This window comes from Salminus brasiliensis, chromosome 10 (assembly GCF_030463535.1).
Source record: "Salminus brasiliensis chromosome 10, fSalBra1.hap2, whole genome shotgun sequence".
Lineage (NCBI taxonomy): Eukaryota > Metazoa > Chordata > Actinopteri > Characiformes > Bryconidae > Salminus > Salminus brasiliensis.
Window position 1 is genome coordinate 39,320,781 of NC_132887.1, and position 68,027 is coordinate 39,388,807.

The following is a 68,027-nucleotide window of genomic DNA, read 5'->3' on the forward strand; positions in this document are numbered from 1 at the left end:
TCCTTCTCTTCTAATTCCACATTTATGTCTCCAGGTTTCTCTTGGTCAGCGTTGGTCAGCATTCCCAGGTGGTCAGGCACTCTGATCAAAGGGTCACTACGAATGTCCATCTGTACTGTGTGAACAAATAAAGAGAGAAAGGGGCTAAACTGCAGACTCACAGTCAGCAGTATAAACACTGAGTCAAGTCTAACCAGGCTAAACCAGCAGGAATTACAGCTGCCTCTGGATTAGACGTGTTCAGGATGTCTGGACATGTGGGGTATATTTGGTCATGGAGATACAGCGTGACTGACTGTAGCTTAAAACTGCTCTCCTAAAACAATTGTCTGAAAGCCTATTTATTGGATTCAGACACAGCCAGGGAGACAGTTGGCCAGTCAGGTTCAGAATTGTGTTGGGCTGCAGTTGTTTTAAGAGTTTAATTGGGCTACAGACAGATTCAGATTTTTGTGAATCTGACGTTGGATTCAGACAGAATGTAGGCTACAGTCATATTCTGATTTTTAATTGGGCTACAGTCAGATTAAGATTATTTGTTGATCTACAGTCAGATTGGGCTGCAGACGGACTCAGACATACGTTTATTGGACTACAGTTGGATTAAGACCAATTCTTTTATTGAATTAAGACATTTGATTCAGATTGTTGTTGAGTCTGACATTGGATTCAGACAGAATGTAGACTACAGTCAGATTTTTTTTTTTTTGGCTACAGTCAGATTAAGATTATTTGTTGAGCTACAGTCAGATATGGATTTTTCTGTTGATCTACAGTCAGAAATGGATTTTTTGTTGGGCTACAGTCAGAATAAGATTGTATGTTTGGCTACAGTTGGATTTACACAGCGTTTTTGTTGATCTACAGTCAGATTTAGATTTGTTGTTAAGATACAGTCGGATTTACACATATTCTTTTATTGGATTAAGACATTTGTTGGTCTACAGTCGGATTTAGATTGTTGTGAGTCTGACGTTGGATTCAGACAGAACGTAGGCTACAGTCAGTTCGAATGTTTTTGGGTTTTTTGGCTACAGTCAGATTAAGATTATTTGTTGAGCTACAGTCAGATTAAGATTGTATGTTTGGCTACAGTTGGATTTACACAGCGTTTTTGTTGAGCTGCAGTCAGATTAACATTTTTTTGTTAAGATACAGTCGGATTTACACAGATTCTTTTATTGGATTAAGACATTTGTTGGTCTACAGTCAGATTCAGATTGTTGTGAGTCGTTGGACGTCAGATTAAGATTATTTGTTGGGCTACAGTTAGTTTTGGGCAGTTAGTGCCCCAAATATTCTAATATCTAGTATAAGATTATAAGAGGGAAGCCCTTTTGGAAGCAGGTGAGTCCAATCGTAGGACTGTAAGTGTAAAAATATTGTCTGAATATTTCTGGCGGAGGTGGACACTGCTATTGAGGATAATTGTCCAGTCAGGAAGGGCGAGTGTAAACGTGTGTTTAGGCTACAAGTGGGTGTCGAAGGCTCCGGCCACATAAACACCAATCAGACGAGATGAAGAGGGGTGTTTTTGTTTGTAGCTCTGAAAGTTTGGGAAGGTTTGCACTTGACCTGATTTCTTTCACACTCACTGAGCTGCGCGGGAGTTTATTCTGTCCACTCCGACCACAGAGCGAAACACAAGGACAGAAGCAGAAACAGAATAAACAGCGGTGGATTCAAGATCTCAGAGGAACTAACCTGTGTTTGTGTCTGAAGGAGGACACCTCTTTGGTGTCCTTTCATAGCTACTGTTGCTATGCTGGACATGCTTTAAGGAGCACTTTGGAAGGCCCAGTATACCAGTATATTGAGACTCCAGCACCTTATTGGGTGTGTATGAGGTTAAGGTTAGAGTTAGGTGGAGCACAGCAGCATTTACACACATCAGAACATGGAAACACCCTATACAGACAGGAAGGGAGGGAGGGTGTGTGTGTGTGTGTGTGTGTGTGTGTGAGAGAGAGAGAGATCTACAGTCAGATTCAGGCAGAATTTTGTTAATCAACTGCCTGAGTTTTGTCAGGATATAGTCGGATGTGGACAGAACTATTTCGGCTAGATCCGGATTCAGACAGAATTCTGTCGCTACAGTCTGATAAAAAAAAATACGTTTGTTAAGAAACAGTCAAAAACAGACAGTGTAAACAACAGTAGCATGCAAATGTCATTCTGTTAGTCCACAGTCAGATTCAGATATCACTTTGTCTGGCTACAATTGGAATCAGACAGAATTTGGTCGACTACAGGCGGATTAAGGAATAATTGTGTAAAGCAACAGTCGGAATCAGATTAAACAACAGTAAACAACAGTAGGATTCAAACATCGCTTTGTTGGGCTAGTCAGATTCAGGCAGAATTTTATTGGCTACAGACGGATATTTTGTCGGGCTACAGTCAGATTCAGATATCTTTTTGTCGGGCTACAATTGGATTCAGACAAAATTGCTAGCCTTCGTTTTCAGACAGAATTCTGTCGCTACAGTCGGATTGAGAATGAATTTGTAAAGCAACAGTCGAAATCAGACAGAGTAAACAACAGTAGGATTCAAAGAGCGGATTCAGGCAAAATTTTATTGGCTACAGTCGGATATTTTGTTGAGCTACAGTCAGATTCAGATATTATTTTTTAGGGCTACAATTGGATTCAGACTAAATTGATAGCCATCGTTACAGTCGGACTGAGAAATTATTTTGTAAAGCAACAGTCGGAATCAGACAGAGTAAACAACAGTAAGATGCAAACTGTCACTTTGTTGGGCTACAATCAGATTCAGGCAGAATTTTGTTGGCTACAGTCGGATGTAGACAGAACATTATTGGCTACAATCGGATACCATTCTGTTAGTCCACAGTCAGATTCAGATATCACTTTGTCTGGCTACAATTGGAATCAGACAGAATTTGGTCGACTACAGTCGGATTAAGAAATAATTCTGCAAAGCAACAGTCGGGGTCAGACAGTGTAAACAACAGTAGGATTCAAACAGCAGATTCAGGCAGAATTTTATTGGCTACAGTCGGATATTTTGCCGGGCTACAATTGGATTCAGACAAAATGAATAGCCTTCGTTTTCAGGCAGAATTCTGTCACTACAGTTGGATTGAGAAGAAGTTTGTAAAGCAACAGTCGGAATCAGACAGCGCAAACAACAGTAGGAGGCAAACGGCTCTTTGTTGGGCTACAATCAGATTCAGGCAGAATTTTATTGGCTACAGTCGGATATTTTGTTGAGCTACAGTCAGATTCAGATATTATTTTTTAGGGCAACAATTGGACTCACTCACAATTGGATTCAGACTAAATTGATAGCCGTCGTTTTCAGACAGAGTTCTGTCACTACAGTCACTTTGTTGGGCTACAGTCGGATTCACACTGTATCATACTTTACTATGTCTGGCTTTAACTTGATCAGCTCCACTACACCATTAGGTGTGTATGAGGTTAGGCCTAGGTGGAGCACAGCAGCAGGATTCACACTCATAAGAACATGGAAACACCCTACAAAGACAGGACTGCACACCAGAGTGTGTGTGTGTGTGTGTGTGTGTGGCCACAACAGCAGCTCCTCTTTAGCTCACTGTCCACCGTTACATCGCTACCACCCGGCCGCCCAAAGTTCACCCCTGCCCACAACTATCCCTGACGACCACCAACTCAACTCAACTCAACGCTAATGAGGCCTGAATAACAGCGACTCTGTGTCCAGTGACCCGGCGGGCCGAGGGAAACTCCCTCCCAAACTCGCACACACACATCCACACAGGCATACACCTGCGGCCCACCCGTGACGCCATGCTAACGCAGGACCCAGGATGTAATTAGCAGAGAATGCGCTCTGTGCGCGGGACAATGGCCGAGGCATGGAGCTCATTGAGGTTTGGCCGGTTTTATCCCCACTGGACAATTGGGTCAGAGCTTTCAGATCGCTTGACAACTGCAGGGTTGAAAAACCAGCGCGGGATCGACAATTTTCTCACTGAATCTGTCGGAAAGGGCCTGTCAGGAGCGATTAGGGCGACCTCCCAGTGCCCCAGCGATCAAAAGGTCCCGGTCCCCACACGCCAAATACACACACACAAACACACACACACACACCCCTGCGCTGAATTGGCACGGCTTTGTCTGAAAGCTTTGCTCGGTTATGATATAATGAGCTCGGTGGGTTCACCCGGCCAGAAACGAGTCGCTTCTCTTCTCTAACTTCGCATGCATCTGAGTGTGTGTGTGTGTGTGAGTGTGTGAGTGTGTGTGTGTGTGTGTTACTGTGAGGGCTCACGCATACAGTAGCCAATGTGAGAGCGATTGTTTTGGCCTCCATAATGTCCAGCGAAGCAAGAGCCGGTCCCCTAATGTGAGAAACGCAGGAGGCTAACAGCTAACACACCATTAGCGTCAGGAATTAGCGAATTAGCATATCTGACTAAATCTCCAGTTTTTATCTCTGTCAGGACCTCTTATCTCCCTGACTCTCTCTTACTGATTACTTATCTCTCCATCACACTATCTCACTCCCTAATTGCGTCCAGCTGCACCACCGTCCATCTGAGGATAGCGATGGGCTTCATGTTGCCATTAGCAACCAAGAGATGTCAGTCAAACCCCAGCAGCACCTTTCATGTGCTTCCACTCACTGGCCACTTTATTGGAAACCCCTACCTTGTGCTTCCACTCACTGGCCACTTTATTGGAAACCCATACCTTGTACTTCCACTCACTGGACACTTTATTAGAAACACCTACCTTGTGCTTCTACTCACTGGCCACTTTATTGGAAACCCATACCTTGTGCTTCCACTCAATGGCCACTTTTTTAGAAACACCTACCTTGTACTTCCACTCAATGGCCATTTTATTAGAAACCCCTACCTTGTACTTTCACTCACTGGCCACTTTATTAGAAACCCCTACCTTGTGCTTTCACTCACTGGCCATTTTATTGGAAACCCCTACCTTGTACTTCCACTCACTGGCCACTTTATTAGAAACCCCTACCTTGTGCTTTCACTCACTGGCCATTTTATTGGAAACCCCTACCTTGTACTTCCACTCACTGGCCACTTCATAAGAAACACCTACCTTGTACCACTCTGAGCACACTCTGGCACTGGACAAACTGTTAAGCATGGTGGTGGAAGCATCATGCTCTGGGCTGTTCTGCTGCCACTTGCAGAAAGTGGGTGAAGGGGGTGAAGGAGGAGGACTGCCTCAGACAGTAGGCGGTTTGTTCAGGAGGTGAAGGTCGCAGTCGGGCCTCAGACCTGCTCAAAACAACACCAGAACTGTTATGCAAAACTCCCGGCGCTGAATCTTCACACGGTTGACGTCAAAGCGCTTAATGGTGGTGAAGCGGAACAATGCGGGGTGATCCTCCAGGTCCTGACGGGTCACGGGGTCGGCCGGGGAAGTGTATGCGTGTGTGTGTGCATGTGTGTGTGAGCGGTACACTGCGATCCCAACCGAACAAGCCCCGCTTGTTCATGGCTGCCTGTGTAATCAGTGGTGCTGGAGCGGAAGGGGGTCACCCTGTCCAACAACAGGTTGGATGACCTTGTGTATGTCCTACACACACACTCATATTCTAATGGAGGCAATTAGAGGTGCCGTGGTACTCGGGCTGTGTGTGTGTGTGTGTGTGTGTGTGTGTATGTACGCTGCAAAGCGCTAATGACTGGGCCTGGTTAGGGGTCTAGGAACGCATGCATGCACAGAGCGAGAGAGAGAGAGAAGAGAGAGAGATGGAGAGATAGAAAGAGAGAGAGAGAGAGAGAGATAGAGAGATGGAGTGATAGAAAGAGAGAGAGAGAGAGAGAGAGAGAGAGAGAGATTAGTGCCTAAACAAACAAACGAGGAGAGATTGTGAAACTGAATACTTCAGTGTGTGAGTGTGTGTGTGTGTGTGTGTGTGTGTGTGTTTAATCTCCTATATGTCAGTCAGCGAATATATTACATTATCTAATGATCAGATCTCATCAGGAATCTTGTTCTGAGAAAATTCCAAAAGTTCTCAACAAGGCCGAAGCCTGCGTTCCAATCCTGGCAGGTTTCGTCATTCGTATGCTGGGAGGATATCCCTGGAGTACAAGCACAGCCCCAAGATACGAGAGCAGCCGCAAGACTACGAACGCATTTAAACTACGAGTACGCCTTTAAACTACGAGTACACCTTTAAACTACGAGTACGCATTTTGATTATGAGAGCAGCTGCAAAACTATGATTACTCAATTTAACTATGAGAGCAGCAGCAAAACTACAATTACACATTTAAACTACAAGAACGCATTTAAACTACAAGCACAGCAGCAAAACTACGAGTACACAATTAAACTATGATTACGCATTTAAACTACGAGAGCAGCATCAAAACTACGAGTACACATTTAAACTATGATTACGCATTTAAACTACGAGAGCAGCATCAAAACTACGAGTACACATTTGAACTACGAGAGCAGCAGCAAAACTATGATTACACATTTAAGCTACGAGAGCAGCATCAAAACTACGAGTACACATTTAAACTACGAGAGCAGCATCAAAACTACGAGTACACATTTGAACTACGAGAGCAGCAGCAAAACTATGATTACGCATTTAAACTACAAGAGCAGCAGCAAAACTGCGACTAGGCAATTTAACTACGGGTGTTGTGGCTAAACTATTTTTGGCTATGCTGATCACAGCTAGCAAGATTAGCCTAGCGAGCACATACACACTTACATACATACATAAATACCAACCACACAGAACCACGACAACTTCAAGAACCTTTGGGATGCTACGTTTCTTTGCCTAAATAATAAAAAAAACAGTTAGTCAAACACACGGAACCCTTCAGTTGTAAAACAGGGTTCCACTGTCAGGAGTCAGAGAACTCGTTTTCAGTATTAGAACCATTTCTGCGTAGCGCGCAGCAGCAAGGCCTCCCTTATCTGTTCATAATTCCTACATCCTGCGTGCACTATGACTCGGTTCTAGACTGTTTCGTGTTCTAGATAGTTCTCTACATGCGCTGTGGCTGAGGTCGGGTGATGGTGGACTGTGTAATCAGCTTAAGTCAGAGGAGTCTGTTAAACCTGCCCTAATCCTGAGGTCGAGAGGGAGAACAAAGGCTCGGAGAGAAGCAGAAGGAGGCAGATCCAGAGGGACGACAGCGCCGAGACACGAGGGCTGATGTTAGGAGTGTCCCGTCCTCCTGCTGTCCCCCTGCTGTCCCCCTGCTGTCCTCCTGGCGTCCTCCTGCTGTCTCCCTGCTGTCCTCCTGGCGTCCTCCTGCTCCGTCTGAACGCTCTCCTCCACACACCCTGCAGGATACACTCCACTCCCTCCACAAGACCCCGCGATGAAGACAGTATCTGTGGTATCTGGCTCCAAGACGCTCCAGCAGATCATTTAGGTCCTGTAGAAGAACCACAGAAATATGGAACTATGGACCCCTTGGAGAACCAGCCACACATGAGCCTGAACAAGGTCACCATGCCCTTTGCCAAGCGTGGCCTAGACAGGTACATTAGCCCTGGGCTGTCTTCTCTGGGACGACGATGATGATGATGATGGAGCTGATCATCCAACATCAGTAGCTGACCCTTACTGATTCTCTCACTCTCTGGGCTGAATGCAATCAAATTCTCCTCACAGCCATGTCCTGACATTTAGTGGAGGCTGTTTCTGCAGTGATCATGGGATATAATGGGGTTTCCCCGAGGCTCCTTCTGATCCAGCTGAATGACTGTGAGATCAAAGATTCGCACCCCAGGTGGCTTTACGAGCCATTTCGGCCAGGGTGGTCCGTAAAGCCAGGAGAAGCTGGAAAAAGGGGGCCGGAGGTACGGGACCCTGAAAAGGAGGCCTCGGGAATCCGATAGTGGCCGGGGCAGAGGGGTCTGCAGCTCTGGGTATTGAAGGAAGGATTACAAAGGCCAGACTGAGGAGAGAGGAGGGCAGAGAGCACGTCCACGCAGCGGGAGAGAGACAGAGACAGACAGAGAGAGACAGACAGAGAGAGAGAGAGAGAGAGAGAGACAGAGAGACAGAGAGAGAAATTCAAAGGCAGGAGGAATGAATGAGGTAGCAGTTAAGGTCAAGTGAAAGAGAGAGAGAGCGAGAGAGTGAACACATTCCTTGACGGGACAAAGAGAGGGAGAACAAGGCCGAGAGGGACAAGGATGATGTGTTCACCAGTTAATATGGAGTGAGTAAGAACACACACACACACTCACACACACACACACACACACGAAACTGCAGGTTGATGCAAAACACTGAGATATGAAGATTAAAATGACTACCCTCAGTGGAGTGGTGGAGCACTCTTCTACTGTGCAGCAGTACCTGCACTGATATGACCTTCATTCACACTCATCACTCAGGTAGAAGTGAGTGGAGATACGAGGGTTTAAAAGACTTCTATAGAAGCTGAAGTATCAACTGAAGCTTTTTACTCCAGTAAAAGTGTAAAAGTACTGGTTTCAGAACCACTTCAAGTAGAAAAGTAAAAGTAATGGAAGGAAAACAAAGGCCGAAAGCTTAGGCCGCGCCACAGGGGTCTATAGTGCACTACCCCTCCCCCTCCCCAAAAACCCATTTCTCTAAAAGCCATAATGAGGAGAATGTTTTATACTGAGAATTTCCCCACTGCGGGACTAATAAAGGATTATCTTATCTTATATTAATATTAATATATGATATTATAATGTTCTATTAAAATGTTGATGTTGAAAATGTTGGGCTGCACTAGGCTCCTGTTTCAGCTGCAGATCTGCCCATTGAAAATGAAGCATTTCAGTAATATCAGCTCTATTAAAGGAGCGTCTCTGTGCTCCACTGAGCATCAACATGAGCTTCATGGAGGAAAATATGAGGAGTCGTTTAGTAAAGCTGCAGAAAGTCAGACTTCAGAGGCGTGTGATCAATAAGCTTTATATTTATATAAGCTTTTCTATATTTATTCTCATCCAACCACAATCATATTCAAATTCATATATATATATATTTATAATGACGAGCCGGAATGAAAACAAAGGGAAATGAAATAGGAGGAACGAGGCTGTTTTTAAAATGTAATTAGTAGAAAGTTCAGATAATTGGGTGAAAATGTAAGAAGTAGAAGCTAAAAGTTGCTGGAAAATAAATAATGACTCCAGTAAAGTTTAGATAAGCAACATTTCTACTGTAGTAAAGTAACAAAGTATTTGTACTTCATTACTTGACACCTCTGGAAACTAAGAAGAAGCTAAATTAGAATTTCTTGGCCAAAAAAAAAAATAATATAAAGGCCGAAGATGAAAAGAGGACTCCACATCTGAAGCAGGACAGTGAGCTTAAACAGGGGGCAAATGTACAGGTGTACGTACCCCACAAAAACAGTGCTGTGCCTCACTAAAATCACGGCGGTAAAAAGTCAAGTTCATCCTGGATCGCTGAGCAGAGCTACACTACACTACATTTCCCATAATGCCTCAGCAGCTTTACAGAAGCTTGAGTATGTTGAGTAAGTTTTATTATATATATGTTTTTTGTTGGGGGGGGGGGGTTGCTGGGCACTGGAAATGAGGGTAAGATTAAAAGAGTGAAAATAAAGGTTGATTAATTATTTAATAACGAATGATTTGATTAATTAGTTGATTGATTGATTGATTGATTGATGTGCTGTAGCATGAATAGCATGAACATATCAGGAGACAGAGTTAAGCACTGCTCGTGCTGTACTTATTTACGGTTACAGGTTCCTCCTCCACCCCCTCCCTCAATCCCTCCCTCCTCCACCCCCTCCACCCTTTGGTTTTACCTGAGCGCCAGCGATGACGTCTCCAGCGCAGAGAGAAGCGCGCGGTCAGAGGTCAGTCGAGTTCATCCGCCTGTGTTTTCAGGCGCTCCGGCGCCCTCTGGCGGCGGGCCGCAGTAACTCCCGGCGATTCCCCTGCCTAAACACACCTGATTCGACTCATCAGTTCATTCGTGGGTTTTATTGGCTGGAAAATGATTCAATGCCTTTCAGCGCGTTTATTTTATTATAAACACTAATATTATAATACATACTGATGACGACTTGTGTTATTTATAATATAATTAATAGCTCTAATACCTAAAGTTCCTCAGTATACAGCAGTGCCATCTAGTGGCGAGCTTACGGCATCACAGTCAGTGTTGGAGGCAGGTTTTTAGCTCTGTCGTTTCTCAACTAATTTTAATGTAATGAATATTTAGTTTAATTAAAACCTTCAGCCGTTACAGATAATTATCCTAAACTCCTAATATATATATAAAGGATTATCTTATCTTATATATTCTGTTAAATATTTATCTTTATTTAGATTGAATTTGCCACTGCAGGCTTGGCACCGCTTCCTTCCCCGCGACCTCACCCCAAACCTCGATGCCCGAGGTGCTACAGAACTTCTACACCGTTACAGAACCTCCACATAAGACGCCTGTCAGCCGTCTCATATACAGGAATTGCTTATGTTTCAAACAGCCTACTTCAAAGCTCCTCCCACCTTCACGTGACATCATCAAAAGGTCTTCAAACCTGAAAACCCCCCTCTGGAGACTTCAGCCGCAGGACTGAAAATGGTGAGCAGACATATTTACAGTGGACGACTCAGTAGCCACAGATTTGATTTGGACCAGAGTACCCCTTTACATGGGCCCACTAATCTAGAACCCGCAGAACCCGAATATCATTCCTTTCATTTTATTCTTTTTATCTGTTCATTTTTTAAAATCATTTTCCCCCAAAAATGAGGAAACATCACAAATATATGCAACAACATACAGAGCTGTACATTTCCATAATTCCATAATTCTACATCCGTCCTGACTGAGCACAGAGCCACTGATTGAATTACAAACACCCTGTTACAGCGTGCGTGCACACACACACACACACACACACACACACACACACACACACACACACACACACACACAGAGAGAGAGAAAGAGAGAGAGAGAGAGAGAGAGAGAGAGAGCTCAGCTTCACAGACACTGAGGTGAAAATTGGCGGCTGCTGACGTCCAGACTACGTAAAGCACGGCTGAAGGTCCCGATCATCCAGCAGAAGATGGGGAGCAGTGGAAAAGCAAGTAGGCTGTGGGTTCAGCAGCACCGGCATCGAGACCCTTCTAATGAGCCAAACACAGTTCGGCCCGTCCTGTAGATCCGTTCGGCTCTGTGTTCACAGAAGGCACTGGTTGAGCTTTCCTTCCATCTCTCTTCCACCTATTCAGAAATCTGGAACCTGTAAACCTGTCAAAGCAGGGAATTCTGGAAATACCAGCCAAGACAGCCATTCTTCATCATTCTGGAGATCTGAGGGGGTTCTGAGGAGAAACAGAGAGGACCGTCCACTTGCTTTAAAAAATGAGAGAGTCAAGACAAAATAAGTGGGAAAACCTGGCGGACCACCAACCCCACCCTCTGAGAGCATCCAGCTGCAAGCTGCTGCTCTCGGAAGCAGGACCAGGAGCGACGAGCCCTCCACATCACTGAATGTGTTGGGGGGTGGGAGGGGGGGGGTCTTCTAAGGCAGAACTTTGGAGGTGTTTAGAGATCCTTGCTGAAAGCGAGTCTCCAGAGAAGAATGGAAGCTGTAACGAAGCTCTGTGATCGTGAGCGTGGATGTGTTCAGTGTTCTGACTGGAAATTAAATTTTAAAAAAAAATGAATGAAAATGATTCTTTGAAGGTCGGCTCTGAGGAAACACTTATGGATTTCCAAAATAACAGAGATGTTAGAGTGTGAAGAACCTTTTTCACCTGATGTAAAGGTTCTTCACCAAGTTAAAGGTTCCATGGTCTAAAGAACCTTTACTTCAAAGTCGCTCAAAGAATCATTTGAAGCATTCGAGTGAAGTATCTGAATCCTCCCTGTAGAAGATCAGGATTCATAAGACGATAAGTGATTCCAAACTTTTGAATCGTTCAGTTTGGCACATCTCCACACACACACACACACACGCTTGCTTGTCTTTTAAGTCTGTGGTTCAGTCCTGCACAGATACACACACACACACACACACACACACACACACACACACACACACACACACTTTCTCTCTGTATGAGAATCTCTACTTGGTCCAGTCTAAGGTCCATCAAGGGGAGCAGGTCAGGAGCTCCGCCCTCATCCATCAGAAGTAAACTGCCCTGCATAGAGCTCTGTATCTGCTTACTCCTCTTGATCACTGTATGTGTGTGTGCGAGTGTGTGTGTGTGTGTGTGTGTGTGTGTGTGTGTGTGTGTGTGTGTGTGTTTGGCCACACAGTTTCGAGGCTCATTCACTTTCAGATCCTTTGCGCTTCGACAGGTGATCGTCCTCCAGCAGGTGAACCTGTAAAGCACAACGACCCTCGTTAAAGCCTTCCCCACAGGGCTGACTACAGCCTGTACCGGCCAGTCATCTACTCAGTGGTGTCAAACATCTCGCAAATTTGCCAAAAATGACACGTTTATGTGTGGAACTCATTCTGCCTTATTAACAAGCTGGCTTTGCAAGGGCAATCCTCTCAAACGTACAAATCTGAATATCCAATATTTCTCATTCTGAGATTTTCTGTAGTAATATTGTGATATAAGTGACTTTATCTGCCTTAATAGCGTCTTCATAAATCATTTTACCTCATTTTAGAAATAACAGATCATTTATTTACTGGCAAAATTATCTGCCAGTGTATTCAAACACTTCTATTAGATAAAATTACTTAAAATGAGTAAAAAAGTAATAAATTTTATGATATTCCTTCAATGTAAAATTATATCAGATATTTACTTTGTTTTCTATACATATTTACATAGTTAACATTTTTGCATTTTTACATTGTAAGAATATCATAAAATTATAATCAACATATTACTATTTTTTTCTATTTTCTTTACTAATATATCTATATATATATAATATTTAGATTTTGATTTTCACTCAAAAAAAATAAAGGTGCTACAAAAGGTTCTTTGATTGATACCATAGAAGAACCATTTTTTGTTCCATAAACCAGCATTTTTTGTTAAGATTTGTGACCATTAAACTGATAAAGGACCTTTAGATCAAGAGAAAGTTTTCCAGGCCTTTTAAAGGTTCTTCACACTCACATATCTCTGTGACAAACCGGGTTCTTTACAGAACCAAAAGTGGTTCTTCTAGGGCATCGCTCAAACAGCCATTTGTAGCACCTTTATTTTTAAGAGTTAGGACGATTTCACATGCCAAAATTACAGAGCTCCACCTCCCTGTGTACAACTCATACCGTCCGGATCGAGCTCAACAGGGGTTGTGGGTTGGTTTTTACCAGCAGTTCTCTCTGAAGGTTTTCTAGGTCTTCCAGACCTCAACCTGACCTGCACTGGAGGAGCTACAGACGTCACTATGACGTGATTACCTGAGTATCGATCATGCGCTGGTAGGCCGGGGCGGGGAGTTCCTCTAGTGTTTCGGCGACGGGCTTGTTGAGCGTTTCCGGGAGGAGAAGACCCAGTGCTCCCGCAGTCACGCCGATCAGACAGAAGACGGTAAATGGCAGCGATGCATGCAGCACTTTCTGATCGGTAATCAATACAAGCTCAAATCACTCCATATGATCACAGCACAGAGTGGAAGCATCGGTGTAAAACAGAGCATCAAATACGAACAGACTGCTCACCATGCTGGGTACGAACGGAGCCAGAATGCCTCCCACCCTACAGGACATGGAGCACACCCCCAGCCCTGCGTTCCTAAAACACACAAACCAGAGCCGCTGTAGTCCAGCACCACCATCCATACCAGGGCCTGAAGAGTAGGATCATGCTTGTATGTTCAGGATTATGAACGATGTGTTAATTCATGATGAAAAACTTTTAATCACTGTAACCCTAAATTAGACTTACCACCCCGTCACACTAACCCGTTTACACGGTTTTATCTACAGGTAATCTACTGTTACTTTAAATGACACCACAAACAGGAAGTCCCTTTTGTAGACATCAGTCAGATACTACCCCGTCACGTTCTACTGTTAATGTGGCTCCCATGTCTGAATAAAAATATAATATTAATAATCAGCAATAATCAATAAAGCCTGAGGTGGGTTTTTTTTTAACTATATTATTATAGTACAAATTTATTATTATTAATAAAAAAAAATTATAATAGAAAAATCACAACATTAAATATATGTTTATCTTTCATGTTGTGATTTTCTATTATTATTATTATTATTATTATTATTATTAATAATAATAATAATAATAATAAGAAGAAGAAGAAGAAGAATCCTTTTTCATATAAAAAAAAATAATATTAATGAGTTTTTCATGAAATTTTGAAAATGACACCATGGAAATGGTATCTGTTGTAGAATTACTCCTACAACAACTGCTTAAGGGCTCAACAGTGGCGGCTTAGTGGACCTGGGTATCGATCCCACAACCCTGAAAATCAATAGCCCAGTCCTCCCAGTACCACCAGTGAGCAGAATTTGGACAGTGCTTAGTCCTAGTCTTAGTCTTTCCGTGGTGAATCTCCAGTGTGTACCTGATGACGGTGGGGTAGAGCTCCGAGGTGTAAACGTAAACAATGTTAAAGGCAGCGCTGACCATCAGCTTTCCTAACAGAGCCATAGAGCTGCCGCTCGCCCAGGATCCTGTGGGAAGACACACACATTATTATTATACACATACACACACACACACACACATTATATGATATTAGAATAGTTTCCTCCATGCTTACACTGTAAGTTTAAAATGGTATTAACATGATACATAAAGTAGAGGTAGAAGATAAAACACATATGTTTTAACATATAATGACAATAGTTGGTGTTTAATGATTCATATTTCTAGTGTAATAAGTCTTTTGTTATGAAAATGCATTTCTGTCTTAATCCACAAGATGGAGCTGTTTGTTTGTGTTTGTTGAGACCAGAAACAAACTGGTTTCCCTTCATGTTTTTTTTTTTTTGCTAGATCAGCTGGACAGCACCATGGACAACACCCCTAATCTCAACTTATAGTAATAAATATTGCAAAAATATACACTGCAGTACGTATCACAGATCTCTAAACGGCACACTGGAATGGCATCGTGGCCGAAGTATCGTGATGCCTACAGCGATTCCCACCACTAACACACATCGTCCCTCACCGGACTGAACAGGTAGAGCCATGGAGAGGAGACAACACAACCCTGCCAGGATGAGAAAACTGGCTAACGACTTCCTTCTCCCTGACCTGAGAGAGAGAGCGAGGGAGAGACAGAGGGCGAGAGACACCGACATAGAACATATAGAAAACATAGAGTTAAAAAACAATATCTGTGCAATCAGGTCAGCTGCTGATGGAATAATATATTATAATACTAATTAATTAATATAATCTAAATTATAAATATAACAATATTTACAAAACAGTAATAGTGTGTGTATGTGTATGTATGTGTGTGTGTGTGTGTGTGTACACATACCAGGGCTTGTTGATGAAGTACATGCAGAGTGGATAGGCCGGGAGCTCCACCAGGCCGTACATGGCCACACTGAGATAACGATTGCCTTTATCCTCGCTCGCATTCATGGTCAACCCATAATACACCAGACTACAGGCATACCTGCAGCACACACAGGTAAACATGAGAAGCTGTCAGGTGACACTTTTCCATTTGTATCATCTGAGCCTTTTGAGCAGCCAGTAGCAAACAGAAGGAAAGTCCTGATTGGGCTTTTACATTGTAAAAAGGGGTGTTTACCACCCCGTCACGCAAAACAGACGATTGATTCGGCCACTATAAAGGCAAAGAAATGATTACTGTGAATGTGGCTCCCATGTCTGAATGGCCCCCAGGAATTTTTGGCTGAGGTGGGAAAATATATATATATATATTTATATATATATCTATATAATTTTAATATATTTTTCTTAATTACATTTCAAGGAGGTACATGAAAGGGTCAAACTGGTACTTACCAGACGTACATGAGGACGACAGTCCTGCAGCGCAGTACAGAGTGCGTGGCCAGGACGAGGAGTCCCGTGCTGGGCACCTCAGAACCGGATAAGCCTGGCGTCCGGCGGAGCTTCAGAGTGAGCCGGCCTTTACCGTTCCTCACCGCGAAACTCTGCAGCACGCGCTCGGCCTGACCCGTCCGCCCTCGAGAGTACAACCACCGCGGAGACTCCGGCAGGGTGCTGAAAACACACAAATACACACACAGGGAAACATTCACACACAAAATACGGCATGTAACTGATTCGTTTAACAAAATAATGAAATGATATGTTCAATACATTATTAATTATTACTTACTAACATATAATTATTTTATTTATGTTTATGTAAATACTTCAAAAACAGATGTTCTGAACATGCTACCAACACGGCCTGCGGTTCCTTGTTTCACACCTACATGCAGAAGAGGAAGAGCAGCACCCCGGGACAGTTGGCTGCGGTTGCTAGGTTACGCCACTGCCTGATGTAGTAGCCAAGCACAGCAAACAAAGCAATGCCCACTGCAAAGGTCATATTAGTCAGCGTCCCTGATGCACACACACACACACACACACACACACACACACACACACACACACACACAAACAATGCAAACGTCAGTGACGAGAGCACCTACAAATACAGGCACTGCAAACTAAGCAATAAAACTGCTACCAAAGCTAAAGTGTGCTAATTGCTATCAAACACAGCTCCAGACAAATTAGCCTTTAGCCTAGCCTCCAGCTTTTTGGCTGTTGCTGTCCTCTCTGTGTCTAACTGGCATGATGTGCGGATAGCTAGGTGAGGAGATTGTCGTAGGGTCTGGTAGGGTTAGCTTTTAGCCTTGCCTTCAGCTTGTTAGCCTAGCTTCTATAGTCTCCCACAGTAGGTGTTGTGTTTAGCCTCGAAAGGCTTTCTCTAGTGGGCTGGATGTAAATAAACAGAGTCAGTGGAACAGTTTTGGGGTTTTGGAATTGGCTCGTTTTACAGCTCCCGGTCGAGCTGCTTGCCATCAGGAGCCGGAATCTGAGAGAGCACAACTGGCCTTGATGGCACTTCCTCCCCACATTACTGCTCTTCCTTCGAGCACGCTGGCTACCTAGCCCTGCTGTAATCAGCGGCAGATGGAAAAGAGGTGGTGTCTGGTTTCATGTTTGTCTGCGGAGGCGTGCTAGTCCTCGCCCTCCTAGCGTTGGAGGCATTATGGGTGATAGGGGGCGTAACTGTGTAACTGTCCTTCCAAATTGAGTAGAAAATGGAGGATATCTGCAGCCTGCCCAGATGAATTAGTCTTGTAGAAATCCAGCAGACCAACAGGAGGGGTTACCTGTCAGAGCCCAGTAGGACTTCCCCACGTACTCCTGAGAGAGGATGAAGCAGACCAGAGCCATTCCTCCATTCATCATTCCCACCAGCAGCCTGGAGAGAGCGAACAGCTCGTAGTTGGGCGCCAACGCAGTGCCGTATGCAAACAGCAGCTCAAAAAACAAAGCTAAGAAACGAGAGAGAGAAAAAAATTAATATTAATAATAATTAAGTAATATTTACAGACGATAACTACCCATGTACATTTATGAGCCAAAACATTATGACCACAGATGAAGCACATAACCTTAATTATCTAATAACAGAGCTACTTGTGAGGGTCTGGGACCTCTGTGGTTGTGGAGTCAATGTGTTAGATGTGTACAAATGGGCAGCATGAAGACCTGAACCATGGATTGCGGGGGCCCCGGCTCCTGGTCAGCACTGGTGGCATGTGGAGGAACAGCAGCATATTAGGGAGGTGGTTATAATGTTTTGGCTCACCAAAGCTGTTTATGCTTGGATCTGAAATGACACAATAATTATCTAGTAGGGGGATGTTCATCTAAAATAACTCCACCCATGGTTAGATGATAGATGTGTTACAGATCTCCACCCAGGGTTAGATGATGGTGGTGTTAGTGATCTCCACCCATGGTTAGATGATAGAGGTGTTAGTGATCTCTACCCAGGGTTAGATGATGGTGGTGTTAGTGATCTCTACCCAGGGTTAGATGATGGTGGTGTTAGTGATCTCCACCCATGGTTAGATGATAGAGGTGCTAGTGATCTCCACCCATGGTTAGATGATAGATGTGTTACAGATCTCCACCCAGGGTTAGATGATAGAGGTGTTAGTGATCACCACCCAGGGTTAGATGATGGTGGTGTTAGTGATCTCCACCCATGGTTAGATTATAGAGGTGTTAGTAATCTCTACCCAGGGTTAGATGATGGTGGTGTCAGTGATGTGGCTGTACCAGTAAGAAACACGGGTTTCCTCCCGATTCTATCGGAGAGCGGTCCAAAGAGTACATTCCCGATCAGAACCCCTGCAAAGAACAGCGACCCGGCCAGGCTTACTTTATAAGCCTGCTGCTTCACCAGAAACCACTGCAAAGAGAGACACAGACACAGCACACATACAATCAGACTCAAACACACCTACACACACACACTCTCTCATCTAGCACTTTATTAGGAACACCTGTGCATGAGTACCAGAGTCCCGAATGTCTATGCCCGACATTGTGGAAACCATGCCATGAAGAATTGAGGTTGTTTTTGTCTGAATACTTTTGTCTATATGCATGGACAAAAGTATTTGGACACCTACATATTTTATAAGATACTTATTTTATGATACCCTATTCTAAACCCACAGGCATTAATGTGGATCTGGCCCCCCTTTGCTCTAAGCTCGTATACACCCGAATTCAATGATTAAGAGGTGTGTCCCAATACTTCTGTCAATACTTTTGATATATAATACATAACATCTCTACTTAAATAAACTCCCCGTTTCACCTCCGTTGCGATGGAGCTGATGTCATCTGTAAAAGTCACGCCTTGGGTCAGATCACCTCCGCCCTTCTCTGTGACGGGCTCCACGTGGTACTCTGGAATGGCGCCCACCAGAACAATGAGCATAGACTGGCACGCCATGTAGATCTACCAGACACAAACACATGTAATTAAAGATCTTAGTCCTGTGAACCTTCAGAGCGTGATCTCCACCCAGGGTTAGATGATAGAGGTGTTAGTGATCTCCACCCAGGGTTAAATGATGGAGGTGTTAGTGATCACCACACAGGGTTAGATGATGGAGGTGTTAGTGATCACCACCCAGGGTTAGATGATGGAGGTGCTAGTGATCACCACCCAGGGTTAGATGATGGAGGTGTTAGTGATCTCCACCCAGGGTTAGATGATAGAGGTGTTAGTGATCACCACACAGTGTTAGATGATGGAGATGCTAGTGATCACCACCCAGGGTTAGATGATAGAGGTGTTAGTGATCACCACACAGGGTTAGATGATGGAGGTGTTGGTGATCTCCACTCAGGGTTAGATGATGGAGGTGTTGGTGATCTCCACCCAGGGTTAGATGATGGAGGTGTTGGTGATCTCCACCCAGGGTTAGATGATGGAGGTGTTAGTGATCTCCACCCAGGGTTAGATGATGGAGGTGTTGGTGATCTCCACCCAGGGTTAGATGATGGAGGTGTTAGTGATCTCCACCCAGGGTTAGATGATGGAGGTGTTAGTGATCTTCACCCAGGGTTAGATGATGGAGATGTGGCCCAAAAAGTGCTGCGAGGAAGGGCAACCGGTGACCCAGTGACAGTGGTTACGGGCGCACAGGGCTCACTGCTGCCCCACCTCACAACTTACAGGACTTACAGGAGTCTAACTGAGTTCCTGTTATATCTGAACTTTGTATATAATATATTAAGAGTCCCCAATTTTTCAGTATATATGTTTTTATTTTTTAGTAACATTTGTCTTATCCAATGAGAAATATTTGGGGGTTTTTTTAACAGTAAAATTATTATTTTTTTGCATTTAGAAAAATAAGCTCCATCAGTAGCTAAAGGACTTTTAACAGATGGAGATACCGGATCGAAAAGCAGTGGTATCACCCACCCCAGACAAAAACAGCTAGCTACAACACACACACACACACACACACACACACACACACAGTAAATCCGATCCCGTCCCATCTTGGTTTCACCAAAATATCCAACCCACAGTGTCTCGACACCAACGTCCGAAATCTGGTGTGTTTTTACAGAGATGAGCAAATTCGGGTCCAGAAAAGTACAAATCCACTCCAGGATTTCGTTCCAACTGCCTGCCTGTGCAGCGCGGAGCCGCTCAAGCAGCTGAACCTAAACCCTGGAGCTGGATTTCTACTTCCCGGAGCCGGACTCGCCACCGTCGGAGCCCAACCGGGAGCTAAAGCTAAGGCGTACGTTACCTGAAGCAGTACCAGCACAGCCATCATCCGCTTCTGGTACCGTCCGAACTCTCCGACAGCTTGAAAAGCCTCTTCCAAATCCATACTGGAAACTAAGGATTCCAGGGCTTAACATTTCACATGGGTTTGGGGATTTTGGGGTTTGGGAGTCCGCCGCTTCTGTCACAGCAATCCCACTGCTGTACACGTAGTACGCGGAAGTAGGTCACGTGGCACGAAGCCCCGATTCTGATTGGTGGAGGCGCCGCTCAGCCTTTAACTCGCTGTTGACTGAAGAACTGTGGGTTGAAGACTGGAAGGGTCTGACCTCTGACCTCAGTCAGTTCAGTGGTCCTTGTCCAGCCCTTTCGGACACTCCAGTTAGTGGGACCCTTATTATAGACTCCCTAGAATTTACTGTTCCAAGGCGCTCTAGAGACACCGCTCAGTCCATTGTCCCTTATTTAGTTTCTGGGTGTCCCTGCAGTGGCTTAAAACTCTAAGAGTCCAGTTTCAGTGCACATTTATAAACCCTGTAGTGGTTTAACACGCACTCTTTAGTACCCTCAGTTCAGGGGACCATATGTTAGAAGGAGGACCTTTAGGAATGCACTCATGGGCATTCTTTTGGGATTTCCTTCATAGACACGTGTCAATTATGTAAGCCATAAAAGATGGAACCAAGAGCCACCTTGATCAACACTGAGCATGTATTAAATGTAGGAGGCAAAGTGTTAAGTTCTAAAAGGCTAGTACTTTAGTGCAGGGCAAATTTTCAGAGTTCAACAAAGAGGTTGTCCAAATCTGTCTGGACAGCGTGTTTAACTGTAATTCACACAAAAAAAGGCTCAAATTTCAGAATCTTAAAAGCTTTATTAGTTTAGATACACCAGATATTTTTTTTAAAGTCACAAGAAAACAAACAAAAAACTGAACACAACACCCAAATGGTGACAAAAAGGAAATGGTAAATAACGCCCTGAACTTTGCTGATGACTCAACATGAAACAGTGAAGATGGACATACAAACACTTAAAATATTTAAATTCATGTCAAACACAGACAAACAGACAGATTAAAAAATAGAAGCTTTCTAGCTAGTGAAAGACAATGGAGAGTAAAGGAATGGGAGTCATGGAGGCTTCCACGTCACTGGTTCTGAGCTCTGAGAGGTAATCGGGACCGAGGGGACACCACCAAGCTGTCATTTTCGACCACCTTGGAGCGGTTCAGGGACTTGTTAACAGGGTTTTCCTTCTTTGACTTTTTCTGCAGAGAGAGAGTTGGTCATCGTTAATCAACAATGTGAGACGGTAATGCCCACAGATTTAAGGTTTTTGCCTCCTGTAAAAAGTTCTATTCCATATCTCCATACATTAACAGTCAACTCCCTGCCAGTTTACCATTGTTCCATATGATCCACTAGCTGCTACAGCCTACCTTAAAGAAGGGAACCCTCCCCTCCTCATAACACATCAGGTTCTTGTCCTTGTCCGGTACAGAGGGCTGCGTCGAGCTACTGTCGCTAGAACCGCTAACCTCGTCCTCAAGGGAATCCTAGGAGCGAAACATTCAAACATGACATATGAAGTGACCATGTGACCCATTTGAGTGATGCCAGTTATGCAGCATGCACAGCTGCTGTGGCGTACCTGTTCAACTGGCTTCTCCTCCTCTTCTCCCTCAGTGAGGGCATCACACTGGCTCAGCGCACTCATCAGCTGCTCCTGCTGAGCCCTAAAGTCCTCCTCCAGCTCTGCCCTGCTCCTCAGCGGGTCCAGGATACGAGGGTACTTGTACTCCTTGCGCTGCGGCGTTGTGCCTACACACAGACATGCGTTACTGCTACACTGCCCCCGTTCTTGTGTTCATGAAGCTTCTCAGAGCATTAGTGCTAATCCAAGATACCGTTCCTCTTATTTACTATAAATGTTACTAAGAGGAATTGATCCTAGAACCGCATTACTTTTCTGAGACGCACCATGAATAAAGGCCCTGATCCAGCTACTCAGCTGATTACTAAGCCAGTCTAAGCAGAACTGGGAAGTGCACCAAAAACGTGCAGGCCCGGAACGCTCAAGTGTTGAGAAACAGTGATAATGGTCATCTTCTGCAAAACCAGCCTGCTAGTCTCACCAGTGGGCAGGTCCTGCTGCAGCTCCTTGCTGAGGAAGTTGTTGACTGTATCCAGGGTTTCGGTCACGAGGGTTGAGAGCACATCTCTGTGCTCCTGCAGGGTGTCCTGATCTCGACCTGTCTGCAACGCCACACCCTTCAGCACTCGCTCCATTTCCTGCTGCATTGGAGCAAGACGACTTCTGCAGTCATCCACTGCAGCCTGACCGCGCTTTTCGACATCCTGCAAGTAGACACAGAATAATAGCACCTTCAGTGCCAAGCCCTCTGAAGCGAAATTGCAACAATTGAAGCCATCCTGCCCAAGGCTTTACCTGCAGAAGGGCCTGCACAGCAGCCTTGTTCTCCTCGATGAGGGTGAGCTGGTCCTGGGCATGTTTTTCAGCAGAGTCTCTGACCGTGTGACACCACTGCAGTCCTGAATCAGCCAGTGAGTCTAGAGAGCTCTGCAGAAGCCCGCAGTAACCAGAACACTCCTCCAACACTCTGTGAGCCTCCTCGGTCACGCCATTCATCTCTCCGATCACATTATCGGTGCACGAGCCCAGGCGGGAATGGACTGAGGAGGTCTCCTCTTCAGCTTCCACACATTTACTGAGGAGATCAACATTTACAGTCAGTTCCAGACACCCTATCCGATGGGGGTCATAGACCCAGTAAGCTAAACTTTCAAGAGCCCCCCCACCCTCCCATCAATGAGATACAGTAGCTGAACAGTACTGCGACAGCATCCAGGAGTTTCCTGAAGAACTAGGAGCTGATCTTACCTCTGTATGGTGTTCTTCAGAGTTTCCATTGGTGCTCTCTGAGCATCCGACATTCCTTGAAGCCCCTCAAAGTCCGTCTGGGTGTCCAGAGCCAGGAGGTTCATCTGATCCTGTACACACTTGAGGAGCTGGGATATGCGCTGTAAACAAGGAAGAACTCTGGTTAAAACCCTCTACCTACACGAAGAGGTCCAAAATTCCCAAAACCCACATCCATCGGTAAACAAGAACTAGCCTAAAGCTGCTCACTGCCCAGAATCATTTGCTTTATCTGAGAATGGTTCTGAACGTACCGTTTGGTGACTGTTGCTCGCTTGGTTGATCTGCAGTTTCAGCTTATCGTGCTCAGCGTGGAGCGTGCTGAAGCCCTGCACGGCCGACTCCCTCATGCTCGCAAGCGCCTCTACATGGCCGCTGAAGAATACAGTCATCTCTGCCTTCAGACCTTCCATCTATTTTAAAAAAAAAAAAAAAAAAAAAAAAAAAAAAAAAGGGGAAGAGATCTTTATGAGGCTTCAGGAAGCAATGGATTATCTCTTTTTATACTGCTCTACAAACCACAAGCCAATTTGTTGAGAAAAATGCACCTTCGCAGCCAGAGCGCTGTATTTCTGGAGGGTTTCTTTTAAGCTGGCATTCATTGCAGTGATCGATCTGATGCCAGGGATCGCCTGGGCAAGGAGAACTTCCTCCAGGTGTAACTTGTGCTGGTCCTGTCGACAGGAATAAGCATTCAATCAGTTCAAACATGCAATCATTGAACTGAATCACTGAACACTTCTGACAAATCCTGTAATTGCGCCATCAACTCAGTCAACATGCTTCCTTTACTTTCAGTGACCATTCTGCATCTCAGCAAGTATTTTAGTGTTGCCTTAAAGCACAAATAGCTATTGACTTGATTTAAATGGACAAAATGACTTGCAATATACAAGGAGACATGGAAACAGTGCCAAACAGCTACAGCTGTTTCTGGCTTATACTGCAAGCCGCCCTGCTCATGTCTCATGTCTGTATGGTCTTGTTTTGCAAAAAGACATACTTTGAACATTGGTTCCTCAATAAAAACACACAAGAACCCAGTTGGAGGTGCATATGACAGGGCTGATGTACACTGAACTCTCGTCCGGCACCGGTAAACTGCTGAATGCTTGCAATACAGAAGGTAGCGTTATGGCCCAGATCCTCTAGGGCCTTACCAGAAGCTGAAGCATGGAGTCTTTGCTTTCCTGTGTGAGGTTCTCCTGCTGCAGCAGCCTGCTCTTACAGCCATCCACCCCTTCCCCAACTGCCTCCCTCATAGCACTGTAGGAGCTCAACACTGAGCCCAGGGATTCTTCAAACACACGGCCGGTTCCTCCCAGAAGCTCCGCTGCAGAGAGAATAAGGCCTTGTTAGTCAGTTAATAAGAAAACGGGCAACTTGCATCAAATTCCAACTAGACTTTGACCTGGTGGGATTCCAGAAGAGGGGATTTTCGAGTATTACGTGCCTTAATTGCAGTGCAAGTTATTACATTTACTGAGAAATCTGGCTTGTGGAAAATTCAGGCTAAGAACCTAGACCATTCTCATAAAATCAGGTTCTCTAGCTTTTCCCAACAGAAGTGAAGAAAAATGGTAACTGACCCACGGCATGGCGATAGTGGTCCAGGATGGCGGTCTGTTTGAGGCTCTGCTCCTGCAGTGCGGTGTGCATGCTGCTGCAGCTCTGCTCCATCACCTGGGCAAAGCTCCTCTGCACAGAGGTGTTATGCTGCTCTACTGCCCGCACCCGCTGCAGCTTGGCGTGGAGGCCTCCCACGTCTGACGTGCTGGCCTCGGCCGTGCTCAGCAACTGCAGCAGAAGTTGAAGAGCAGTTAGTTGTCAGACTGTTTACTGCAAGAAAGGACACGTTTAGCAAACTCACTCCCCCAGGCTTTCTGATTCTACACACCTGGCCTGCAGTGCTGAACAGTTGCTCCTCAGTGGTCTGCAGCTGAGTGGTGATGAACTCCTCTTGTGTGAGCCTGTGCCTGGTGTCTTCCAGGTCCTTGTGAGCCTCTTGCAGCTGCTGAGTCTTCTCCTGCAGGTCCTCGGAGCACTGGTCCAGCTTCTGCTTACTGTCTGAGAACATCTCCAACATCTAAAGACAGCATACAGACAGACCTTTTAAAAGGGGCATTCACAAAGACCCTGAACATTGAGCATCACACAAAAAAGGGTCAGGATTTGAACGCCTCACCCGCTTCAGCTCCTCCTCCACTGCAGCGATCCGCTCGGTGTACTCCGTAATCTGCTCCTCCTGACTCACCAGCCTACTGTTCATACTCCTATTAAAACACGCAGGCAGACAAGCACTCCAATTCAAAGACTGGCACCTCAAACTCAGAACTGCATTAAATCTCTTGCACAAGGGTACAATTGAAGGCCAAACGCCACTAGATCCCATTAACTACTGACTTTGAGGAGAATAGAAACCTGGACATACTCGTAGTTCTCAGGAGAAAGATACACCCCGTGTTTGTCACGAGTGGCGGCCAAATCCCGTTTTAGACGCTCAATCTCTTCCGTATATTCCTGTACAAAATTAAGCAATAAAATTAACCACAGAAGCAAAATGTGCTCAAATCTAAAACTCAATTCATATATTAGCTGAATGGAACACAAATACAAATTACACAGCAAACCACGAAAGTCAAGAAACGCTCACCTTGATGAGGGTCCTCTTGGTAAGCTTCTGGTTCACCTCAGGCTTGTTCATGATGTTCTTTGCCCTGTTCGCATATTCCAGCGTGCTGAGAGTCTCCTGTATTTAAAAAAAATAGAAACAGGTTTAGGCATATAAACTCAGCCCTAGGTACGTCTACATGCACTCTGGAGATCACTGAGAGGTCAAGCATGGTTGTCTGGAAGTAGAAGCCCACCTCCAGATTGATGGAGGCCGGAGAGACTGTAGCAATGATCGAGGTTTTGGTGCGGCCACCCAGCGAGTCCTGCAGGATTCTGGTGAGTTTGGACTCTCTGTATGGCACGTGGGGTCCGCGCTCCACCAGAGCGGTGATGACTCGGCCCAGGGTCAGCAGAGACTGGTTTATGTTGCCGGCCTCACGAGCACGCTTGTCTACTGCTCCTGAGCGGCCGATGTTCTCGCTGCCTGCAAGATCCACCTGCAGATAAGGAAGAGAGGTGGAGGAGAACAGAATTTTGATTAGTATTAAGAAGCAAAAGATGTGAAATAAGAAGCTGCATGTGAAAAAGGAGGTTGGCACAGCACAGCAAAAAGCCTCACCAGGTTCAGTTTTCCAATCTTAACCAGCTCCTCTCCATCCAGGGTTATCTCCTTCATGTGAATGGTGACGGAGAACACAGAATGGGAACGACTGACCGGGACAGAGAGCGAAGGGACGAATTAGTGACCAACACAGCAAATGTATTGAAATAAAATCATGGGGTGAGGAAAGTGCCAACAGGCTGTCCACATTTTTAAGGAAACCCCAGTATGCCAGAGCTGGATATGATGATCATGCCTACACAGGACACCTTCCTACCTGGAATATGCATTCATTAGCGTGGACGCAGTTTTCCTCTTGGCGGCTCCTCGCTCCAGGATCTGGTAGACCTCGTTCTTGTTGTGTACGGTGACTTCTTCCAAGCCTTTAACAATCACACCTCTCTGAAACAAACAGGGCCGATCTGTTAATACGGCACAAACTCAGCCTGAGCTGGGGGTTAAAGTGGGTTGATAATTTTTGATTGGGTTGTACTATGGGTCTAATCTTCATATTTTATTATTAAATATAATTCGATTCTGCACTCAATTTAGTTCAAATCTCACTTCCATTCATTAAAACAGTCATCATCCATTCACTTGGAAGCAATGACCTTCAAATCATGCTCAGATATTCATAACCTCATACTCCATTTCATGGGCACTATTTAAAGAATTCAGCTCTCAAGCAAATGAGCTGAAAACCAGCAGACTGACTCATTGTTACGCCTCTAAAATGTACCTGTAACTGATGCCATTGCACGGTAAGGTAAGGCCTTTTCCCCTCTATTGTGGATTAATTAGATCTCACACACACCTTGTTTCTGGGGTCGTCAAACAGTTGCAGCCTCTCCGTGACGTCAGGTGAAGGACTAAGCAGGTCAAAAAGCTCTTCATTATAGATCTCCAACAGAGAAACCTTTACGGAGAACTCTGTGCCATTACTCGCCAGCTTCTCAAAGATCTGATGAAGTGTGCGAGGGATGATACCAGCCAGAGGATCCTGTGGTGGAAAGGAGGAGGGGGAGGAGAACATGGGCAGCATAAGCATAAAACGTCCAAGACCGCAGTCACCAAGTACAAGCAATATGAACATATATCTATGATGAGCACTGTGAATATGATCTAGCTCACAGGCGCATATTTATCTAGCCACCTATAATACAGACCAGGATGCACATTCACACGAGTACAGATTATTTATACAGAAGTATTTACAGTACATTCAGTGAACAATATGTTGTATAAGCAGTCCATTTCTCATCGTACCTCCTCCCAGGTAAACTCCTCATTGGGAGATCTCTCTCCCTCCATCGTGAACGTTTTCCCCGTGCCAGTCTGTCCGTATCTGAAAAGGAGCAGAAATAACCCGGCTTTTGATCAGTACTGAAATAATAGAGGCAAACTTGGAGTAAAAAACAGCCTAGAACAGTATAAAAAGTACTTACGCAAAAACTGTGCAGTTATATCCCATAATGACCTCGTCTAAAATGGGGCACACCACACTCCTGTACACGTCAATCTGTTTCGCAGACTGGCCGAAGACCTGCATGTTCAAAAGACATGGGTTAAGGTGGGCTTATGCTTGTAGTTTGGCTCCCTTGGCCTGGATCAAGCAAGAAAATGATGCAATGATGCATCTTATTGTCATAGTTTAATACCATGTACATCTTTATGAACAAATTGGCATATTAAAGCTGTAAATTTTAACATTACTGAGGCTGCACCCCAACCCAGACCTCTTCACTTTACTGAGGAAACTATACCATATTGGAGGCCGGAGAGACTGTAGCAACAATCAAGCGTTTGGTGGGTTTCGGCCACCTAGCAAAGCAAAGCAGCGCAGGCTCTCACCATGTCGAAGGTGTACGTTTTCCTGGACGTCTTGTCGTTGACTCCCCCAGTCCGGACGACCACCTCCTTCCTGCCCTGGTCACACTCGACAACCCCATGGGAGCTGGATTTGCGCTCCACTGCATTGAAGGGCCTGAGAGACGTTCAGTTCAGAGAGATGACCAACTACACCAGTGCAACGATTCCCCTAAATAAGAAGCATTAGTGACCCTCACCTGCATCGTACCACAACCTGGATGTTACGCCCCTTTTCATCTTTTTTGGCAGACGGTGCCCCACCGTGCGAAGACATGGTCAGAGAGTTTCTTCTGGTTGAATCCAGAACTGCGGTAGTCTCCAACCAAATATCTCACTGTGAAAATAGAAGAGCGGACAATGACGCACTTGGAATCGAATAGAACATCAACAACACGTGGATTTCTAGCATCCTAATGGGAAACAAAAAAAGCCAACCAAATTGGCCTGCAAATGTTTAGGGGTGGACAACGTGGCAATTAATATGATTGGTGTGTTGTAGTAACATCACTGCAGGTTCAATTCCCTGGCTGGGCAAGCACACTATTGACCATTACATGAAAGCCACATGACTTCAATACAAGAGCACTGGATCAGCTAAAGGCCATAAATGCAAATGCAACATTTGGTCATACAAAATGCACTAGAAAAGCTGCATTACTAACATCCATACAAAAAAAAAAAAAAATATATATATATATATATATATATATATATAATAAAAAATAAAAAGCTAATGAAAAACATGCATCTCCATTTATGTGTTTAGTTTTCTGTAGCTGCTCTGTACGGTGTGTGAAATTCTGGACGAACAGACTAACGGGAATGCTCCAAAATGACCTAGAATAAAATCCTTTACATTACATGACTCCCATTAAAAGGTAATAAGGCATTTTCCTTCACCTGTAAAGCGGTCACTTTGGACACATACGACACACAGTGGACAGAACCAACGTCATTCTGTAATGGTCAACGTTTTCTTTAGATACTAATGACCTCCACAACATGCTCAGAAGTGCATACTGTCCATCACGACATCGACTAATCAGCCTGGAGGCTTAAACCTTTACATGCAGAAGTTTGGGAGCAGGGCTTCAATGATTGACAATAACAGCAGGTCAGACGATACATCTGCTCGAGTGCTGAACATGACAAACATGTCTGCGTGGCTGACCGGTCTATATAACCGAGGGAACAGCCTGCGTCTCTAAATGAGACTTTTCCACCTTGAAGCTTCAGGAGCTCTCACAGACTTCTGCTATTACACAGACCTATGCAAAACTAATGGAGCAAACTTGGGACAGCAAATCCAGTCGTAGGGGACTATTTTAAAAGGTAAAGGAGTAATTGTTTGTTTTTTTTTTGTTCTTTAAGCACCCCTGGACCTTTTTCTGCAATAATCTGTAGGGGCCAAAATTGTACCCTTATGGCAGCTACACCTTCAGGTACCTGGGGCCACCTGCACAGAGGAGCTCTCATAGGGTTGACATTTCTCATTCAAGCTGGTAGAAGAGTTATAAAAATAAAAATAATAAAATAATAAAAAAATAAATAAAATAAAGTTAGGCAAAAGTACAAACAGCTAAAGAAAAAAATAAAATAATAATAATAATAATAATAATAATAATACACTAGAACAGCAGCTGACCAACACCCGTCAAATTTAAACCTCTCCTCCTTCCCTTCTTGGCATGATGTGTAGTCCTTTCCCTAAATAAATTTATTTTAGGGTGTTATTATAGCTCCAATAAATAATAAATAAATAAAGAAAACATTAATAATTTTTTAAAGATTTTTAAAAAGGCTTTACGACTTAAATTCGTGGTTTATTGAGGTAAGCTTCAAAAACCTTGCTTAGAAAAAAGGTAGCGAGCTAGCTAGCTAATTGATCACTGAATACGGTAAATAATATTTTTAAAAAGTGTAAAAAATAATAATTTACACAAATTAAAAAAACAGTTATAGCTAGAAAACCAGCTATGCAGCTAATTAGCGTTAGCTCGCTAAAGCTAGCGATGCTAGCTAACACCGCATACAGCGCAGCTGCTAGATATATAACGTAGCAGCAGGCGACTGTCACTTAGCTAATAAACTAATAATAGAATTCAGCTTAATGACAAAACACACACAGCAGCAGAGCCGGACACCCCTACCTGCTGCTCAGGCAGCCTCCGTCGGTCTCTCTGAGCGATGAAGTTTATTAAATCTCTCGCTAAGGCCGTTTCAGCGGGACCCGCAGCCTCCCACATCAGCACTCCAGCAGAACGCAGGAGGACACGGCGGACGGTTACTCACTTTGAATGTGGCGCAGTGGCGCCTCTCCACCAATCAGCGTGCAGAGACGTTCCTCCTCGACCCGCTATTGGTCACAACAGCCAGCACGCAGGCTTCAGCGTTCAGCTATTCAGCGGGCGGAAGGGTTTCTCTTTGACACGTGATTGGTCAACATTCAGCGAATCGGTGGGTGAAGATGTCTTACCTGCAGCGTTGTTCGGAAGGGGTGGCCAATCATCGTTGACAAAGGTTGCTTCTTGCATCGCTATTGGTTAGAGTGTTGGGGGAGGACGGTACTGCATGTGTGGCATCACGGGAGTTTCGGCCGGTTTGAAAAGTGGTCGGAGTTTGACGGGCAGCTCCGGAGCTTTTTAATGATGTACTGTGTTACACTGTGTCTGTATGTTTATTAATATATCCAGCTCGTATTCATCTTATTATTATTCTAATTATTAGTTTATTATGAATAATTCATTATTCAAGTTTTACACCAATCAAAATAAGCCATGGATTAATGGATAAAATAATGGCTGCAATCTAAACAGTATTTTATCTAAAAAATAAAACCTACACAGTTTTTTATCTATGTAATAGTAATATGTAATAATAATAATAATAATAATAAAGTTAATGTGCTGCTTTCTCTCCTAAAAAAGTACCATCTTTCTTAATTCAGCATTTGTGGGCCTCTGTCAGGAAGCAGATTATGTGAAATTGCCATATATTTTTAGCATGAAGTCTTTAAAAATACTTTATTAGTGTAATATCATATTTCCAAACACACAAGTTGCTAAATTGAATAATATGAAAATATCGGTTTATTAACTATTTTAATTTTCAAATGCATTAAAAAACTATTCTGACTATATTGAAGCAGTGTATCTGAACATAGAGAGTATTTAATATAAGATAAATGCTGTTGAAGGTCAGTCATGGATGTAATTTGTTTCTGTAAGTATATCTGTCCTGTATTTATCATTTTTTTATATTTTTGGTATTTATTATGATTTAAAAAAAATAGTCTTTACCACGACAACAATGACCACACAACCTAAAGTAAAGTAAACGTGAAGCCAAAGAAAGCAAGAAAATATAAGTTAGCAACACTGCAGCCATCTCTGTCCATTAGAAAACTGTGACTTATGTAAATGACCCGTGTTTTGATTGGCTGTCCTGTGTTGTGCCTTTTATTCAATATCAAATGAAACATTAGTAAAAGTCAGACTAAATTTGGGGAAATGTGATGTGATGTAATGTAATAGTTGTTCCTGCAAACTGAGAAAAGCTGGACGCCGTATTGTAAACATTATATTAATAATACAGAAAATGTATAATAATAATATAATAATGATAATTTTATACTTGAATACCACATTTATCTGCCTAAATTACTCATTTTCAATTTCCATCGATGCTACCAGCACTGAGAGAGTAAATGCTAGCATGTCTATTCCCTAAATCATCAAAACTCTTGAATATTTGGGTTACTTTTATTGGTCCATTTATTAGAAAGATTATTTAGGAGATACAAGGTTTCAGCATGATCGTGGCAATATGCTTAAAACTATATGGTCCTGGTCTGTTATTGTGGGCCATTAAATGTCATGCTGAAGGCGACTATATAAACTATATATAAATTTGCTATTTGCTCTATATAATATTTGAGTCCTTTAACTGTAGATTAGATGTTTTTAATAAAACTGGCATTTTACGTGTTTGTTTGGTCAATCATTCAAATACCATCTCAAATATCAGTGAATTAAATCTGAATTATCATCAAACTATTAGCATTTTCTATAAACAACACCAACCAACAATTCTATATATATTTTATATGGAATTTAGAATTCCATATAAACAAATTAAAAGCTTGTATATACATCAAGATATATATAAAACATATATCTATATATATATATATATATAACACTTAGACTACCTCTTTTACTCTGTGACCTGATTTATAAAATACACTACATGGACAAAAGTATTGGGACACACATCAAATCAAGGGTATTACAAAGAGCTGATCCTGCTTTTGTCGCAGTAACTGCCTCTACTGTCCAGGGACGGATTTCTACAGGATTTTGGAGAAGCATTGCTGTGAGAATTTGATTGCATGTAGTAATAATCACCACCCCTCCTCATCATTCCCAATCCCCTAACTCATCCCAAAAGCGCTGGATGGAGCCCCATCATCCATCAGTCCAGAGAACACAGCTCTTCCTCTGCTCCACAGCTCCTCAATGCTGGGGGGCTTTATATTATACCCCTCTACTAGCCCACGCCTGGCATTATTAGGCAGCATGGCGCCAATAGGTTCAGCTTCGTCTGCTCCAGAGAGCCCTTCTCCGCATGGGCTCCGGACGTGTCGTGTCCAACTTAACATAACAGGCTGAATGCATTCATTAGAAGGGGTGTCCACAAATATTTGGACGTCTAGTGTATTTCTAGCGTGAGGACGTTGGCGCAGGACCTAACGTGCGGTAGGACCTAAAGTTGCAGAGCCTCGGTTTCAGCACGAACGCCCACCGCCTGCGCGCACTTACACATGAATAGGGAGGGAAGCGTTAGCTGGATCATGGCTTAACCCTGTCAGAACCTTCCAGAACCAACATCTCTAAAGCCAGCCTGATGAATAAAGACACCGCAAGCCTGTGAGTCGTCTCAGGTGTGTAATATCGGGAGCGTCGCTGGAGCAAACCGCTGCCGTGTGAATGAATGATAGCTAGCCTGTTAGCTAGCTGCTGAGCTAACCGCTGATCTGTTGCCGGAGCCTCTGTTGTCCTCGCAGCTGCCTGAAGAATAAAGACAGCAATAAAGAAGCATGCTGGCAGAAATGCTGCAGCTGCCCGTCGAGGATAAGATCTTCTACGCCGTCCTGGTGTTTTCATGGACGGTGTATCTCTGGGAGGCCTACCTCGCCTTCAGACAGGTAACCGAGCTCCTGCAGTTACGCTGGATCCATATCCGGTGTCCTCTCTCTCCTCCCGAGCTTCACTTTTAATATTTGTGTGGTTCTGTGTTACATAAGTATTAATTACGTGGCTACATGTTCAACATGCACTTATTTATGTCCTTTTAAAAAATCTTGGCTATGTAAATGACCTGCGTTTTGATTGGCTGCCCTGTATGTACTGTGCCTGGTGTAGCCTATATGTGTATATATACAAACAAACTAAAACAGTCCAGCCTGAAACACTTCTTTTAACTCAAGTGTTGGTAGATGTCCAGCATTCCACCTGCAGTACCATAGCAACACCCTAGCAACCACCATCATCACTATAGCAACCATCTGGGATACCATAGCAGACACCCAGCCAAAAAAAAAAAGACTGCATGCACATATGACCTTTTGTAGATGTTAGAGTAAGTTTTTCAGGGTGTCCAAATGTTTGTGGACACCCCTTCTGATGAATGCATTCGGCTGCTTGAAGGCGCACCCATCGCTGAGACGGATATGCACACATGCACAGCTTGCCCAGGCCCAGGTGTAAGTAGTGGCAATAGAATAGGACTCTGTGGAGCAGATAAACAAGATGAGCCTGTTGGCGCCTTGCTGCCTAATGCAATGCCAGGCGTGGGCTAGAGGGGTACGAAGCCCGAAGTGGAAGGACTGTGTTCTCTGGAATGATGGATGATGAGGGGGGGGTGGTGATCATCATCCAACATCCTGACTTCATGAGTGTTTTTGTTACTGAATGCAATCAAATTCTCACCTCCAAAATGTAGTAGAAAGTCTTCATCTCTGGACAGTAGAGACAAAAGGAGGATCAGCTCTTTTTAATACTCTTAATTGCAGAAGAAATGGTGAATGAGTTGGTGTCCCAATACTTTTGTCCATACAGTGTATATTGTTTTATTTATATATAATTATAAATGTATATAAATGTGTGTGTGTGTGTGTATATGTTTCATCCCCACAGAGGAGGATCTACAGGTCGACGATGCATGTGCCCACAGAGCTGGGGAAGATTATGGACTCTGAGACCTTCGAGAAGTCACGTCTCTACCAGTTGGACAAAAGCAACTTTGGCTTCTGGTCTGGGCTTTATTCCGAGACCGAGGGAACGGTGAGTAATGGAACGGGGGGAGATTGGTTCTAGTCGTAATCTAACCTCTTATCTCCAAAATGGGAACTTTATTGGAGTGTTGACAGTCTTCTCTCTTGTTCATCAGCTGATTCTGCTGCTGGGAGGGATCCCGTTCCTCTGGAGGATCTCTGGGACTGTGACGGCTCGATTTGGTCTGGGACCAGAGTACGAGGTGCACCTAAGCGTCTCATGCGTTGTTTTTATTATTTTTTTCCCTGCAGACGTTTAGCCGTTTAGCCAAACTTCCTTCTCTCTTCTACATGTGTGGCCTTTTCTGATTTGTGATCTGCAGATCTCCCAGTCTTTGGTCTTCTTGATGCTGGCGACCTTGTTCAGTGCCCTCACAGGGCTCCCGTGGAGCCTGTACAACACGTTCGTCATTGAGGAGAAGCACGGCTTCAACCAGCAGGTGAGCGATTCATTCAGGCATAAGAACTGTAGTGTTCTGTAGTGTTGTGAAGTTTCCTCATCTGTGTTCTCCTCCCTCCCTCAGACGTTGGGCTTCTTCCTGAAGGACGCCCTGAAGAAGTTTGCGGTGACTCAGTGTATTCTGCTCCCTGTGACCTCTCTTCTCCTCTACATCATAAAGATCGGTGGAGATTACTTCTTCATCTACGCCTGGCTCTTCACCCTCATCGTCTCTCTGGTTCGTGCCTAAACCTGAGACACCAGGCTGTGGGACTGACTTCGGCCCAGGTATCATGGATTGGCCCTAATTTAATCTCCTGCATTTCCACCGTGTAGGTGCTGGTGACCATCTATGCTGACTACATCGCCCCACTGTTCGACAAGTTCACCCCGCTGCCGGACGGCGAGCTGAAAACTGACATTGAGAGCATGGCCAAGTCCATCAGCTTCCCCCTCACCAAGATCTACGTGGTTGAAGGTACCGCAGCCCCCCGACTGTGCTCATAATAACAACAACAATGAAGAAAGAAATGTCGTACTTCGGTACCCCACAGGACTGACCACCACAGAGCAGGTAGTATTTGTGTGGTGGGTCATTCTGAGCACTGCAGTGACACTGAGGGACATGGTGGTGGTGGTGGTGGGGAGTGTGTTAGTAGTGTTTGTGTGTTGTGCTGGTGCTGGTACGAGTGGATCAGCACAACACTACGTCCACTCACTGTCCACTCCTACCTAGTTGGTCCACCTAATAGATGAAGGCAGATAATCCGTTGCTATACAGTTTGTTGGTCATCCTCTAGACCTTCATCAGAGCCCACAGGACAGTGTTGGCTGGATGTCTCTAGATGGTGGCCTGTTCTCGGTCCAGCAGTGATGCTGAGGTGTTTAAGCACTCCAGCAGCACTGCTGTTTCTGATCCACTCGTACCACCAGCTCAACACACGCCACCCACTGCCATGCCGCCACCACCATGTCAGTCACAGTCACTGCAGTGCTGAGAATGACCCACCGTCCAAATACTGCCTGCTCTGTGGAGTCCTGACCATTTAAACAGGTCCTCTCCTGTACGTAATGTTGCTGTGGCAGCCAGTCTCATCTCTTCTTTATCGTCTCCAGGCTCTAAAAGGTCGTCCCACAGTAACGCCTACTTCTACGGCTTCTTTAAGAACAAACGCATTGTGCTGTTCGACACGCTGCTGGAGGATTACTCTCCTCTGAACCAGAGCGGTGAGGGGGAGACTGCTGCCACAGAACAGAAGGACGAGAACGAGGCGTCAGGCGACGAGAGCAAGCTCAAACCCAAGGTCAGTGCCGTTACTTTTAAAAAATGATCCTGGAAGGCCGGATTCCTGTGCTTCCTGTGTCCGGTGGTGTGCTTTTCCTGCATGAGCACACCGGAGTCAGCTTGCCTGCTAATTACCAGGTTTCATAGGTCTGTTAGAGCAGGGCAATCAGCAAACCGTGCTGGACTCCGGCCTCCGTTGCCCACCCCTGCTCTATTTACCACCAACAGTGGTTAAAAATGGATGTTTGATGCTGTAAAGTTATAGCCACAATAATTACGCCACATCAGCATATTTGCATGCTATCTAAGTGTCTGTTTTAATCTTCCTAGAACAAGAAGCAAGGCTGCAGTAACCCAGAGGTTCTGGCTGTTCTCGGTCATGAACTGGGGCACTGGAAACTGGGCCACACCATAAAGAACATCGTCATTAGCCAGGTGAGCTAGCCTTCACGGAATCTCTAAACAGCTCACTCAGGACTGTGAAAAGCCATTCTGGAAACAAGCTGTCAGAATCAGCCCCTGACCTGCTCCTGCTATCTACCAGAGTAGAGAATCCATACAGGTCCTGCTGATGGTGCTTCTGTGGTCAGCCTATTTGTTGCTCATTTTACTCCACAGATGAACTCCTTCCTCTGCTTCTTCCTCTTTGCTGCTCTGATTGGCCGGAAGGAGCTCTTCCTGGCCTTTGGTTTCCATGACAGCCAGCCAACTCTCATTGGGCTGATGATCATCTTCCAGTTCATCTTCTCACCCTACAACGAGGTACAGCACATGTCACTAAGCACTACGGTTTTACCAGTAGACCACAGGATGTCCCAGTGGGCACCATTATTAAACGAGATCGGCTGATCTTTACCGTTACTGGAGTTCACAGAGAAGATCATCCCCACTGATGTTCTTCTGTGTTCTTCCAACCAGCATCTCAATACCTGCTGACTAACACGACATTTCAATCACTGACTCTGTTTATTAGGGTTTATTTTAATGTTATATAGAGTTAATTACAGGTAGACACTCACTGACCACTGACTTTATGTTTATTTGGGTTTATTCTAATGTTATATAGAGTTAATTACAGGTAGACACTCTTACAGACCACTGACTATTTATTTGGGTTTATTCTAATGTTATATAGAGTTAATTACAGGTAGACACTCTTACAGACCACTGACTATTTATTTGGGTTTATTCTAATGTTATATAGAGTTAGTTACAAGTAGGTACTCTTACTGATTGCTGACTGTTAATTAGGGTTTATTCTAAAGTTATATGGAGTTAATTACAGGTAGACACTCTCACAGCACTCTCGGAGTATAAATGCTGATCTGGGACCAGTTTATGCCTTTTACATAGCACTGTAAAGCAGGGGTGGGCAACGGGGGCTGGAGTCCAGCACAGTTTGCTGATTTTCCTGCTCCAACAGACCTACAAAAACCTGGCAATAAACAGGTGAGTCGAATCAGGAGTGTTTGAGCACAAAAAGCAAAAAAAAACTGTGCAGGAACCCGGCCCTCCAGAACCGGATTGCCCACCCTTGCTGTAGAGGGTAACATGGGCGGATGAGATCTGATCTCAGATCAGTATTCTTATTCTGATAGGCTTGATAAAAATGGGCCATTTTAAAACCAGAGCTTCTTCCAGATGTGCACCTGTGTTGATGAATTCACCCCCTTCTCCTCGCTCCTCTCCTCCAGCTGCTGTCGTTCTGCCTGACTGTGCTGAGTCGTCGGTTCGAGTTCCAAGCGGATCGGTTCGCTCGTGGCCTGGGTCGATCCACAGAGCTTTACTCGGCTCTCATCAAGCTCAACAAAGACAACCTGGGCTTCCCCGTGGCCGACTGGCTGTTCTCCATGTGGCACTACTCCCACCCGCCGCTGTTGGAGCGCCTGAGGGCTCTCACCGGCCCCAAGCAGGACTGACGGTTCCACAAGAGGACGCCGCGCTCACCACCCAGGAAGGGCCTGCGCCGCCCTCTTCTGGCCATTTGAAGAAAGCAAAATCTGTTTCTCAGTCTCTCTCTCTCTCTCTCTCTCTCTCTCTCTTTCTCTATTTTCTTGTTTTATTTCCGTGTTTTTCAGCCCTGTTGTGCTTTGGTTTAGTTAATTGAGTTAGTTTTGGTTAGTTTCACTTTGCACTAAAACATAACGCTGTGGTTCCCAGCTGCAGTCTTGCTGATCCACCAAGTGTTTCTGCCCTAGCACACCTGATCCAGCTCACCCAATAAGTGACCTACCTACTCATGCTGCGTTTACAAATGCGGCGTTGTGAGATTGGACAGTCTTTCTTGCAGTGATCTTGAGTTTGTGGTTTCAAATGCTGAGCTACCAAGCAGGACTATGGTGTTTATAGCTAATCTGGACTTGCCAACTGGGCCCAGCTACAGCTGCTCTGTCCGAACAGTGGCAGCATACGAAATGAGCCTCATTTAAATGATTTACATAAACATAATAGTGTAAATTTAGGCCTTTTAACAATATCCAAGCTCTTCACTGTAAAGCCCCATTAAACAGAATGGGCGATTATTTGCTTACGTCCAGCTTGTCCAATCTTGCACCGTTTGCTTTGAAATAATGCATTAGTGGGCGGAGCATGCCCTTGTCAACTGTTAACTCCCTTTATGAGCTGAATTAGGGGGGTTGGGAGTGGGAAAGTCATATCCCACGACTGGAGTTGAAAGCCACTGGCCTAAATGGGGGAAAAAGTAGTATTGACTGAATAAGGGCTTGAGGAAGCTGGCTATGCTGACCATGTTAGCGGTCACTTTCTGAGCATGTTAGTTACGTTTGCCTTTTGCAGAAGGTTTCGACTCATTCCGATTAGGTTTTAATTTCCGTTTTTGTTTTAATTGAGAGAAATTCCCTTTCTTGTATCGACAGTTCCAGAAATTCCTCGTTTTATGTAGGAAAGACCCAGAATTCTAGCTTGTTGGCCTTGATTCGGCCAGGAGAGAGACGGCAGGGGGTTAACAAACAAACCTGCAGTGGCCTTGAGCACCGGATGGTGATGAACACCTGCTTTGTAGTCCTGTCCGTAGTATCTGTTCGTAGCACTGGTGCTCAAACTCAAGCCAGGGGTGGAGTTACGAATTCCCCAATTACATCAGGCCCTGTATGTGACTGACGCTACACAGGACAGGGGTCGGTTCCAGTTCTTTAAAAACAAAACAAAAAAAAAAGCAAGCCGGAATTGAGCAGTTTCAGCAGTTTGCTGCCTTCTCTGCTTAAGCACTCCAGCGCCCCCTAGTGGTGCGGTGAGTAGACTCGGGTGTGTTTTAAGCAGGGAAGTCACCAAACTGCACTAGACATTGTTCCTTTGCGATGACCCTTGTGGCAGGACCTCCTGAGACTCTCAACAAAGGTGACTTTTTTTTTTTTTTTTTTTTTTATGTATCCATTCAGTTGACCAGGTTATTTTTGATCATTTCAGTTCGTCACCTCGGGAACAGGCATTTGTTTTATTTTATCTTTGGAACCAAAAAGATTCTGATAAATTTTGTAAATAGTTTTTTTTCCCGTGTGTTAATTGAGAGAAACTCTCTTTTTTATTTTTATTGGTTAGTTTCTTTTCATTCTCAGTGCCTGTGTGTGTGTGTGTGTGTGTGTGTGTGTGTGTGTGTGTGTGTGTGTGTGTGTGTGTGTGTGTGTGTGTAGGAGTGATCCGTCTAATCCCATGCAATTTTGTGTTTTTCTAATGTAGGGCTGCACAATATGGACATGCTAGATAAATATTAGAATCAGGGATTTTGCAATATAATAAACATTGGAAATTAATAACGTGATCGTTCAAGACTAACTTACGTTTCTCGACCTGCATAAAGAGCATAACTGGGTTTGAAACTCTGCCCTATTCACTATATAGTGCACTACATTGGGGTTACGCAAATTTGTAGCGCTGTCCAAAAACGTGGTGCTGAATTTTCAGTGCACTGTAACAATCCCACAGGGCACCGTCATATATATGTGTACCAGTGGTCTACACTACATGGACATGGAATACCCATAATGCATCACATTGTTTGGTTTGAGATTCACGCACAGCTTCTCTGAGCAGTGAGCTCCCACACGCACATAACAACAAATACTGTTCCCTAAAATAGTGCACTATGCAGTGATCGTGGTTTTCGCAGGTAGAGGATAGTGAATAGGGCACCCAGCTCTTGATTTGCCTTGAGCTGTAATTGGCCAGGAAGCTCACAGCACACAGTAAACAGCATTACGATTGGGTTAACCGGCTCATCTGCATGTATATTGTGCAGCCCTCCTCCTTCCCATCATTTACTTGTTTCTCTGAATTTTTTAGCTTTAGCTTTAGCATTAGCGATTGAAGAAACTATTACAGCCATTCATCGGGACTCAAGGGTTGCCATTGCAATTATCAAGTCTGCATGATGACATTTGGAACACAGCCCCCATAGGAATCCCACCCTGAGTTGGGACCTGCTGAGGAAAATGGAACCAACACAACAGAACCAGTCAGAGGAGCCCTCCCTCAGTCAGCGGTAGCTTGGTCATGTGACCAGGCATCACGGACTGCGTCTCAAATGGCTCCCTGCTGTCTACTTGGTGCGCTACATATGGGGACCTGAGCTAACAGCTTAGTGCACTGGATGACAAATAAGGAGCCAATTCAGCTTGAGCCCCAGTCTTTATAGTACAGCTTCATACTGAAACCCCTCGGGAAATCGCCCTTCGCTCTTCCACATTTGCGGTGTTTGACGTGACGTTTACGGATGTGCTTTGTCTCATTAATAAAACCTTTCACAACGGCTTTCGGGGTCTTCGCTTTTTGTAGTTTTGGAATTGGTTGCTTCATGTCGCATCACTATGCAGCTGTCACTATGATCAGGGGGTCGCTGGTTCGAATCTCGGTCATGCTGCTATGCTTGACTGCGCATGTGTCGGAGGGGCTGTGTGTTGGTCCGTCCTCACTAGTGGATATTGGATAAAAAAAAATTGGATATAAAAAAATTATATATATAAAAAAAAATACAAATCAGCATTTTTATACAAAACATTTTCATGTTTTTTTTATTTTTTATATTAAACGTCTTAAGCAGAAATCACGTCCGAGGAGGTCTTGAAGGTCGCATTAGAAAAGTAGAAAAATATAGTAAATATTAAATTTCCAGTCAGGCGCTAATTTGCTTAAAGAAGGACAGACCTATAAACAGATTTAAGACAGATTTAGTCAAATCTGACAAACATCACATTGTTTCAAAATAATTATCAATAAGAATCATAAAATAAAAATGAATCCATAAAGATACATAAATTTATTATTAAATTGCGCAGTTGTAAAGGAAGGCTGCAGTAATGACGGACTGCTGCTAAGAGGCTAATGTGGCTAACGAATGGATGCTAAAACACCAATTAGCTTCCAACCGGTTGTCTAAATCTTCATGTGGAGATGTTCATTAATCTCTAATAAACTTTTTATATTCATATTTTAAAAGGATTTGTTTTGTTGTGGTGCTGTATGACTCACTGTTGTCTGTAAATGCACAAGTGCCTAGCCTAGCATAGCTAAAAACAGCAGTGATGAGCGGGAGCCACATGGCAAACTCAGTTTACCCAGGGTTAAATCCTTGCCTATGGACAAAAGTATTGGGACACCTGCTCTTTGGATGATCACCTGCCCAACTCATCCCAAAAGTACTGGATGGAGCTCCACCATCCCTCATTCCAGAGAGCACAGTGGCTGTGGGGGGCTTTATACCCCTCTAGCCGATGTTCATGTTAATCTGCTCTAGAGGGTCCTATTCTATTGGCAGTGTGTGTGTGTTTGTGTGTGCATTTGCCCATCTGAGTCAGCAATGGGGGCAACTTTAAGCAGCTAAATCCTCCTTTCATTAGAAGGGGTGTCCACAAACATTTGGACATATAGTACAGGTGCACATCGCCAACGTGTTTCACTGACTTTGGGACTAATTGGACACGCCCACTATTCCATCCGCCAGAACGGAGGCGTGGCAGGGCGGTGCCAATATTTTGTTGCATCAGCCAATCAGAGCACAGAGTCCACCTGCCACTCACTGCCTCCCGGTCACAGCGTTGTTATTGCGGGAAGCGTCGTTCCGTCATTCCCAACGGCCTCTGATTGGTCAGGCATTCCGTATTACAGCAGATTTTATTATTTTTTTAAATAGCAGTTTAAGAAGATTATAATATCGATAATATTCATATAATTATTATAGAAATTATATAATAATAGGAGAAAATTATTAAGAGGAAATGATTGTGTGCGTCATTTAGCACTAAGAGACTGGTCCCCCCCCCCACACCTGCTCTAATGGTTGCTCCCTGTTTGTGTGAGTTTATGCAAGCAGAGGCATGTGTGTGTGTGTGTGTGTGTGTGTGAGGGAGGGAGGGAGTGTGTGTGTGTGTGTGTGTGTGTTTGGCAGTCAGACACTTATAATGTCAAGGCTTTTGAATCCAAAGCTAAGAAGCTTCTTCTTCTCCACCCAGATCAGGATGTCGTCGGATCAGGTAGCAGCTGCGTCTCGAGTCTTTCTGTGGAGACTGACGGTGTTTCGCTAATAATCATTTTTATTATTATTATTATTATTATTGTTATTATTATTATTATTATTATTATTATTAAATAACGCTATGTTTTATTAACACCAGCAGCTAAATACAGTCTGGTAAAGTGTGTGTGTGTGTGTGTGTGTGTGTGTGTGTGTGTGTGTGTCTTTCTGGACACTTCTTCATTGAACGCAGCTGAAAACAACAGGGTGCTCGCACTGCAACCCGACCGTAATACACATCAGTTTATGCTGTATTGTTTACATTAAAATGCCTAAACTTGACATTAAATAGACTTTTATTTATTATTATTATTATTATTTTTATTTATTACTCATATTATGTCTGATATATCTTCATATCACATTAATATTTCGTTATTTATAATATTTACTACCTACCTAGCTACCTAAAACGTAGTGCTTATAATAAGGGGGCTAGCTGGCTAACAGAGCTGTCACTGTTGATTATAGCTACCATACATTGAATAATTAATTATTAATTTAAAAGTTTAATTATTAAACTGTACCTAACTAAACAGTAACAAACAATGTGAGCCGTTTCACAAATGTCAAAATACAGAAAACAAGGTAGCGGAGGCGGTTTTACACCCCTGTTTACCACCCTGTTATGCTAGCTGAGCCCTGTTCACTTAGCTAGCTACTCTACATGTGAAAATCTAGATCACTACATAGGGCACTATTATAGTGAGCTTAGCGGACGAGTTCGGACACGATTTCGTTATACGAGTGAGGTCACTGCTGTGACAATGCAATGAATTATGGGTATTCCATGTTTGATAGGGTACATCGGGGGTTCAGACCCCGGTAACTTTGCAGTTCTGGGATTTAGGTCACGTCCTCGATAACCCGGGCGGGCCGAGATCACATCCGGGCGTTCGGACTGCGCTCGGCTAGATGCGAGCTTTTGAACGGAGCAGTGCTTAGGATGACGTTTCACAAGTCCACAGGACCACAAGTACGAACAAGAGTCGGCCATCGTTTGTACACGACTTGCATTGTGGTGCATTGTGGGATTGTTATAGTGCACCGATAATTCTGCACTATGTTTTCAGACATGACGACAAAATAGCGGAAAACCAAAGTAGTGCAGTATATAGCGAATAGGGCCGAAGTCCATATTGGCTAGTCTGTTTACTTGGCGGCCATCTGGGCCATCCGGGCAGTACGTTTGTCCGCTCACAGCATTTTTTCTTTATGGGGAAATAAAACAGTTAGCTCTGTTTTTATTGGCTGGTTTACGACACTGCAACGGCTCACAGGAGCCATGTAGTGTAGCCAGGCCTAGCCCAGATAAGCACTGCAAGAAGAACATCTTACTCTTTGTAATTATTCCAGAGTCTTACTGGTTATCGTTGCTGTCCTCTCCGTGTCCTCTCTGTGTCGCGATGTGCGGTTAGCTAGCTGAGGAGGTTGTAGTCCATCACCCAGTCAATTCTTCTCCATTTGGACCAGCACCAACTTTTAGCCTTTTGGCTTTTCTAGCCGCTCCCTCGACTCCCAACACCGCTGTGCTGCCTCCTATTACTTAATAGGGACACACACAACACACACAGGGGGTCAACCAGAGACATCGCAAGCTAATAATGCTAGCGTTATGTGAAGTTATAAGAAGTCGTAGATGTTAAATGGCAGCACTTCTGTAACATGTCTGTGTTTGTGTCCTGTTTTAAAGCTGGGAGAACTCGGGAAAGGAGCAGGGAAGGGAGGAGGAGGTGGCGGCTCAGTGAGGGAGGCGGGAGGAGCTTTTGGGAGGAAGCAGGCTGCCGAGGAGGAGATGTACTTCAAGTGAGTGACGGCCTGTTCTGGCTTGTAGTGGAGCTGTAACTTCTTCGCCTGAAGGGCATTTTCCATTTTTCATTAATCAGCCATAACATTAATCATTAACACCTCATATGGAGTAGGTCCCTCTTATGCCGCCAAAACATCTGACCATTTGAGGCATGGACTCCCCAAAAGACCCCTGAAGGTGTCCTGTGGTATCTGGCACCAAGACTTACGTTAGCAGCAGATGTGGTGAAGTGGACTGGGCCTCCATGAGCATCAGTGAGCCCTACATGGTGCCCATGATTCATGGTGGTCCTTCCTAGGAGCACTTGTGCATACTGGAAACACCCCACAAGACCTGCCCTGATGTTTTGGACATTTACGTTCTGGCCTAGTTATCTAGAACATCACGGTGTGGTTCTTGTCAAAGTGTCTCAGATTCTTACGCTGGTCTATTTTTCCTGCTTCAACACTTCCATCATTTCCAAGAACTGACTGTTCACTCGCTGCCTGATATGTAGATCTACCCAGGACAGGAGCCAGGGCAGATGAAGTTCAACAGTGTTTTTGACCTCACCGGTACTAATGTTATGGCTGATGTTAAGGTGTATATATATATAATATCCTATATAATTCAGGAAATCAGTTATATGCATTATATAAGCACATAAATACAATGCGTAATATGTAAAGATGATGCTATTAGCACCATGCTAATTGGTGTACATAAGCTTCCATTACTTGTTAGCTTCGTTAGCCTTGGAGCTCCTGTGCAGAACTGCAGTGGTGGAGTCAAACTCTAGACTAGAGAATGTGGTCAGTGGTAGCTGTCATACCCATTCACTTACCCACCCCTCTCTCTCTCTCTCTCTCTCTCTCTGTTTATAGGAGGAAAGAGCAGGAACAGCTGGCCTCTCTGAGGCAGCACCATCGGGAAGAGATTGACCATCATAAGAAGGAGATTGAGCGTCTGCAGCAAGAGATCAGCCGCCACGAGGGCAAGATCCGCAAACTTAAACATGACGACTAGCGCTCTGCCTGCAGACCATCACCATCAGCTCCTTCGGCCTTGACCTCCTCTCCCCAGTTTGGCTTTGGTTTGTAGGCTTTTGAGTTGTTGTTGTTCATATTTGTTTGAAGTTTAATAAACGAAGGGATCTGATTAATAAAACGTTGATGTTTCTTCACAAACTTCTCACTCGCTCGCTTGCGGTTAACAAGATGGTCCACAAGGGGGCGCTGTTAGTGCGCATAGCTTTGGGTGCTTCGCATCAGTGAACCCTTTTCACGCTCTGACGCCGTTAAGAGGGAAATTGCATCCAGTTAGCCTGTAGAGGGCTTTAAAACACGGCGGTAAGACGCTGTTCAGTTGTCTTGAGGACTTTCCTCATATCTCAAGCAGCAATTATTTATTTTTTAATTTATTTATTTATTCTAACTCTAAACCCCAGGATAAAAACAACCAAATATTATTTCATGAGCTTAGGGGTTAATTTACCAGGGGGTGGATATTTACAAAGGCAGGATATTTGGATAGCCTAAATCATAAAATAAGATATAGTAATTGATGGGATAAAATATTTATTTAATCCACCATTTCACTTTAGTAACACTCCATCAAGCCATAATAGATATGCTAAGCCACTAAATTGCATGTGTTGATGGGTAGTTAAGCCCAACACTGGCATTTACTCGAAAATTAGGAACTTCCTGCCTGGATCTATTTAGATCCTAGCATGTGCATGGTCAGACAATAACGAAAACCCCGGTATGGCTGAGTGTGTCCATCTGTGGCAGTGGAGGAGCAATGACACCCACACATTCATTTATTTGCATTTGTTTATTGTCATCATACACACCATTATGTGCGTATGTTTTTATATATTTATGTATTTTAGATATAAAACATGACATAAAATGTGCCATAACATACATACATAATGCATCATATTACGCTTTAACCCCCCCCCTGTATTTTACCATGAGTAAAAGTCTCTGGACGGGACGTGTACTGATTTGCAGTGGGTGGCTCAGCGGTTAGAGCACTGGGCTATTAGTGACAGGGTTGTGGGTTCAATGCCTGGGTTGGGCAAGCTGCCACTGTTGGGCAAGAAGAAGGCCCTTCACCCTCCCTGCTCCCTGGGCACCGCTGCAATGGCTGCCCACCGCTCTGGCCACGTGTGCTTACTGTTACTGTGTGTGTGTGTTTGTTCACTAGTGTGTGTGTGTGTGTGTGTGTGTGTGTGTGTGTATTCACTGCATGGCAGACGTGTCAACAAAACATGAAAAATTAATGCTGCCTTCAAATCAAGTGCAAGTTTCAAGTGCACTCGGGCTGCCACGTGATGGCAATAAGTGCGCTTCATTCGCCTAACAAGAAACAAGTCATGGCTGTGTTCCGATTAGAGCACTGGCTCAGGGTGTCAAGTAGTGTACACCAGCCGCTCGTAAGAGTTACCCGTATCCAGTACGGTTAACAGCTCAGACCTCAGTGCCTATAAAACTTCCCGACAACATTAAAGCTAAATATTAAACAGCATTAAAGCTGTCGCTCCCGGACGAGCTTAAAAGAGCGCGCCGTTGTTTGTGTTCAAATTGGAGCACAGCCCCGAGGCGCCTAGCTACGTCATGGACCCTTCACCGTGGCCCCGCCCCACCCCTGTCTTTTACTCCGGTGGAACCCGTGCGTCTTTCTTTTCCCCACACCATGGCGGACCGGTTCCATAAGGTGCGTGTGAGCGCTGTGAATAACGGCTTAAAATGAATATATACCGAAGTCGTGCGACTTTAATTTCTGTGTGAACGAGTTCCTAATGTAGTGTGTCAGTCCGCCCGTGTGTTTAAGGACGGCTGTCGGTCTCCAAAATGTTATTTTTACTAACTCGGAGTTCTCCATGGCGGCTGAGTGTGTCCAGCGCTATTAGCTTAGCATGTAGCCACTGCCTGGCCTCCTGAGGCGGGTTGCGGGAAAACGTGGAAGGGGGGCATGTTTTAATGCTTTAATATTTAGACGTTTTTACGTCATTAATTCAGATTATTTAACATTAGTAAGTCGGATTATTTCATTCAAACATGGTGTAGCCGAGGTGTAGCCGGACTTGGCCGTGCAGGCCATGCGGTGGAGCTCTGAGGCGCTCACCAGGGCTAAGACCAGGGCCTTGAGCCTGAGAAACTAAGGAAAACAGGGGTTTGGGTGAGATTTTGAGACCACTGTAGCAATAAAAGACTTATTTTGGGGGTAGCTGATGAATTGGCCACCATAGCAGCCCATGCTGGAGAGCTAGCTAGTTAGCTAATGCTAGCTAGCTATATTTACTGCAGCACCTTGCTCTGGGTGGTGGGTGGCTGGTCAGATGCAGTCTGAATTTGACATTGTCTGAAGACTCAATCCAGACCTGATCCTGCTTCTGTAGGTTTGGATTGATCAAGGAAATCACTTTCAGCTGATGTGCCTCATGCCTTTCTCTTACATCCACATGTCAGACCTGAATGATTTGCTAGTTCAGATGTTCAGTTTTTATAGCAATGCCAGAAAGGATTATATGCTGGTTCTAGATGAATCTTAACTAAAACAGAAGAGAGAATTAAGCAGTCAATCTTGGTTTTCTGAAAATCAGAGGATCTCCTCAGCCTTGGTTAATGGGGTTTCTGTAAGAGATCAGATCTTTCTTGGATGTTTATCTCCAGAATAACCTGGACTGAAGCTCTGAAGATCTAAAAGAAATTTAGATAACCTTGCCGTGCTGTAATCGTTTGGAAAGTTTGGGGGGTATTTCTTTCTTTTTGCACGATTGAGTGTTTACGATACATTTTCCCCCCTCTCTCTTTCTACAGGTTCTGGTAATCGATGGCCGAGGCCATCTCCTCGGCCGACTGGCCGCTATTGTGGCGAAGCAAGTACTGCTGGGTAAGTGTTAAATCATGACTCCTAATATATGATGTTTTATTACTAGGTAAGATTGAGTTCTGCTGGATGGGAGTGGTTGTCAATGATGTCCATGTTACCTACATTGCTCGAGTTTAACTACCATGAGAAAACTCTACATGCACTACCATCTGAGACGGCCTCCTCAGCCTGATGTATGATCTGATGATCAATGCAGGTCATATGACTTAATGGTTTTTCTTTAAACTTGTCTTACAGGCCACAAAGTAGTAATTGTGAGATGTGAGGGCATCAACATCTCTGGTAACTTCTACCGCAACAAACGTAAGTAACTGAATTGGTGTTTTTAGAGCTTCTGATGAACCTCAGGCTGTATCCGGAGCTCCAGTGTGTGACCCCTGTGTTCTTGTGTAGTGAAGTACCTGGCTTTCCTGCGCAAGAGGATGAACACGAACCCCTCCCGCGGACCCTACCATTTCAGAGCTCCCAGCAGGATCTTCTGGAGGACAGTCAGAGGTGAGGTTTCTGGATCTGGTTTCTGGAACTTGCTGGAAACGTGTCGAACAATGATGAATCCTTTTTATCCCGAATCTGAACCTTTTTTTGCTGAGACGCCTTTACGGATCTGACTACTGAGTTCGGCAGTAAAGTCAGGTTTTTCATGCCTGTTGCAAAAAGGACGATCCCTAATCCTTTTGTCCACCCCATGCAGGTATGCTGCCCCACAAAACCAAGAGGGGTCAGGCAGCTCTGGAAAGGCTGAAGGTGTTTGATGGAATTCCCCCTCCTTATGACAAGGTAAGCCCTGCTCCTGTTGGAGGCTTTGTGTCTGAATTGCTAAAGGAATCTTGCTTTGCCTGGTCTGGTGACCCTGCGGACCCGGGTGCTGCTCGGCACTGTCGAGTAAGACGATGGGCTGCAGATCCGGTGAAAGGAAGTTTCTTGAGCTTTTTGGACGCAGACCTACACGCTCGCCAGAGCTCGTCTGTGATGCTATTTTTCTTTACCTACATTGTTTGAGTGTCCTCTGAGAACATTACATCCATCTGAGACGCGTGTTCTTGTAGGACTGCCTTGTTGGAGTCAGTGTACTGTTCCTTACCCTGTAAATTTGCTCTCTTCCACAGAGGAAGCGCATGGTGGTCCCAGCTGCTCTTAAAATTGTGCGCCTGAAGCCCACCCGCAAGGTAAGCTCTACTTTCAGGGTCAGAATGGTGCCGTATCTGCATGAACCTCACTGAAGTGATTGGTGTGGCGCAACAGATAACAGATAACCTGTGGCACCATGTGGCAGACTGGGGTTCGATTCTCGGCCTAGGTGGCTATGCTGCGCTACACCAATAAGAGTCCTTGGGCAAGACTCCTAACTACGCTACATTAGCCCACCTCTGTAATACGAGTAACCTTTAGCATCAGCTAAATGCCATAAATGAAGGACCCCCTTCTTTGGGTCTTGGAATGTGTGCCCAGTGTCCCCACAGCTCTAAGCCCAAAGCTAGCTGTTTATAACCAACGTTAGACACCAGTTGCTTGTCAGTGATGCTTTTCCACAGAAGTGTTCGAGTTGAATGACTATGAGAATACTTCACATGCACTACCATCTGAGACAAGAGCAGCTTTTCCTTAAACCAGTGCTGGACCTGGGCTTCCCCTTTCTTCAAATGTAGTCCAGTGCTAACCACCCGGTCTCCTTCTCCTTACCTCCCCATTTACTAGTTCGCCCTGCTGGATCGTCTGGCCCACGAGGTTGGCTGGAAATACCAGGCCATCACAGCCACCCTGGAGGAGCGCAGAAAGGAGAAGGCCAAGATTCGCTACAACAAGAAAAAGGCCCAGATCAAGCTGACCAAGCAGGCCGAGAAGAACGTCGAGGGCAAGCTCACCAAATACACCAACATTCTGAAGCAGTATGGTGTGCTGGTCTAAACTGGCTCGGCGGTTAATCAGAATAAATGTTTATAGAAACTATGAGGAGTTGCGGTGATTTATTGGGGGTGGGGGCGATTTTCATGATGGAGCTGCTGATTTTGCTCCGTCATGGTTTTATTTGTTTTGAGGTGCCGTCATTTATTTATTTTTACAAAAATGCTCGTTCACTTTATCCACTCTTGCTCAAGAGCCATAGGAAAACCACTTCCGCATCCTTAGAGATGTGTTTGTAAGACAATGAGTGCAGAACCTTTTTTTAATGTGGTTCTTTATAGAGCCAAGAGCGCTTCTCTTATAGCGTCTCTTAAAAGAAACCCTTTGAAACACTAAGTACAGTTAGTTACTGTGTCTTCAGGGAGGCTGTAGGAACGTAAGCTCTGCTCTGTGTTGGGCAACGTTTCTACAGGTTTCTGGTTCTTGGTTATTTCACTGAGGCTTAAGCTGAACAGTCACCAGCAGTTCACAATGTGACGACCTGGAGTAGCCCAGCTCTAGGGGTCTCCAACTACTGGTGTGAAGGCCAAACAGAATGCAGGACAGCCTCTCATGGGTCCCTGGTGTGTTTCAGAGTCCGACATTTACAAGCAGGCATGGTAATGTTACTGGAAAAACTAACCTCCTTGCAGTAAGTCTTCAAGGAGGTGTGACTGCACATGTGTGCTAGCTTTACCTTTCTTCCTAGAAGGAAAAGTTGCTGATGCTTAACTGGTTAAAATTCATTGAATCCACTGTGGAAGACCCCCTGAGTTTTGGCTCCTAAGTGAGTTCATGTTGAAGACCCCTGCGCTTCGCCATGAATGGGTCTCGTGCAGGGCTTGATGTGGCGTTAGCAAGGACAAATTCATATGACCTCGATGACCTGATCTTTATGGACCAGTGCCAGGGTTTTTGGTGAGTATGAGATGTGGAGATGTTTAAGGAGCTTCTGAAAAGGTTCTCCAGCAAGAAGACCTTTAGAGGTGAGTCAAAATGGTGGATTGATTAAGTTGAGTTTGAGGGCTTTTGCCCAGGTGTTTCACGCTGTTGGTCTTAATAGAAAGGTGCACCCCCCCTCTCTTTCTACAGGTTCTGGTAATCGATGGATGAGGCCATCCCTTTGACCGACTGGCCGCTATTGTGGCGAAGCAAGTACTGCTGGGTAAGTGTTAAATCATGACTCCTAATATATGATGTTTTAATACTAGGTAAGATTGAGTTCTGCTGGATGTAAGTGGTTGTCAATGATGTCCATGTTACCTACATTGCTTGAGTTTAACTACCATGAGAAAACTCTACATGCACTACCATCTGAGACGGCCTCCTCAGCCTGATGTATGATCTGATCAATGCAGGTCATATGACTCAATGGTTTTTCTTTAAATTTGTCTTACAGGCCACAAAGTAGTAATTGTGAGATGTGAGGGCATCAACATCTCTGGTAACTTCTACCGCAACAAACGTAAGTAACTGAATTGGTGTTTTTAGAGCTTCTGATGAACCTCAGGCTGTATCCGGAGCTCCAGTGTGTGACCCCTGTGTTCTTGTGTAGTGAAGTACCTGGCTTTCCTGCGCAAGAGGATGAACACGAACCCCTCCCGCGGACCCTACCATTTCAGAGCTCCCAGCAGGATCTTCTGGAGGACAGTCAGAGGTGAGGTTTCTGGATCTGGTTTCTGGAACTTGCTGGAAACGTGTCGAACAATGATGAATCCTTTTTATCCCGAATCTGAACCTTTTTTTGCTGAGACGCCTTTACGGATCTGACTACTGAGTTCGGCAGTAAAGTCAGGTTTTTCATGCCTGTTGCAAAAAGGACGAACCCTAATCCTTTTGTCCACCCCATGCAGGTATGCTGCCCCACAAAACCAAGAGGGGTCAGGCAGCTCTGGAAAGGCTGAAGGTGTTTGATGGAATTCCCCCTCCTTATGACAAGGTAAGCCCTGCTCCTGTTGGAGGCTTTGTGTCTGAATTGCTAAAGGAATCTTGCTTTGCCTGGTCTGGTGACCCTGCGGACCCGGGTGCTGCTCGGCACTGTCGAGTAAGACGATGGGCTGCAGATCTGGTGAAAGGAAGTTTCTTGAGCTTTTTGGACGCAGACCTACACGCTCGCCAGAGCTCGTCTGTGATGCTATTTTTCTTTACCTACATTGTTTGAGTGTCCTCTGAGAACATTACATCCATCTGAGACGCGTGTTCTTGTAGGACCGCCTTGTTGGAGTCAGTGTACTGTTCCTTACCCTGTAAATTTGCTCTCTTCCACAGAGGAAGCGCATGGTGGTCCCAGCTGCTCTTAAAATTGTGCGCCTGAAGCCCACCCGCAAGGTAAGCTCTACTTTCAGGGTCAGAATGGTGCCGTATCTGCATGAACCTCACTGAAGTGATTGGTGTGGCGCAACAGATAACACCACTACCTGCCAGTGAGCAACCACACCATGTGGCAGACTGGGGTTCGATTCTCTGCCTGGGTGGCTATGCTGCGCTACACCAATAAGAGTCCTTGGGCAAGACTCCTAACTACGCTACATTAGCCCACCTCTGTAATAGGAGTAACCTTTAGCATCAGCTAAATGCCATAAATGAAGGACCCCCTTCTTTGGGTCTTGGAATGTGTGCCCAGTGTCCCCACAGCTCTAAGCCCAAAGCTAGCTGTTTATAACCAACGTTAGACACCAGTTGCTTGTCAGTGATGCTTTTCCACAGAAGTGTTCGAGTTGAATGACTATGAGAATACTTCACATGCACTACCATCTGAGACAAGAGCAGCTTTTCCTTAAACCAGTGCTGGACCTGGGCTTCCCCTTTCTTCAAATGTAGTCCAGTGCTAACCACCCGGTCTCCTTCTCCTTACCTCCCCATTTACTAGTTCGCCCTGCTGGATCGTCTGGCCCACGAGGTTGGCTGGAAATACCAGGCCATCACAGCCACCCTGGAGGAGCGCAGAAAGGAGAAGGCCAAGATTCGCTACAACAAGAAAAAGGCCCAGATCAAGCTGACCAAGCAGGCCGAGAAGAACGTCGAGGGCAAGCTCACCAAATACACCAACATTCTGAAGCAGTATGGTGTGCTGGTCTAAACTGGCTCGGCGGTTAATCAGAATAAATGTTTATAGAAACTATGAGGAGTTGCGGTGATTTATTGGGGGTGGGGGCAATTTTCATGATGGAGCTGCTGATTTTGCTCAGTCATGGTTTTATTTGTTTTGAGGTGCCGTCATTTATTTATTTTTACAAAAATGCTCGTTCACTTTATCCACTCTTGCTCAAGAGCCATAGGAAAACCACTTCCGCATCCTTAGAGATGTGTTTGTAAGACAATGAGTGCAGAACCTTTTTTTAATGTGGTTCTATATAGAGCCAAGAGCGCTTCTCTTATAGCGTCTCTTAAAAGAAACCCTTTGAAACACTAAGTACAGTTAGTTACTGTGTCTTCAGGGAGGCTGTAGGAACGTAAGCTCTGCTCTGTGTTGGGCAACGTTTCTACAGGTTCCTGGTTCCTGGTTATTTCACTGAGGTTTAAGCTGAACAGTCACCAGCAGTTCACAATGTGACGACCTGGAGTAGCCCAGCTCTAGGGGTCTCCAACTACTGGTGTGGAGGCCAAACAGAATGCAGGACGGCCTCTCATGGTTCCCTGGTGTGTTTCAGAGTCCGTCCTCAGTGTGGCCTTCCAATGGGTCATTACTTTTACCTTGTTGGTTGTAATTGCAGGAACGCTGTGGCATTTTAACATTACCAAGCCTGCTTGTAACTGGACAAACTAACCTCATTGCCATACGTCTTCAAGAAGGTCTGGCTGCATGTGTGCTAAGTTTGACTGGTTACAATTCATTAAATCTTCTTTGGCTTCTGTAGGTGACCCACACATCTTTTAGAGGACTGGTTCTTAAAGGGTCCAAAAGCCTTTTTAGAAACTTCTGTAGGTGATCCAGTAACCTTTTTAGGGCCTCCTTCACAAGATCCAGAAATCCTTTCAGAAGACCCTTGCAGGTGACCCAAAAACCTTTTTAGAGATTCCTTGAAGGATCTAGATACCTTTCCAGAGACTCCGTTGCAAGATCCAGAGCTAGGACTGGGTCACAAGATCCAGAAATCTTAGAGCTTCCTAAAAGGGTCCAGAAACTCTGTAGGTTGATCAAGCTTAACTGGTTCAAATTCATTGACTCCACTGTGGAAGACCCCCTGAGTTTTGGCTCCTAAGCAAGTTCATGTTGAAGACCCCGGAGTTTCGCCATGACTGGGTCTCGTGCAGGGCTTGATGCGGTGTAAGCAAGAAAGAAGTGGTGCCATGCCCTAATCTTCATGGACCAGTGCCAGGGTTTTACTGTTCTCCTACATGCGCAGTAACTTTGCTGGGTTCTGCAACCTGGGGTTATCAGCAGTTCCTGACGTCTCCACTTGAGGGCAGTGTAGTAAAGCTTTTTGTTTGTTCTGCAAGCATAAAGAACCTAAACATCTTGATTATCTTCAGATGGATTAGGTGTGAAGGTGTTGTGATTAAACTGCAGGATTGGACCTAACTTCTTCAGAACATGCAGCCCGGTGAGTGGTTCCCAGACCCAGTTCTGGAAGAGGAGGAAGTGCACATGGCTTGGCTATTCCATATTGGTGAATTTCTCCTTCTTTATAGACTTCCTAGTGTGCATAGTTAGGCTTCAGTTCACAGACATCATAGGTGTATCAGCAGGAGTTAGCCCTCCTGCATCCAAAACAGCAAAGTGGGCCCAGACTGGGATACTACCACCCCCATGCTTAACAGTTTTGATGACGAACATTAACATTACTGTCTGACTCAAGGCCTGTAGGTCCTTTAGTTGTAACTCTGGGGTTCTTTGTAACTTCACATCATTTCCCATAATGATTTTTCCTTTATTCATAATATTACTTATTTTTCTTAACGAGATCCTATCTTGTTCCCACACCTTACTAAGTTATGGCCACGGCTTAATTATCTCGTGGTGGGAATAAGAAAAATAAGTAATATTATGAATTTTTAAGTTGTGGCCACAACTTAGTAAGACGTGGGAACAAGATAGGAGATCATTTCCATGCCTTATTAACTCCTGGCCACAACCGGAGATCTTCGTTCCCATGCCTTACTAAGTCGTGGTCACGGCTGCGTTTTATTCATGTGGGATGTCGCCAGCTGGACAGTAGCTCACAGATTAGCAACACCCCTCAGTGCTGACCGTACAGGGTGCATCGCCCTTATCCAGCTGTGTAGAAAGCAGTTCCTCAGCTTATGGTGTCGTATTATGATGTTCCCGTAGGTGTATCAGTGTGGATCATTGCCTCCCTGCTTTGACCTTCTGTTGAATACCATGCAGTTGTACAATTTTCTGGTCCAATCCCCCAGATTTTACAGCTCAGGTAGACAGTCGGTTGCGAAGGGGGGGGGGGTGTTGCTGTTGTATTACAGTACTGTATTATGCTAGCGTTGCTCCATGGGATGTCCCCTTCCTTCAACCGTTTCCTGAATTCAGGTGGAATTGGATTTGCTTGTCTTGGTGCAGTCAGACAAATGAGAGGCAGCAGAGCGTCCTCCGGCTCAGCCTGTATACATTGTTTTTCTGAATGGGGATGATGTCCTTCGGCCAGAACTGCAGATGCGGACGCTCTGACTGTCTTTCAGCTCTCACCAGAGGCTTTAGCAAATTCAAGAAGCATGAGATTATTTTATGCGCTGCCTTGGAGGTGTATATATATATATATACACACACACACACACACATACATACATGCTCCTGCTACTGACATTTTTCAACTGGATTGAGGATCCATCCACTCTTATCTGTATGTAATTATAGTGTGTGTGTGTGTGTGTGTGTTGTAACATTTAAAGCTCTGCTGTTTTGAATATTTATCCAGTCCAGTAGTTTGTTGACCAAAAAATGAACTGGCCACCTGGACTGGCTATTGGATTCGGATTAAAATGACCCGTCTTTAGCCAAGCAAGGTTAGCCCACCAACGAAAGTGCATTAGTCGGGGGTCTAAAAGCAAGAGACTGCACTTACTGGACTGTTGTTTGCTTTCCATATCTAAGAAAAGCTGACCGAGCAGAATCACTGCCCCACTCCCAAAACCTTTTACACCCTGTAGACCCCTGTAGGTCCTCATAATTATCCAGAAACCCTTTCCAGAGACTCCTGTAGGTGATCCAGAAATCTTCTTAGAGAGTCCTCAAATGGTTCAGAAACCTTTCCAGAGACTCTGTCTGAAGATCCAGAACTAGGACTGGTTCACAAGACCCAGAAAGCGTTTTAGGGACTCCTTCACAAGACCTAGAAACCCTTTCAAGACTCCTGTAGATCATCAGAGATCCCTCTGGATGAAGCAGAAACGTTCAGAAGAATCCTGAAACTCGTTGCAGAGACATCTTTACGTGATGTAGAAAGCTCTGTGGAAGCTTCCGTGGATTTTTGTGGGCAGTTCGGTAGGTACCATCTCGTTTACCACAGTCGGAAGGTAAGCATGTCTTGAGTAGGGAGGTAAAACTAGCTCTTGCACGGCAGGACTTGCATTCCTGTAGTAAGAGTCCCCACAGGAGTCGGGTTAAGCCCCTTGTTTTTGCTGCGGGAGCTTCTTAAAGAGCTCTGATGCGGCTTATCCTGCACAAACTGGGGATAACGCCGTCAGAACACATTTCCCCAGGATTCTCCCACTTCTATTCTCCTTACCTGGGCGTGAGGCGAGGCGAGGCTCCTTCTTTCAGACTGCAATAAGACAAGACCACCAGATTCGGTCACATCTGACCGCTCACCATCACGACTACTGGAAGGCAGAAGCTAATAACTAGCTAAACGAGAGCCTGATCGGCCGCGGCAGAGGGCCGTGACCTGCGCTGTATCCAGTGCGGAGCTGCATTTTCAGTTAATCATCCAACACCTGGGAGGCAGGAACCTGCAGGAGCTTCATTTAAACCAGTTTCATCTACATGCTCATCTAATTTCACCTTCAGCACGACCAGCTTACCAACTCTCCCCGTTTCCAGCAAGAAGCCCCTTCCAGCTTCTGAATAGTAAAGCATGGAAGATGAGTATTTACTGCTAGGTGGTTGCTGTGGTATCCCAGGTGGTTGCTAGGTGATGGTAGGTGTAGAGATGTGAGGGGAATGATCATATAATTGGAATGTTTTACTTTGCCTTGCCTGCTGGTGCGTGGTGATGTCACCACCAATGATCACCTGGAGCTGTGCTAACCTGGGACAATGCTAACCTGGGACAATGCTAACCTGGGACAATGCTAACCTGGGACATGGCTGAGAATACTAACCTGGAGCAGTGCTAACCTGCAACACTGCTGACAATGCTAACGTGGGACAAATGCTAACAATGATCACCTGGAGCAATGCTAACCTGGGACAAGGCTGAGAATGCTATTCTGGGACAATGCTAACGTGGGACAATTCCTTCAATGCTAACAATGCTAACCTGGGAAAATGCTGACAATGATAACCTGGAGCAGTGCTAACCTGAACACTGCTGACAATGCTAATATGGGACAATACTAACAATGCTAATCTGGAGCAATGCTAACCTAAGACCTAAAGGGGGACATATTTTGGTTAGCTTGACCATAAAACACCAGTAAAGGACTGTCAGGCCAGTTGTGGTGAACTCCGCAGTCTTTAGCGAACTGGTCTTGGGGAGTGTAGTGAAGTAGTGAGCAGGTTTCGGGATGGAAAATCGTCAGCTCTGGTTTGATGTCATTCCCAGCTCCGACATCCAGCTTCCGAAGAAAATGGAGCGCAGCGTTAGATCCAAGCCTCCTCCTTCGATTCTTCTAAAAGACCTCACTGCAGCTTCACGCGTCTTTAGATCCCTGAGCACAAACACAAACGTCCAGCCAGCGGGAGTTTGTTTTACACCGTTTCCAGCCCGGCTTCTCGTCACTTTCTGAGGAACACGGAGAAGATTATAATCCAAACCTTCCCCGAGGACAGCAGACCTATTCTTCACTTCCTGCTGACACATGAAGCATCAGAGTGAGAGCGATGAGAGAGACGCCAGACAAGGACGCGTTTCCGTCTGCGTCTGCGTCTGAAAGCAAATCCAACTCAAGGCCGCGGCGGAAGCATGAAGTGATCAGGAGTGGAAGGAAGACGCGGCTCTTTGTGGAAGAAGAAACTGGGAGTACAGTAAGGGTTTCTAATAAAGTGGCCAGCGAGTGAACTCACAAACGTAGGGGTTCATAATAAAGTGGCCAGCGAGTGGAATCACAAGGTAGGGGTTTCCGATAAAGTGGCCAGTGAGGGAAATCACGAGGTAGGGGTTCATAATAAAGTGGCCAGCGAGTGGAATCACAAGGTAGGGGTTTCCGATAAAGTGGCCAGTGAGGGAAATCACGAGGTAGGGGTTTCCAATAAAGTGGCCAGTGAGTGGAAGTACAAGGTAGGGGTTTCTAATAAAGTGGCCAGCGAGCGGAAATAAAGGTAGGTGTTTCTGATAAAGTGGCCAGCGAGTGGAATCACGGGGTAAGGGTTTCCGAGAAAGTGGCCAGCAAGGGGAAGCACGAGGTTAGGGTTTCCGATAAAGTGGCCAGCGAGTGGAATCACGGGGTTAGGGTTTCCGATAAAGTGGCCAGCGAGGGGAAGCACGAGCTAGGTTTTTTTTTTTTTTGTCAAAGACGAGGGGGTGTGGCCCCATAATAGCTCTACTGTAATGGACCTATGCTGCTTCACTAAAGGGGTACAGGGGTGTGTGTGTGTGTGTGTGTGTAAAACCAATTAGCCTCCCGAGTTTAAAAGGTCATGTTCCTTGAGTCCCTTCGTTTGGCTAATCTGCAGAAGAGGTGGACAAACGCATTAATTACATGCTTGATCATGTTTCCTATTTACTGGAGATAAATTACCCCCCACCCCCATCTCTCTCTCTCTCTCTCTCACACACACACACACACACAGTCTTCAACACACAGACTCATGTCTCAGGGTAGCCCAACTGGGAACCAGAAGGTTATGCTTACGGGTTCCATGTTGGTCCCACGTACAGATACCCACCAGGGTCAGTGATGGGACCAGAATGGGGTTTAAATATGTGCCCCATTTGGGTCGTACACGGCATATGTGGCCTAGATGGGGCCCATGTGACATTAGGGTGGTCTGTAACAATAGGGGCTATTTGGGAAGCTGGAACTGGGTCCCAGCAACAACCCCTTTACAAACCCACTCAGAGCCCTAGTAATCTCTACTAGACGGCTAACTGCTAACTGTCTATACACATGGACTAAAGCACGTTAAAAAACCAGTACTAGCAGTTAGCACAATGCTAATTGGTATGCATCAATTTCATTACCTGTTTGGCTGCATCAGCCAACTTGCATCTTCAGACGCCGCACATATCTTAGCGGATTATTTGGAATAAGGGGGAAGGGGGGATTGCATGCATTTGATTTTCTGCCATCGGCAGCCGGAGCCTGAGAGAGCACAGTTAGCCTTGCTTTTGTGGATAGATAACGCTCTCTCTCTTTCTCCCCACATCACTTCAGTGTGATGCTGCTGACCAACATGGGCATTCGCTAGCCGATGCATTAGAGCTGGGCACCCGGTGCTTTCCTCAGAGTGCCTTGGTTGCCCGGTTGCTATTGCATCAGCAGCAGTTATTTTGCTAGGTAATTTGCTAGGCTTAAAACTCAACTCCAGCACAGGCTAGTTGCGAGTCACGGCACGTAGCATCTTGAAAGCTCAGACCATGTCCGTCTACATCGTGATCCACAAGAAAAGCCCTTGTGTCCGTGGCTGGGGTCCAACCTTAACATCCCACAGCAGAAAGGAATCAATCGAGGCCTTCACTGAAGAGGCTGGGGTGCGCGGTCGCGTGCCTGTTTTCCTGCTTTACGTGAGCGCAAAGCTAATGGGGTATGTCCGGATTTCCTGTACGTGGGATTTCCTTACGACCCTGGCTCCGCGGCGGCCGTTTTCACACCCCAAACACTTCCGAATTTTTTCTTTTCACGCCGAATGACAAAAAGGCCTTAATCTTTTACAGCTCGCAGACGAGAGCCGGCTTAGCTGATAGTGAGAGGAGCCCAGAGGATTCCACCTCATCTTTAATTAGAAAGTTGCACCAGTGGAACCGAGGCCCTGCGATGGGCCGCTGCGGCCGGCGTTCGGCTTCGGCTGGAATCGACCACTGCAAGAAACGAAAGCGCGAGAGAGCAGAGGTGGATAGTAACAGTAGACATAATTCGATATATTTTGCGACTGTTTCTGCTTTCTCAGACGAACCTTAAAGAAATACTTAAAAAAAATACATAAAAAGCATGATTGATCACTGACCCCAGACCCCTGGACAGAAGATGCTATGCTAACATTGCTAACAAACACAAGACTCATCTCCGTTAAACAACAAATGTCTGTCCCTCGACTCTCAGTCTCTCAAAGACCCATCCAGAAGTCCAGCTGCATGGCTAAATGGTGTGGTTTAGATCATTCTTTGACCTTATTTTAGACTATAAACACAAAAAGAGTGACCGTTCTGAGTGGTGAAACAGTCGAGCCATGCCGCTGTGCTAAAATACCACAATAAATTTAGATTTGGGTGTGGATTTACAGACATGAGATTGGTGACAGTCTAAGTCCAGTGTTTGTTAGCGAGGTTAGCATCGTATATCCTGTGCTAAACTGAAGAAGCTAACTTCAGATACCAAATGTCTCGGCAGATTGGCTGCGTCTGGGGTGAGTGATCAACCGTGGTCACTTGACATTTTTGCCGAACTACTCCTTTAAAATTAGCTGGGCCTGTTTTGGCCCACAATACGACACACTTGCGATTGCTGTAACGGCCCCTGAAGTGTCTTAACTGGGTGTTTTTGGCCCCGAATCGTGTTCTGTCTGGGTAATGAACTGCTGAATTTCTGACCACAGGCTCCTTAATAGTGTCTTGGTTGTTGTTTGTTGCTTGGTGTGTTGGTATTTAGCAGCCCAGTGCAGCGGTTAGCAGCCCAGAGCAGCAGATCAGGGCATCAGGCAAGCAGAAGCCATCCTTCGCTTCTTCACCCCCCTCCTTGTCTGGAGTTGGACAGTTCTCCGGAGCTCAATGGAACGGCCCTGGGCTTTATCACACTGCACCAGCTTGGCTCCCCTAAGCACCGCTGCAGCGGCCCGGCGCGTTTTAGCCAGCTAGGGGTGATATTGCTTTAAAGGGGAATTTCATTAATTTCTCGAACATTCTGCAGAATCACACAGTTATGATGCCAACAAAGCCAGCCAGAGTGGGTTTGGTGTGAATCGCTCTATTGAGGAGAAACGTACCCAGTCAGAAGGGTTCACAGTGGTGGTGAATGGAACCAGACGTCTGAATACACTGAATCTAGAAGATTTTGGGGTAAAGATGAAAGGCCCTATCTTACACAATGCTCATTGCTATCTTACACCAGGGTTTCTCGGCCTGCGTCGCTTAAATAGCAACGTTGCTTGTGAATATATCTACGCCAATGGGCACTGTGGTCTCGAAATGAGGGGTGTTCAGGTCAGTTTTTGGTGTATTGCTGTGTATCTCGGCAACGGAAACACAGGAAAACAACCTAGACAGACAACAGTCAACAGTCAGACGTTCGTTGCTATCTCAGCAGTGAATTGCCTGACGCTCGTACCACACCCATCACTGAAATAGCAACCCACCAAGGTCAGTCAGACCGCACCTGGCTCTTAAAGGGATATCGATTGACACCCTGATTGGTTTATTACTGCACGTTACCCCCAAAACAAACACACCCATGATTCTTTAAGATACATGACTTTTGCGTGTTTCAAGCTGAAAAGGGCGTATTTTTCCTGTCGTTACCATAGCAAAGACACATCGACACGCCCCCTAAATCAAGCTGCATGGTGCACGGTTGAGGGCTCGCCTAAAGATTGCTAAAATAGGGCCCCTCATGTACTCATGAACTCATCCTGTCCAGATAGGGCTTTCGTCATCCTTCTTTTCTTACTGGTATCCTCTCTCTCTCTCGCTCGCTCTCTCGCTCGCTCTGTCTCTCCTCCTTTAATGTGCTGCACTGCCCAATGAGCTCCTGGTGAGTGTGTTATCCACACACAGTTATAGCACAGCTGGATACCCGTCAGCCAGTGAAGTTCTCTGACACATTCTCACGGTTGAAGTGTTTAGGCGCCGGCTGTGAAGCTCTTTTCGGGTCCGATTTAAATACTGTGCGCATCAGAATTCCAGCATGTGAGCGAACGATCACACGCTGATAGCTGTTCAGCTGATTAATCTGCACGGTAATCTGATTAGTTTAGAGAGAGAAACGAGCGTGTGTTTGGCTGCTGCAGTGGAGAGGCGCCCTGTCCACGGCTTATTCCCATACGTACACACTATACGTCCAAATATTTGTGGACACACCATGTAATTTTAAGTTTTAAGGCATTTGAAGTGCTGCCAATACAATAGGACTCTCTGGAGCAGATAAATATGGTGAAGCTATTGACATCATGCTGCCTTATAATGCGCCATCTATCCACCCGAAGAGTACAGACAATTGTGCTCTCTCAGACTCAGGCTGTTGATGGCAAAGCGGCACGACTCATGACCATAGTGGCAGATTTCCGGACCCGGGAGCAAGCCAGCGGTGCCTGGGTGCAGTCCAGATCACCGAAATCTGGTCCTCCTGGTCTGGGGTTCACTTCAAGTGGACTCTGGTATGGTCCACTGCAGGCGTGGAAGCTATCTGCTCCAGCATGTCACGTGACTCCTGCGAGAACGACTCCTGGTGTTCCTGCATGGTGAAATGCCAAGACTCCAGAAAACGCTGCTCTTCACTTCTTGAGCGTTTGTATCCAAGGGAAATAATGTACTGTTGATCCACGGTTCGAACAGGATTCTTCTGTGTGAAAGCAAACCAGCGACAACGAGCCCCACACTCAAACGACCCCAGAATTGGTCCCGGGTGTGGACTCGTGTATCCGGGACGAGTGTAAAAAACCCCCTTAGACCTGCAGTTAGCACCATGATAATTGGCTAATCTGTTGACTATGTTAGCCTGAAAGCTCCAGTGTGAGCTAACGAAGCAAACTTCAGACCCCAAACACGTCTTAGCTGATCAAGCACATTCACACTCCGAGGAAAATTGTCCAAATTAGATTTTTTCGCCGAGTTTTGGCCTGCACCCGCCGATCAGGAGGCAGCGCTGCAGCTGTACTGACACTCCAAAAGACTGCTCAGTGAAGCGCAGGACAGATAATTATAAGGCGTCCTGTACCACTCTGCGAACTGACCACCAGGTAATGGATGAGGGCCCAGCTCCTGTCTGTCAGAGCCTTTGTCCCAATGATCAAGAGCCTAGAAGTCAAGCTCATACCGCACAGTGCGACCGGGGCAGGAAGGTAGGTGACTTGGAGGAGAGGAATATGGATCAGAGGCTGATATCGACTCGTTTTTGCCAAAGACCTCATGTGTGGGTTCGAGTTTGCAGCAGGCATGTTTTTGGAGGCTCCTGATTAGTCCCAGAGGCTTTAATCCTCCAGGAAGAAGATTCAGTGGCTAGGAAGAACCTGCTCAGGCTCCTCATCTTCACGTAGCCTCCTGATTTCAGACGGAAATCACTGCTGCAGAGAGAGAAGGAAAAAAAAGAGTCAACCTCAAAGTGCTTCAGTGGTTTTCCAATCATCATTTCCGTGCCGTAAAATTGCAAATTGGCTGACAACTTGTCAGAAATCCGAAGGGGATGTTCCACTTTCAACAAATCAAGCTAATGTCTGTGTTAGGGGATGGCGCTCGGCGCAGCGAGATGTTTGAAATGATGGAGACAGTGGCTCCACTCATGTAGTATATGATGATTAATTGCGCGGTCCGTGGACCGGAGCTGTCAACAGGCAATCAGAAAACCCGACGCAGTGAAGAGACAGCTCCACTCCCCTTTGGGTCCGCCGAGCTGGTTTCCCAGTGGCGAGAGCACACGTTCCAGCTTCGGTCTTCAGTGGACTAGCACACTGCAACCAGGTTGAGAAGTGACGGTCATTAATTGGCCTGACTTGAGACCCTCTGTACTAGTTATGCTGACCCAGGGTCAATCTGGAAAGGTGGTTTCAGGCAACAAGGCCAGCGGGATCCACCCATGGGGGTACTGGGCACTCCTGGGCTGTTGGTTGCTAAGCCGTTGCTCAGGTGTTGGTAAGGTGCTACTCTGGAATAGATTTTTTTGCTAAGACATTACTATGTGGTTGCTAAGGTTTTGCTCTGGTATAGGTTTTCATTACTAATGTGTTGCTAGGTGGTTGCTAAGGTGTTGCTTTGGTATAGCTGTTGGTTGCTATGCCGTTGCTCAGGTGTTGGTAAGGTGCTACTCTGGAATAGATTTTGTTTATTCTAAGGCATTGCCAGGTGGTTGCTAAGGTGTTGCTCTGGTATAGGTTTTCAATACTAATGTGTTGCTAGGTGGTTGCTAAGGTATTGCTTTGGTATAGCTGTTGGTTGCTAAGTCGTTGGTAAGGTGCTACTCTGGAATATGTTTTCGGTGCTAAGGCATTGCTAGGTGGTTGCTGAGGTGTTGCTCTGGTATAGTTTTTGTGAAAGTGAAAGTGTTGCCAGGTGGTTGCTATGTGTTGCTATTGTATAGCTGTTGGTTGCTGAGGTGTTGCTTTGGTTTCGCTGGTGGTTGCTAGGTGGTTGATAAGGCACTTCTAGGTGATAAGGTGTAAGGTATAGGTTTCCATTACTAATGTGCTGCTAGGTGGTTGCGAAGGTGTTGCTTAGGTAAAGCTGTTGGTTGTTAAGGTGTTGCTAGGTGGTTGGTAAGGTGCTACTCTGGTATAGGTTTACGTTGCTAATGTGTTGCTAGGTGGTTGCTAAGGTTTTGTTCTCATATAGGTGTGTTGTTGCTAAGATATTCGTTATACAACTTTGCCAAATGTGAAAAGTTTACGGACACTTTTTCAGTGCATTGCTATGGGACTGTTTTGGCCACAATAACATACACATACTCATTACAAGCAACAGCTTCAACTGCAGGCGTGTATTTATGATCAAACATGGTAAGAGTTTTATAAATATCTCAATTCTGTTCATATTTACCATATTTATCTTGAATCTTCAGATAATATTTAGAGTCTCTAATAAAATATTTGGGCATTTTAGGCGAACTATAAATAAAAAAACGATAAAAAAAAATGATAAATTGTCCTGGGGGTTCAAGGGTTAAGAATAATAACGACTTTACGTAAAGTTACAGAGCAGGGTGGTTGAGTGCTGGAGAGCCTAGTGCAGAAAAGTCTCTGCAGAGCTCCATAATAATGCCGGTGGATTTACAATAGGATGTCCTAGAAGCTCCTGTAGGTGTAGTGTGTTCGTGTCCCAATAGGCTTGTCCATATAGAGTGTGTTCATTTACTTCTCAGAGAGACGTACAGAGTGCGAGCTGGAAGAGATGAAGGTAATGAGAGGAAATGGCCTTCTGGATCCCAGTCCCCAACTCTACTCAAGTCTAATCTCCTCTCCCGTGTCTTCTCCTCCTGGGTCTAAGACTGCAGAAATACACCAGGGAAACAAGCGTGCTTGTTAGCTATACTGGAGCTTGTTTGCTTCACTGGGTGGAAGCAAAGGACAAGAGCTATGGATTTAGCTGAAAGCTAATGGTGGAGGTATAGAACATCTCGTGGCTCAGCAGCTGTAGCATTCACACCTTCATAAATTACCAGAAAGCTGTGAGGGAGTGATATTTCACATACGATATCTGTCCAAATGTTTGTGGACACCCCCTCTTATGAATGCATGCAGCTACGCACACACACAGCTTGTCGAGGCCTTGTGGAAGAAGAAACACTGCCAATACAATGGGAATAGGACTCCTGGCACATGAACCTATTGGCACTATGGCAGTGCCCAATGCCAGGTGTGATCCCCTCACTAATGGCCGTGGCTTTGAGCTGTGGAGCAGTGGAAGAACTGTGTTCTCTGGAATGATGGTGGTGGTGGTGCTCCATCCGATACTTTTGGGATGAGTTGGGGAGTTGAGGAAGATGAGGTGCGGTGCTGATCGTTTAAAATTCTGACCTCACTAACGCTCCTGTGCAATCAAATCCTCACAACAATGCTCCTCCAAAATCTAGTAGTTGTTGGTGTTGCTTTGGTATAGCTGTTGGTTGCTAAGCCGTTGGTAAGGTGCTACTCTGGAATATGTTTTCGGTGCTATGGCATTGCTAGGTGGTTGCTGAAGTGTTGCTATTGTATAGCTGTTGGTTGCTGAGGTGTTGCTTTGGTATAGCTGTTGGTTGCTAGGTGGTTGCTAAGGCACTTCTAGAAAAGCCTAGTAGAAAGTAGAGACTCTTGTTACTCCAACAAAAGCAGGATCAACTCTTTTTAATACCCTTGATTTCAGAAGAAACGATGAATTGCGCAAGTGTCCCAATACTTTTGTCAATATAGTTTACATACAATATAGTGTTTACACTATATCTATTGATATGTTCAGGCCATGTTTGTAAGGGGTACTTTTTGCACTGATATTCCCGATGTGGATACAACACGCTCCCGACCGAGCGGCCACCGATGAAGCGAGATTTGGACACCAAACATGGACCACACCTGGGATACATGGAGGATTCTGCACATTTGCTTTTCCACTGTTCCTTTAAGCTGCCCAGATATCATCAGAAATCCATCCTCGAGACCTTCTTCTCTACCAGCTTCTGAAGTTCTTGGAGGTTTTGCTTCATAAATTAATAAGACTTCCTCGCACTGACTCATCTACGCTGCCAGGGAAATCTCCAGCCTTGACATGCTGGGCTCAAAGGCCTGACGTATGTAGGGGAAGGGGTGGAGGGGGGCAGCTCTCAGCAACAGATCAATTACGAGAGTCTGGTGAGCCATATTTGCAGTACTTGAGCAATGTACCAGAAAGTGACACTGCAGACGTTCTTCAGGCTATTAGCTCATGCAGTTAATTGCCTGCGTTTGCCTCATTTGCCCTTAAAGCAGTGAGATGATTCTTCAGGGCAGCTCTAAGGAGAGCTCGCTCCTACAGGATTCGGCGCTAACGCTCGAGGAAGGTAAGAGAGGCCCGTAAGAGAAGCCGAAGAGGAGCGTACAGACGAGGTTAGGGTTTGCCGCAGCACACACAACGGATAATGCATATTTCATAGAGTTCAGAGTTGTGCCGAGCGCAAAGAACAGGACGTTTCTTAGACTCTCTCTCAAACTCCTTCCGAGCTCCAACTTCTTCTCTGCCTCTCACTCTTAGGGGCTTTGTTGCCCACCATCACAGAGAAGCATGGCGGAATCGACAACCAACAAAAGTGTGGCTTATGATGATCATGGCCACTTGATCATAATAAACGACACAAGGTGTCCAAATATTTATGGCCAGCCATTTTAATAAAGACATTTAGCTCTGTTAAGTTGTACCTATTGCTGGCACAGATGTGCAAATGCACACACACACACACACACACACAGAAGTAGAAGTACTGCCAATAGAATAGGACTGCCTAATAATGCCAGGTGTGGGCTAGTAGAGGGGTATGAAGCCCCCCAGCATTAATGAGCTGTAGAGCAGTGGAAGAACTGTGTCCTCTAGAGTGATGGATGGTGGTGCTCCATCCAGCACTTTTGGGATGAGTTATGGAGTTGGAGAAGAGACGGGGTGAGGTGGTGATCACCCCTCATCACCTGACTAACCCACT

The 68,027-nt window shown here is 45.2% G+C and overlaps 6 protein-coding genes and 8 non-coding genes across 14 annotated transcripts; 12 read left to right on the forward strand and 2 right to left on the reverse strand.

Moving 5' to 3' along the window:
• Window positions 1-10,692: 10,692 nt before the first annotated feature.
• On the reverse strand, window positions 10,693-20,424 carry slc22a15 (solute carrier family 22 member 15). Its single transcript, XM_072690596.1, has 12 exons — window positions 20,251-20,424; window positions 18,795-18,938; window positions 18,248-18,380; window positions 17,290-17,454; window positions 16,381-16,510; window positions 15,941-16,162; window positions 15,444-15,584; window positions 15,126-15,211; window positions 14,514-14,622; window positions 13,642-13,714; window positions 13,381-13,539; window positions 10,693-12,335 (listed from the first exon to the last, which is right to left on the reverse strand). Exons 1-12 carry the CDS (start codon window positions 20,332-20,334, stop codon window positions 12,279-12,281), a joined length of 1,503 nt encoding a protein of 500 aa, XP_072546697.1. The 5' UTR covers window positions 20,335-20,424; the 3' UTR covers window positions 10,693-12,278.
• Window positions 20,425-21,082: 658 nt separating this feature from the next.
• Window positions 21,083-30,489, reverse strand: kif11 (kinesin family member 11). Its single transcript, XM_072690597.1, has 23 exons — window positions 30,405-30,489; window positions 28,452-28,588; window positions 28,237-28,369; window positions 27,831-27,928; window positions 27,652-27,730; window positions 27,200-27,385; window positions 26,663-26,787; window positions 26,404-26,494; window positions 26,039-26,281; window positions 25,825-25,920; window positions 25,603-25,691; window positions 25,357-25,444; window positions 25,069-25,257; window positions 24,761-24,968; window positions 24,332-24,504; window positions 23,720-23,845; window positions 23,426-23,584; window positions 23,133-23,272; window positions 22,680-22,959; window positions 22,366-22,588; window positions 21,882-22,051; window positions 21,670-21,786; window positions 21,083-21,498 (listed from the first exon to the last, which is right to left on the reverse strand). The coding sequence occupies exons 2-23, from the start codon at window positions 28,526-28,528 to the stop codon at window positions 21,379-21,381; spliced, it is 3,210 nt and encodes a 1,069-aa protein (XP_072546698.1). The 5' UTR covers window positions 28,529-28,588; window positions 30,405-30,489; the 3' UTR covers window positions 21,083-21,378.
• Window positions 30,490-32,964: 2,475 nt separating this feature from the next.
• On the forward strand, window positions 32,965-41,079 carry zmpste24 (zinc metallopeptidase, STE24 homolog). The gene is made up of 10 exons (XM_072690073.1): window positions 32,965-33,460; window positions 34,452-34,598; window positions 34,705-34,791; window positions 34,912-35,028; window positions 35,113-35,265; window positions 35,364-35,505; window positions 36,144-36,331; window positions 36,643-36,747; window positions 36,931-37,074; window positions 38,007-41,079. Exons 1-10 carry the CDS (start codon window positions 33,353-33,355, stop codon window positions 38,229-38,231), a joined length of 1,416 nt encoding a protein of 471 aa, XP_072546174.1. The 5' UTR covers window positions 32,965-33,352; the 3' UTR covers window positions 38,232-41,079.
• A 1,583-nt stretch (window positions 41,080-42,662) lies between these two features.
• atp5if1b (ATP synthase inhibitory factor subunit 1b) lies at window positions 42,663-45,794 on the forward strand. The gene is made up of 3 exons (XM_072690598.1): window positions 42,663-42,797; window positions 44,532-44,644; window positions 45,512-45,794. The coding sequence occupies exons 1-3, from the start codon at window positions 42,726-42,728 to the stop codon at window positions 45,651-45,653; spliced, it is 327 nt and encodes a 108-aa protein (XP_072546699.1). The 5' UTR covers window positions 42,663-42,725; the 3' UTR covers window positions 45,654-45,794.
• Window positions 45,795-47,309: 1,515 nt separating this feature from the next.
• On the forward strand, window positions 47,310-50,477 carry LOC140564520 (large ribosomal subunit protein uL13). The gene is made up of 7 exons (XM_072690074.1): window positions 47,310-47,351; window positions 48,458-48,530; window positions 48,768-48,833; window positions 48,924-49,025; window positions 49,222-49,307; window positions 49,637-49,696; window positions 50,226-50,477. The coding sequence occupies exons 1-7, from the start codon at window positions 47,331-47,333 to the stop codon at window positions 50,433-50,435; spliced, it is 618 nt and encodes a 205-aa protein (XP_072546175.1). The 5' UTR covers window positions 47,310-47,330; the 3' UTR covers window positions 50,436-50,477.
• Window positions 48,606-48,689, forward strand: LOC140564928 (small nucleolar RNA Z195/SNORD33/SNORD32 family). Its single transcript, XR_011980554.1, has one exon. It is a non-coding gene; the product is annotated as a small nucleolar RNA Z195/SNORD33/SNORD32 family (small nucleolar RNA).
• Window positions 49,071-49,148, forward strand: LOC140564932 (small nucleolar RNA SNORD50). The gene has a single exon (XR_011980558.1). It is a non-coding gene; the product is annotated as a small nucleolar RNA SNORD50 (small nucleolar RNA).
• On the forward strand, window positions 49,489-49,566 carry LOC140564930 (small nucleolar RNA SNORD34). Its single transcript, XR_011980556.1, has one exon. It is a non-coding gene; the product is annotated as a small nucleolar RNA SNORD34 (small nucleolar RNA).
• LOC140564942 (small nucleolar RNA Z195/SNORD33/SNORD32 family) lies at window positions 50,039-50,120 on the forward strand. The gene has a single exon (XR_011980566.1). It is a non-coding gene; the product is annotated as a small nucleolar RNA Z195/SNORD33/SNORD32 family (small nucleolar RNA).
• A 1,019-nt stretch (window positions 50,478-51,496) lies between the features above and the next one.
• On the forward strand, window positions 51,497-53,532 carry LOC140564521 (large ribosomal subunit protein uL13-like). Its single transcript, XM_072690075.1, has 6 exons — window positions 51,497-51,576; window positions 51,811-51,876; window positions 51,967-52,068; window positions 52,265-52,350; window positions 52,680-52,739; window positions 53,281-53,532. Exons 3-6 carry the CDS (start codon window positions 51,996-51,998, stop codon window positions 53,488-53,490), a joined length of 429 nt encoding a protein of 142 aa, XP_072546176.1. The 5' UTR covers window positions 51,497-51,576; window positions 51,811-51,876; window positions 51,967-51,995; the 3' UTR covers window positions 53,491-53,532.
• LOC140564929 (small nucleolar RNA Z195/SNORD33/SNORD32 family) lies at window positions 51,652-51,735 on the forward strand. Its single transcript, XR_011980555.1, has one exon. It is a non-coding gene; the product is annotated as a small nucleolar RNA Z195/SNORD33/SNORD32 family (small nucleolar RNA).
• Window positions 52,114-52,191, forward strand: LOC140564933 (small nucleolar RNA SNORD50). Its single transcript, XR_011980559.1, has one exon. It is a non-coding gene; the product is annotated as a small nucleolar RNA SNORD50 (small nucleolar RNA).
• LOC140564931 (small nucleolar RNA SNORD34) lies at window positions 52,532-52,609 on the forward strand. Its single transcript, XR_011980557.1, has one exon. It is a non-coding gene; the product is annotated as a small nucleolar RNA SNORD34 (small nucleolar RNA).
• On the forward strand, window positions 53,094-53,175 carry LOC140564927 (small nucleolar RNA Z195/SNORD33/SNORD32 family). The gene has a single exon (XR_011980553.1). It is a non-coding gene; the product is annotated as a small nucleolar RNA Z195/SNORD33/SNORD32 family (small nucleolar RNA).
• Window positions 53,533-68,027: the final 14,495 nt, after the last annotated feature.

Bases quoted from the DNA above. Each gene is read 5' to 3' on its own strand.
- LOC140564520 (XM_072690074.1), top strand. From the start codon at position 47,331: ATGGCGGACCGGTTCCATAAG. The intron at 49,308-49,636 runs GTAAGCCCTGCT...TCTCTTCCACAG, and splicing joins TTCCCCCTCCTTATGACAAG to AGGAAGCGCATGGTGGTCCC. The intron at 49,697-50,225 runs GTAAGCTCTACT...CCCATTTACTAG, and splicing joins GCCTGAAGCCCACCCGCAAG to TTCGCCCTGCTGGATCGTCT.
- slc22a15 (XM_072690596.1), bottom strand. From the start codon at position 20,334: ATGGATTTGGAAGAGGCTTTTCAAGCTGTCGGAGAGTTCGGACGGTAC. The intron at 16,163-16,380 runs GTAGGTGTGAAA...GTGTGTTTTCAG, and splicing joins CTGCTCTTCCTCTTCTGCAT to CACCCTGCCGGAGTCTCCGC. The intron at 15,585-15,940 runs GTAAGTACCAGT...TGTGTGCTGCAG, and splicing joins GTCGTCCTCATGTACGTCTG to GTATGCCTGTAGTCTGGTGT.
- kif11 (XM_072690597.1), bottom strand. From the start codon at position 28,528: ATGTCTTCGCACGGTGGGGCACCGTCTGCCAAAAAAGATGAAAAGGGG. The intron at 25,692-25,824 runs GTGAGCGTTTCT...AATTTTGTACAG, and splicing joins CCAAGAGGACCCTCATCAAG to GAATATACGGAAGAGATTGA. The intron at 24,969-25,068 runs GTGTGTAGAATC...CTTCTGCTGCAG, and splicing joins TGTTCAGCACTGCAGGCCAG to TTGCTGAGCACGGCCGAGGC.
- LOC140564521 (XM_072690075.1), top strand. From the start codon at position 51,996: ATGAACACGAACCCCTCCCGCGGACCCTACCATTTCAGAGCTCCCAGC. The intron at 52,351-52,679 runs GTAAGCCCTGCT...TCTCTTCCACAG, and splicing joins TTCCCCCTCCTTATGACAAG to AGGAAGCGCATGGTGGTCCC. The intron at 52,740-53,280 runs GTAAGCTCTACT...CCCATTTACTAG, and splicing joins GCCTGAAGCCCACCCGCAAG to TTCGCCCTGCTGGATCGTCT.
- atp5if1b (XM_072690598.1), top strand. From the start codon at position 42,726: ATGTCAAGGCTTTTGAATCCAAAGCTAAGAAGCTTCTTCTTCTCCACC. The intron at 42,798-44,531 runs GTAGCAGCTGCG...CCTGTTTTAAAG, and splicing joins TCAGGATGTCGTCGGATCAG to CTGGGAGAACTCGGGAAAGG. The intron at 44,645-45,511 runs GTGAGTGACGGC...CTCTGTTTATAG, and splicing joins GAGGAGGAGATGTACTTCAA to GAGGAAAGAGCAGGAACAGC.
- zmpste24 (XM_072690073.1), top strand. From the start codon at position 33,353: ATGCTGGCAGAAATGCTGCAGCTGCCCGTCGAGGATAAGATCTTCTAC. The intron at 34,599-34,704 runs GTGAGTAATGGA...CTTGTTCATCAG, and splicing joins ATTCCGAGACCGAGGGAACG to CTGATTCTGCTGCTGGGAGG. The intron at 36,748-36,930 runs GTGAGCTAGCCT...TTTACTCCACAG, and splicing joins AGAACATCGTCATTAGCCAG to ATGAACTCCTTCCTCTGCTT.